A 70,998-nucleotide genomic window follows, 5' to 3' on the forward strand; every position below is an offset into this window, starting at 1 on the left:
CACCTGCAGGACCCAGCCAGGAGACCCAAACCTTTCCTAGCATGGTGCTTCCACAAAGCCTGAAGTGCTCCTTGGTGTCTGGTGCAGCCAAATCTGGAGCGTCTCAAGCTGGGTTGGGCAGGGCTGTTGGGCTGGATGGTGGGAACCTGGTGGCTTCCATGTGGTCTGGTACCTTTAATTGCTTGAATTCAAGCCACACCTTCTTTGGAACCAAACCTGTGTGATTTTGAGCTATTTCTTGAAGGGAACAAGCCCCACACTCTAAACTGTGTGATCACAGCCAGGTTAAGTTGAATGTGCCCATGTATGTGTACAAGTTTTCCATACTAAAGCCAGGTTAATTCTGTTAGGAAGTGGATCCTCGCTCTGGCGCAGCACAGGGTTGTTGTATTTCTATCTAATTACCCAGGTAATGCAATTAGAAAATCAGGTCTAAGCTGACATCAAGAGGAGAGGTCCCCAGGTTTGCACAGCAACAGGACTACGGCGATTAAATGTGCCACACTCAATTACTGACACGTGAAAGCATCTTTGGGAAACTCCATCTCCACCCCCATTCTCTGTGATAACCAACAGGTCTGAGCTGCAGCTCACTGCTTTGTGGACAGAGAAGGATTTTATGAGGGCCTGGAGGGACATGGCAAGGGGGAATGGATTCAGACAGGCAGAGTGCAGGGTTAGATGGGATATTGAGAATAAATTGTTCCCTGTGAGAGCGGTGACGCCCTGGCACAGGGTGCCCAGAGAATCTGTGGATGCCCCATCCCTAGAATTGCCCAAGGACAGGGCTTGGAGCATCCTGGTCTGGTGGAAGGTGTCCCTGCCCACGGCAGGGAGGTGGGAACAAGATGAGCTTTAAGGCCCAACCCAAACTATTCTGGGATTCTGTGAACATGAGCTCCTTCTCCCAGAGTGTCTGGCAGTGGGCTGACCCACCTCTTCAGGGCCTTCTGCTTGGGCTCAGCATCTTCCTCAGGAGACTTTCCCAGGCAGAGAGTGGGAGGGACAGGGATCACCTCCAGCTGGGAAGGACACTGCAGGACAGATGGGGATAAACAGCAAATAAAGGTGCTCACAGTTAGCACAGAGCCCCTTTCCCTTTCCTGCAGCAGAGTTATTTCCACAGACCATAACGAAACCCCTTTAAACACAAGAGTAAATGGTTCCTGCTGAGGTGAGGACAAATGATGGAGCTGTGGATCTCCTCAGGAGCCCAGGCAGGTTCAAAGGACCACTGTGGCCTGGCAGAGCCAAGGAGGTGAAGAAAAGGTGTGAATTCACCACTCCATGCTTAGCTTTTTCTGACCTCCAGCAGCAGCTGCAGAGGGTGGCTGGTCCTGTCTTTCTCTGACACTGCTGCCTGAGCAGCTTTGGCTTAATGCACTTGTATTTAACCATGTCTGTGCCAAGCTTTAATGACAGAATCTTTTATTTCTATTTGAAGGAGTTGTGGACTGATTCCTGCTGTGGTTTGTCCAGTCCCATGGCTCTCATCCCTTTTTAGCAGGTTCTGAAAGCACTTTATTGTGTCCTTATGTCCCCTGAGCTTTGCTGGGACTATCAGCTCCCTTTGGTGGCTGGATGGGTAGACAGGGACATGGGGTGGTCTCTCTGCCAGGCCTGTGACTGCAAGACACCCCACACAAAGCCTGATTGTCCAGAGAGCTGAGCTGGTCCAGGTCACCCCATGCCTCAGTTTCCCCCCTCTAGAGCAGGGGTGCTGCCACACAGTCCTTCCTTCCTGCCTTCTCCAAGCAGAGGACAAGACACCCTATGGCCCATTAACATCCTCCCACACCATACTTTATACTTTGGGGTCTTCTTAGGGGTCTTAATTTTATAGTGAGATCCTGGAAGTCTTTTCACACCAAATCAGAGAATCACTTATGTTAGAAAAGGCCCCCAATACCATCAAGTCCAACCTTTGACTGATCACTAGCTTGTCAACCAGACCAGAGCACTGAATGCCATGTTCAGTCCTTTCTGGAACACTTCCAGGGATGGTGACTCCTGGCCAGCCCATTCCAATGCCTGACAACCCTTTCCATGAAGAAATTCCTCCTGATGTCCAACCTGAACCTTCCCTGGTGCAGCTTGGGGCTGTTTGCTCTCATTCTGCCACTGGTTCCCTGGCAGCAAAGCCTGATCCCCACCCTCCTGCCAGGGAGTTGTAGAGAACAAAAAGGTCCCCTTGGGCCTCCTTTTCTCCAGGCTGAGCCTCCCAAGCTCCCTCAGCTGCTCCTCACAGTCCTTTCTCTCTCCAGTCTTGCATCTCATGGCAGGACAGTGGGCATGTGCTCAACCCCATCAACCCCAAACGTGTTCCAGGTGGTCTCTCCTCACTCCTCACTTTGAAAATCCCCCCTACCTAAGCCACACCATTGCACAACCTCTTTCTTTGCATTATCTCAGCACCTACCAATGCACTGGGGCCACCACGCGGCATCCCAGCGGGAGCCCCTGAGGGCTGGCAACTCCTCCATCCTCTGCAGCTCTCCCACCTCCTGCTCCTTTACAGGATTCTTGGAAATCCCGCTGGGTTTTGTTTGGGTTTTTGCAAAAGGGTTTTCTGCAAAAGGGTTTTCTTGCTCACCTCCCCATTTTCCGCTCCCTCGGAAGGGGCTCGCGCACCCCGCGAGCTTGGCGCGCTCTGAAAGAGACAAGCGTGAGTTCTCCGTCTCCACAGGTGAGCTTTCTGCGCTGGGATCAGCAAGGAGCCCTCACACACGGGGAAAACATTCGACTGATTGCGCTCTGCCACCGCCAAAGCTCTTCTTGGCACCGGGTGCTCAGCGCAGTCAGCTTGAAAAAGGGGGGAAAACCACAAAAACCGAGCAAAGCGCAGAGTTCGTGGGACAGTGGGGGAAGACAAGAGGTGGTGCTAAAAGAGCAGCAAGACAGGGATGCTGGGCACCACGGGGCAGAGGATGAGGGGATAATTCCCCACGGCAGGAATATGCCATCTGTAAGAACCTATTTGGGCTGTTTTTATAGGAAGCGAGGTGGTAAAACTACATTTGCTAGCAAATAATTTAAATATTGCCAGTCACGTCACATTGTGGTTGTTTGGAAATAATTATATCCATATCACAGACAGTAAATAATAGATGTGCTTTCACTAACATTTTATTCATGTTCTGTTTTAATATGGCAAACTTAGAAGTAATTTAATCTCCCAGTAAATTGAACTGGTAGGGGGTTCTTCACACAGAAGATTGCAAGTTATTAATTCCAGGCAGTCTTCATCTTGTACAATTAGTCACTGTTTGCAGCTGGAAATGTTTTATTAATTTTCCATAGCAGTTGATTTTCCACAGTTTTCTCAGTTTAAATTAAGCAGTAAGAGCCGCTGTTTCTTCTTAAATAAATTTCCTTTCCACAAAAATACATGCCTCTGGCTATGTCAATTTTCCCGTTTGATTAAAGTGCCAGCAGGCAATTAATAACTTAATGCATTTTAAAGTACTTTTGGAAAAGTAATTTGAATAGCCAAACTTGTATATTTGAATTGATTGTTGCAGAAGATTTAACACACATTCTTAAATCACAGAACCTTGTAAAGGACAAATGAAGAGTTGCAGAAGAAGCAGCCACCATCCAACACTGTCTCCTGAAAACAGAGGGATCTTCTAAGTCTCCTTCTCTTCTGGGATTGTCACCCAGATGTTGGTCCTGGGAGAGGGGTTGGGGCTTGCAAGGGAAGAGATTTGCTGCTTTGGCTGAGTTCACTGGCGATGAGGTCCTTGGGAAAGGACCTGCTCTGATATATGATTGTCCCTTCTCCACTGCATGGGCTGGGACATTCCCAGCCCCAGTAGAGGCTCCCAATGGAAGCAGGAATCTGCTCTCATCTGGGTCTCAGAGGGTCCTTGTGGTGATTCAGACCTAATTTCATTGCATCCATCACAGAATCACAGAATTGTTTCAGCTGGAAGGGACCTTAAATATCACCTGATTCCATCCACTCCCATGTGGAGGGACACCTTCCACTAGATGAGGTTGCTCCAAGCCCCATCCAGCCTGGCCTGGAATTTGCTGCGAGGGATGGGGTAGCCACAGTTTCTCTGGGCAACCTGTGCCATGGCCCCACCACCCCCACGGGGAAAAATTTCTTCCCAATAGCCCACCTAAACCTACTCCCTTTTAGTTTGAAGCCATTCCCCCTTGCCTTGTCACTTCATGCTCTTGAAAAAGTCCCTCTCCATCTGTCTTGAAGGCTCTCTTCAGGCTCTGGAAGGCTAAAATTAGGTCACACCAAAGCCTTCTGCTTTCCAGGCTGAGAATTCCCAATTCTACCCATCTTTAGCCATCAAGAATTTCATCATAACCAACCTAAACCTGCCTTGTGCCAATTCAAAACCATTGCCCCTTGTCCTGTCCCTATCTGCTCGTGTAAAAATCAATCTCAGTGTTCATCTCCACACTCAAGGTTATATCCATGCCCTTTCCCACGTCTGTCCATGGTCAGGCTCAGCAGGAGCAGCTCAGCACGAGCCCCTCCTGTGATTCCAACCCTTCCCTCACACAGGAACAGGGACCTCAAAAGGTCCCCTCACCCACGCCTGGCTCTCAGGTGGGATCAGTGACCTCCAGCCTGGAGAGATGCTTGTCACTGGCTCATGAGACCCCACCACATCCCCTGGGCACCCAGGCAGGCTTTGCTGCCCTTCCAAGGACTGTGTTCTGGCTGTAGCTCCCGTTGGAGGGGGTTTCCTGGGAAGCTGTGTGCAGGGGTGTGCTGAGGTCATGGCGGGCAGGCGAGCGGGGCGTTTCTCCTCCCACACCTGACACCCTGATCCAGCAAAGCCCTTAAGAGCCCTCATAAATACAACCAGATAAACACCCTCTTTGAGTCAGTGGCATTATTCCTCTGCTTGCCTTAAAGCAGGCGCTTAAGGACTTTGTTGGATTGGATTTGAAATGCTTTAGCCCTCGTCTTTATCTGCCTTAAAATCAGTCTTGGAATAAGGGCTGTCTTGTATTTGTTATTCCTTTCAAGACATCAGCAATCCTATCAACGTTTCCTCCTTTTTGCAGAAGTTGAGGAATGCTGTGGCATTGCCCAGCTGCCAGGAGCTAAGGGCACCATGAGAGACAACTGTGAATTTCACCTGGTGCATCCACCAGCTGGAAAGAGATTATTTTTCTCAATGCTGAGCTGACTTTTCTGACCATCTCTGTGTAGACCTGGAGCCAAGTGTGGGGTGGCAGGAGGGGAAGGGGTGGGTGATTCATGTTGTGGCTATCAGTGTTTCACACATCTGAGAGCACGGCGTGCCCCAGCTGAGAACTTCAATCCACTTAGTGCCAGACAAAATGGCAGCTGTGTTGGATTGATAAAAAATAATAATCGTGATGAAATAATGAGATTAATGCCAGCTAGTGCTGTTTAACCAAAAGGTCATTTTGACAGAGGTAACTTTCATCAGGAAGCATCAAAATATCAGATTCATTTTTGCTTTTTTTGAGGAGAGGGCACTAAGAAGACAAACTGGGGATGTTGGACGTGCCAGGACTTTTCTGGGCTGTGGCATTTGGCTGGAAGCAGCTCCCAGTCTGCAAAGAGCAGGTTCTCAGCTCCAGGGACATCGTGGCCAAAGCTCAGCCACGATCAGCACCAGGCTCTGTGTCCCAGCTGAGAAACTCATCCTCAAACCACATTTCTTTGGGTGAACTCTCAAGGGTTTTATTTTTCTCTAATTTCTTGAAACTGTGGGGTTGTTTCTGATTTCTCCACTAAAAACCACATTCCTGCTTGTCTTGGAAACCCAGTTCAGCATCACTCCAGGTCCCACCTGCCCCTGGTGGCCTGTCTGGTCCCCGTGGGCAGCCTTGGCTCTCCAGGGACTGCTCAGGTGATGCCAGCACTGACAGCTCTGCCTTTCCTCCCTGAACTGGCTTAGTGCCTAATGATGATGGGGCTAAAAAACATACAAATGAAAAAGGAAAAAAAAAAGGTTGTGAAGCTCTGCTCCTTGCCTGGGGCTGTGGCAGAAGGAGAAAAGTTGATTGGGAGGAATAAGTCTTTAATTGTGTCTCTCCCTTCTGCCGGTGGCTTTGCTGGATCTCCACCTCTCTGCTTTCCCACCAAGCCTGTCCTGCACATCCTAATGATAATGGGGCTAAAAAACATACAAATGAAAAAGGAAAAAAAAAGGTTGTAAAGCTCTGCTCCTTGCCTGGGGCTGTGGCAGAAGGAGAAAAGTTGATTGGGAGGAATAAGTCTTTAATTGTGTCTCTCCCTTCTGCCGGTAGCTTTGCTGGATCTCCACCTCTCTGCTTTCCCACCAAGCCTGTCCTGCAACCCTGGGTTTGCCCAGTGAGTCTCATGTCCCTCCTGGAGGAGGGACCCTGCTGCCAGGGGACTCTGGGCTCTCCATCTGTCCTTCCTGCACCGTGGTCTGTGCTTTTCCCCTCCTCTGAAGGCCAGGGTGGTGTCTTTGAACCTCCCATGCACCTCACTGCCACGGGCACCATGTCCAGGGATGTCACTGCTGGCTTCCCCACACCATGAGCAGCCTGGTGAGCTGGAGGTGTCCCTGTCCATGGCAAGAGGGCTGCACTGGATGATCTTTGAAGGTCCTTTCCAACCTAGGTCATTCTGTGATTCTATGATTCCACGGCAGCTTGCCTAGCCATGCTCTGTCAGCCTCAGGCCCCACGTTTTTGGAAGTTCCTTGGCAATCCAGGACCAGAGCTGGGGGGCTGTCTCCTCCTTTCCTGCTCCACCTGCCACCTCCCTGCTGCTCAGGGTGCTTTGTGTCTTTCTGGGTGTGCACCCTCCAGCAGAGTCCAATTAAAACCAGTGTACCCCAGTTCAGCGAGTGAAGGGTGGAATTGCTTTATTTTTACCTTTGGAAGCAAGAAGTGATTTCTAGCAAAAGCCAAAAGTGGGTTTTCTCCTGGATTTGGCTGCTGAAGTGTGGGGCTGTGCTGTTTCCATCCCAGGAGCTGCTCTCCCACTGCTCCCATATCAAATGCAAACAGGAGCTGTGGGAGGCCAGCCTGTCTCTAACTGCATGATTCCATCTGAAGGGAAGAGACAAAATCCCCAAATCTCGAAATAATGAAAACAAAGATATCCAAGTAATAAAATCTGTGAGAAGCACAAAGACAACATAACTCAGATCTCAGCTGGCTCAAAGAAAGTGTCCATTAACAAGGGATTAGCAGGAGGGAAGTACACAACCAGTCAATAGGAAGTGAAAACACACCACACAGTCACCTAATATCACAGCCCAATGCAGGGCTAGGATGAAGGATGTGTTGGTAAATTCAGAATAACAGCTACTCCAGAAATCTATCAAATAAAAAAAAAAAAAGTGCTGCCAAACCTGCCTTTGTTGTGGAGCCTGGTTCTTAAGAAACCTTGAAAAACAGAGATTTGGTTTTTTTTGGGTTTTTTTTTGTTGGGGCTATCTCCTCACAGATTTGGACCTTTGGGGTGCCTTCTTCATACAAACAGAAATCAAAAATCAGTGAGATTGATTGTGTTCTCCCCACTGCTGTTTTTCAGCTAGTCTGTAATGGTCCCAAACTCTTCCTTCCCAAAATTGCATTGTAATCACTTGTTTGAAAGGCACTGGTGGCTTGTGGAGTATTTCTTCAAAAGCAGGGCAGGAGCAAGTGCTGTGTAATTAGATATGCAGAGAGCGTAGTGTGTGTGGGTGATACATTCATTTGGAGTAATTCACACACTTGCACTTCCATCGTTATTTAGAGATTAAACCAGTTCAGCTCCTTAGTGCTCACATCTGCCCAACACCCCCGTGGACTGCAGGCACTGGGGTACCTCCTGAAGCCACAAAATATTAAACCCCGTCCCAAAATGCTGCTCTGACACGAGTGTTCACAAGCAAAGCCTTATTTTAGTAACTGAGTTTTAGCTGCTCTGTGTCAGGAGGATGGGGGAGAGGCTGGGTGGTTCCCAGCACCCCTCCATGGTGATTCACAGCCCCCCTGGCGGGGTCAGCCCAGCTGCATGGGAAACAGGGCCAGGTTCTAAATAGAGGCTTAATCTGAGTTAAAATTAAATGGGCTTAATCTGGTCTTAATCTGAAATAATACCTCCGGTGTTCTGGATGTGTTGGCAGAGGGCTGGCAGGACCAGCCACCGTCCTTCAGGAGCCCTGGGCAGCGCTGCCAGCCAGGCTGGCTGGGCCAGCAGCACCCTGCTGCCTCCCAGAATCACCTCTGGGTCTCTCTGCTGGTGGTCACACCCTCATCCCGACCACCCTCTGTAGACCAGAGACTCCTGAGTGCAAGACAGAAATCTGTGGGTTTTGGAGGTTGGCGAATGCCTCACAGGCCTGCCCTGGAGCCAGTGGAGCTCCTGAAGGAGTGCAGGAGCTGCCGTAGGTGGCACAGAGCTGTGGGCCCAGCACCTGGGTGTGACACGAGCTGTCCCCATCCCCTCGAGGCCGTGGCCACAGGGAAATGGAGCCCTGTGGGCTGTGTGAGCCGCCCACCCTGCTGGATGGAGGAGAAAGGATCCACCTGGGCCTGGGAGAAAAGGAAACTGCAATGGGCACAGCAGGGAGGATGGGAAGGAAGCGTGACAGGCCTCGGGGACAGGGTCACGCTGGCAGCCCGAGCACAGCAGGACCTCGCTGGGGCTCAGCCCAGCACTGGATCAGACGCCTGCACTTCTAACATGAGCAAAAATAGCAAAAGGTTTCAGGAGCAGATGAGAGGCTCTCCCACTACCAAAGTCCATTCATAGGAGATCCTGAGCTGGAAGGGGACCCCAAGAATGACTGAGAGCAGCTCCTGGCCCTGCACAGACACCCCAACAATCCCACCCTGTGCCTGAGAGCGTGTTCCAAACACTCCTGCAGCTCCGGCAGCCTTGGGGCTGTGCCCATTCCCTGGGGAACCTGTTCAGTGCTCAGTCACCCTCTGAGTGAAGAACTTTTTCCTGATATCCAATCTAAACATCCCCTGATTCAGCTTGATGCCATTCCCATGGCCAAAACCCAGGGAAAGGGAAAGGAAAAGGGGAGCTTTTAACTTCCTTATTGGAGCCAGTGTGCAGCTGAGCCCTTATCCACCCCAAAGCAATCTCAGCACCCATCAGAGGCACCAGCAGCTCCTGCTAAAAACCTTTCCCAGCTCTTCCAGCATCCCCCAGCATGGGTAGAGTATGCACCCCAAGCCTTGCATGCCTTGCCAGAGGACCTGGGCACCTCCAGGTCAGAGGTTTCTGCTCCCTGAGTTTGCAAACTTAAAGCAAAATTGCTTTTCAGGATGTGTGCCCTGAATCCTACTCTAGTCTGATGGATTTAGGTGAGCATTGGTCCGAGTGGCATCATCTGACATCAACTGGCACCTCTGGTGACAACTCCTGGGCTGGGGGAGAAGTTTCTCAGCTTTGCTTTGATTTTTGCCAGGCAATTGGCATGCAAACACCCGCTCCCCAGAAAATAATGTACATTGTCCTAAGGATTTATGTGTTGCCATCTGCAATTTATGAGATTCTGCAAGCTCTGCTGGTAGCTTTGTATACTGGAGGTTTCATTTGAGAGTCATCAGCCACAGATTATGACTGCAAGGGGTGCCTGTCTTTAATCTCATTTTTGAAGGAATAAATGTTATTAGTTTTGATGAATTAATGGTATTTAGGTGTGCAAGGTTAGCATGAATTAATGTCCACCTATTTCTGTTGTGTGGCTGACTATTGTAAAAGGACTCTGGTAAGCAATCTTTACACAGTCTCTTTTTTTCTTCCCCTTCATTCTTTTCTAATGCTCTTTTAGGAGCTTAAAAATAATGTTTGAGAATTCTTTTTTTCCTCTTTCTTTTTAAGTAAAAAGAAATATTGAAGATTTTCCCCTGGGTAGAGCTGACATTAACTTAGCCACTGCTGAGTCACGGAAGGCTAACAAGCATTTGGGAGCCCAACCAAAAGGCTCTGATTTATGGATGCTGCAGGTGGAGGAATAATTCATGGCATAGCTCAGCTTTCTGGGGAGGGCTGGCTTTGCTGAGGATTGTGGATTTACTGGCTGATGGAAGAGCACCAAGAGAGGAGTTGCAGGGAACCTGCAGGGTCACAGGAGTGCAGGGCACTGGGATCTGCTGCCACATGGAGCCGGGGACCACAGTCCCCTTTATGAGCTGTTCACCTTCTGCTAAAACCATTTTGTTTTAATTTTGCTTCAGAATCGTTGAGCCATAGAATGGTGTGGGTTGGAAGGAACCATAGACACCATCCCATTCCAAACCCCTGCCATGGCAGGAACACCTCCCACCATCCCAGGTTGCTCCAAAGCCTGTCCAACCTGGCCTGGAACAATTCCAGGCATGGGGCAGCCACAGCTTCTCTGGGCAACCTGTGCTAGGGCCTCAGCACCTTCACCCTCAAGCAAGAATTTTTTCTGTACATCTAATCTAAATTTCCCCTTTTTCAATTTAAAGCCATTACATTCTTCTTAAACTTCTATGTTTTCCTCTGATCAGAATCAACCAGCCCTGATAATTACAAAACCTCATTTCCCCTGGCTGATTAATGATCATTGTAACCTGGCTTGTTTGTGCTCCACGCTGTCCATCAGATCAAGGCAAGCAAGCTGCTTCTACTTGTTTGAGATGGTTCTCTAGAACAACATCACTTTCATGGTGGGGAAAAAACAATCAGTACAAAAATTGCGTATTTCATGTCCAAATGGTTGTGACAGGTCATGTTTTGAATTTCTCTGCGTGGTCTGAGAAGGTTTAACTCTGAAATGGGTGGACAGTGTGTTGAAGGTCCTCACTGCCACTCCATCCTTCAAAAGTAAGGACAGAGGGATGTATCTGGCTCTTTCTTTGCCCACCCTGCAGAGAGCTTGGCATGGGCATTGCACAAGGTTATGGGGAAAGAATAGACTGGTCTAATAAGTTTGGCCTCTCAGAAGGGGGCTCAGCACAGAGGTTTCTGGTGGCAGCTTTGTACTTGTGAGTGCAAACAGCCTTTCTGAAAACAGGCAGCAATATTCACTTCCAAATCTTGAGGAATAATTCTACCGGAAAAATAATTTTCTGGCATAAAATAAGCATAAAATTGGGTTCCAAGTCGATGTGCCATGAACACCTAGACCAGATATTTATTTATAGATCCCTGGCAATGTTCAAAGAAGGTTGGAGAGGCTTGGAACAACCTGGTCTAGTGGAAGGTGTCCCTGCCCATGGCAGGGGGTTGGAATGAGATGGGCTTTAAGGTCTCTTCCAACCCAAATAATTCTATAATTCAATGATTGTCAACAACCTGAGGACTGAGAGCACTGATCATTAAAAAACCCAAGATTTCTCTGCCTTCCCTTGGTCCCATCAACTGCGGACTTGCTCTGTTAAAAGATAATAAGATCTAAGATTTGGCAGTGTTATCTGGATGGAAGGAACCTTTAGTAGAGGATTTTTTTCTTTCTTAATGAGAAGTCTCCAGGAACAGGCAGGAAATGCTGGAAGGATCCAGGTTTTATCGTGCTTGCCTTTATGAAATACTGTGTTATCTGGTGACAGCTACAGAGCCTTCCCCAAAATTTGGTTTGTTACAGTGCATTTACTGAAAAAAATTGCACACAAAAGATCTGAACCCTGTTACAAGGGAAGCACCTGTAGTATGTGATAGGCTTCCTTCTCCCATATAGGTATATTTAGGAATAACAAAAAGTCTGTGTAAAACTGCCTTGAGCTGTTCTTTAAGTTAATTATCACTTCTTTGGGTACTATGAATGGCTGTTCAATGACACTGTCAGCGAGTGGAATGAACCAAATTACTTTAATTATGGAGTAATTGCACAGAGTGATGGTAATTAAATCTTGATCAGTTTAAGTGAGTGAATTAATTGCTCCAACTTGGAATGCACACGGCAGCAAGAGGAGTTGTTTTGTAGTTTAATTAACACCAACCACTAAATTCTTATCATATCTAAAATGCAGACAATTAATGAGTTTGATGCTGCTCTCACCTTAATAGGAACTAGGACAGAACACATGCTGAGAAAGGTAGTTGTGGTAGCAAAATGACAGAAAACTTAATATTCCTGTCAGTGGTGGAGTCACATTAGCTATACTCTCTGCTTTGCCTTGCAGTGAAATGTGCAAATAGAAATATTGCCATATAATTAGCTCCTGGCCCCATTTTGTTTCAATACTCGCTGATCAGGAGACATTGCCAAATTTGTTAATGTTTTCAACTTCAGCTGCCTGTGTTTCCAGGTGATTTTTAACCTCTTCTCCCTGTGTTGTCCAGCGTGCTGCTCCCATCCTGGATAAATGAGCTGCTCTTTCCTTGTGCCACGTGCAAAGGTGCTGCCATGATTTCGGGTGTGTGATGGTCACACAGAGCACTCCTTAATGCAATGTCCACCTTCTGCCTCACCTGACAGCCTCCCAAAAGTGACTCCTCTCATGGCAAAGTCCTTGCTCCTCTTCTTTTCACTCCTGCCATGATAACATCTTCCTGAAGGGTCAGGGGACATAGAGGTTGGGGTGTTGATATGTTGACAAAAGGGAGGAAAGCAAATGCAGCCCACAAGTGCTTGCCATGCTGGTGACTGCTTAAAGGACACTTAAATATAAAGAAGAAGGGAGTTCCCAGCAGATGACGTGTCTGTGGGTTCAGAGTATTAATTTTTAGCTTAATCATGGAGATCAGAGGAGGGGGGAAACTCCCTGGACTGATCCCAAATGAGGAGCTTGGCTTAAAGGTGCTTTTAAATAATAAAATAGCTGTGCTGAACACCTGCCTGGGGCACTTTAACACAGACAGACAGACAGCTCCATCTTTCATTAACAGCATCAGGAGGTGATAATTTACTCTGCAGAGAAGCTGGTGGAGGTGTGACCCTGAGCTGGAGCTGCCATTCATGAGGTCACACCCACCACCATCCCACCAGGGCACTGATGGCCATTGCCAGCATTGTGGAGGGCACTGGCCACAGTGGGAATGCCATGGCTTCAGTGGCACCAAGGTTCTGCAGGTGTCAAGTATTTAACTGGAATTTGCACCCCTGAAGTCTCTGAATTGGAGCAAACATGGTACATTTTCCAGTACAGAGAAGCACTCAGCGGTGTGACCAGGGACACTGCCCAGCTGGCAGTGCCAGAGCAGCTGTCTCTTCGTTAGCTCTGATTTCTGCCTCCTCTTTAATTGGTGCTCAGAGCCAGCACTCTCATGGATCTGCAATGCTGCTCTGCCCAAGGCCAGCTCTTGATCAAATTTTCCACATCTCGTCCCGACCTTGGTCACATTCCCTCACTCCTTCCACACCCCTACTCGGCTCCATGTCTTGGACACAGGCACAGCTCCAGGAGATAATTCCCTGCTGAGTGAGATCTCCTCTGATTTGAATTGCTGTCAGTGGCAAAACACCATCTTCTGGAAGCAAAAGAAAGAACCTGCTGAATTAGAGGTATTTCTCCATCCATTTGCAAGATTTCATGGAGTTAATTTGAATGCATGGCTCCCGTGGCTGCCATGACAAAATCAGAGCCTTAGAGATGGCCAAGGAATTCCCATTTGTAGGGATTTTTGATCCCCTGAGGCATGCTCAGCTTCTGCTAAGGACTCAAGCCACATAAAGGGTTTAGATAGCAGCTCCCTCCTCCTCCAATACCACCAGATTCACAAAATAATTTTCATTTAGTTTTCATTTATTTCAAAGCGTTTTCCCAAAATAACAGGGTAGCACAAAGTCTGGGGCTCACTACCCACCATCCTAGAATTTCTTTTTAATTTTTTTCTCTTTCTTCTTTGGTGACTTTGCTCGTGGACTGGTGCACAATGTTTGCCTGGGTTATGTCCTGAAGATATTTGAAGGCAAAAGGTTTCTTTCATTCTGAAATCTGAGCCTCTTGAGTGAAAGGCCCTGTTGTTTGATTTTTGTGGTACTGGAGTAATTGGCCACAGGACTTGCAGCAGCTCAAGGTTCCTGCGTTGAAAGCAGCATCACAACTTATGTCCATGGCAGGAAGGGCTGCCTAACCTGTGTGACAGGGTGGGAAATGCCAAATCATAGAGTCACAGCATTCCAGAATGGTTGGGGTTGGAAGGGACCTTAAAGCCCATTTCATTCCACCCCTGCCATGGCAGGGACACCTTCCACTAGACCAGGTTGCTCCAAGCCCCATCCCACCTGGCCTGGAACACTTTCAGGGATGGGACAATCACTTTGTTTCACATTTTCCTCAAAGTGCAGGAAAACCAAACTTTTGGCACTCATTCTGCTCTATCCACCCCTTTCTCCACCCTTTCTTCTCTAAGTTTTACACAGCAGATTTCAGCCCTGAAGGAAGGAGGCTGTGCCAGACTGGGTGGGCCTTCATCCCCTTTGGGACCTTCATTCCCTTTGCCTTTCCCCACAAAGCACCACCTTCATTTTCATTTTGGCACTGGAGAAGAGGCCACACTGTGATAATTTATTTGTGGGGAGTTTTGTATAAGTTAGAGATGGGATTTTTGAGTTGTTTTTGATTGTATGGTTTATTTTCTTATTTTTTACATAGGTAGGAAGGGTGAGTTTGTTTTACATTGTTACAGGATGGTTTAGAAAGTTATAAGACTTTTAGTTATAAGATTTTTTAGGAGTTATTAACTAATAAAATATTGTTAACAAAGATATTTATGTTTTTAACTTTATCTTTAAATATTTAGTCTTAAAGATCTATACTACAGTATAAGTTTTCTTAATCATATTATGACACACAAACCTACAGTACTACATTCTAATATCCTTATTTACCTCTGTAACTACTTTTATTTTTTCTATATCTTAAACTCTAAAACTCTAAACTTTCCTTTACTTAACATGTCTCTACTTTAAACTATACATCCACATTCTCACTTCTAACACTTAAGTTTAGAAACTTTTCCCAAAGTCTCGAATCAAATCTTGTATTTAATTCTAAGCTTTAACTTACAAACCCAAAATTCTAAAAATTCCTTACATTTCAAATTCCATCACCACACGCCCACTCCACACAGACAGGGCTCTGTGCCACCCACCTTTGGGCACCTGCCTGAAAGACCCATCACAATGTTTGCCTATGGAAAGACAGGGAAGGAGGGGAATTGCTTGTTTTTACTCCAGGGAAGGTCTGGACTCACTTGGACCTGGACTTCTTCCCACTGCCCATCCCTATGGCTTTTCTGCTACTCCCCCTACACCTCCTACCTGGATCTTGCATGGTGCCAACCCTCTCAGTGCCACTGAGATAAGAATGACCAGCAGTGACTTGCAGTGATGGTGGAAAGGTTTGAACAGCCCCCACTCCCTGTGCCCTCAGCAATCCATCCCTCCTGCAGGACCCTGGCTATCAGGAAATTCTGCTAATCCCATGCAGCCATAGAGAGCTTTTCTCCCATTTGCTGGATGTACGAAATCCATATGTCATCAATCTCTTTCTGGTGGCTGGAGCCTGCTCATGAAGCTTAAATCTCTGGCATGTGGCTGGGAGCACGAGGGCCAAGTCCTGGTGCCTGCCAGCACAAGCTTCCACCTCCCACTTCTCCTGCTGCCCTCTTGCCTCCCTCCCCTGGCAGCCAGCACCCCCTGCAGCCACTCTTGGATCCGTTTTAGGGGAACCAAATAGTTCCTGCATAAAGCTGGTGCTGGAGCAGCCCAGATGTGCTGTTGGAGCAAGGAGGAGGCAGAGCTGGGCAGCTGCCTGTGTGCTTTCCTCCGGGAGGGCATCACCAATGCTCCAAAATCTTCTTCCCAAACCACCTGCCAGGCCTCAAGCTGCCAAAAAAGCAATAAATGAAGTGCAGCAGGGTCAGCTGCTTGGCCTCCACCAGCACTGGGGAGCTGAGGCTGCTTAAAAATGATGGTGTTGCCAAATTTGGGGCCGAAAATCAGCCTTTTGTCGATATTGTCTTTGCTTCAGCACCCGGCTTGGGCTTTCCAAATTCCTCTCCAGAGGCTGGGCAAAGGAAATGGGCAAAGGGGGTTGGTCTGGGAAACAACCCAGCCCTTCACAGTGGGAATGTGTGGCTGAGGGGGTCCTGCAGTTGGCAGGGGGGAGCTGGCAGAGGCTGGGCACCGTGGAGAGGTGACAGACCCGCTGGTGGGGACAGGGTGCCAGGAACGCTGCCCCACCACTGCCAAGCTGCCCCTGCGCCCCAGCACTGCCCAGGCACAGAGCAGATGTGGGAGGATGGGGAATGCTGCCACAGAGAGGTGCACAAGAACAGGGAATGTGGCCCAGGAACAGCTCAGGGTTGGAATGAGGGGAGAATTCACATGGGGTCAGAGCCCTTCTCCCTTTATCTTTGGGAGATTTGGGTAGCTTACTTTATTTTAGTCCCTTGCAATACATTTATATAAAGCTGCTTTGGGCTGAGTGCTTCTTAGTGCTGGTCTCTGCTCTATTTAAACATAAAATGTTTTAAAGTGCACAGATAGGTTTTTAACAGGGGAAAAAATTGCATGTGAATTACATTTATTTCTTGTTTACCCATACGGCTCCAGCCGACACTTATCGACAGATTAACTTTCACTAAACTTTCTGTGTAATATGTTTTAAAAACCCACTTCAAGTACAGATTCTATTAGTTCCTGACCTTATGTTTTAAGAGGAAGAAAGTGGCTTTACACCACATGAAATGTGTTAATGCATGGATAGAAGTCCTCTTATCCTCCTGCTTACATTAGGTCCAATCAGGAGAATGGATTATGTTTTTAATAATCTGACATTAGTCTTAAAAGTAATATTTAAGGCATTAGGATCCATAACTGCTGTGGTGTGTTCAGAGCTTTCTCTTTGTGTGTGTGTGCACACAGGGCTGGGCTAAAACATATGTTTATGAAACAATGCATTAGCCCAAAACCTCCCCAAATATATGGGGATAAATTGGGGCAGCAGATTACTGTTGACATCACTTTTTCAATTAGAGGCAGAGGGAAGATTTGATGGCCATTTTAAAACTGATTATGGAGGGCAGGGATTAGAGGCTGTTAGGAACAGGAGGTCTTGCTCTCCTCTCAGCCTTGGCCTCCTGGAGCTCTGTGGACTTCAGGAGTAGGTGCTGCTTTATGGGGTGGAATAAGGCCAGAGGCACTGGTGGCACTGGTTTGATGTACAGGTCATCTGTACATGGGGCTGGGCCTCTCTGCCTTAGTCCCTTGGAAACATTTCATGGAACAGGGGAAGAAATTTGGAGTTTTTATCCACAAACTGAATGTTTTAGAGAAAAGCCAAATCTTCCCAGCTGGTCTGGGTGGGTGAACACTGAACCCTGCTAGGCTGGATCTCTTCTCTCTGCCTTCACTCATGGTTGGAGGGACATTTAATTCATCTCAAGCCCTGATGTCCCCTACATCTACCTGGAAAAGACAAAAGGGAGCTGCAAAAGAAACAGGGAACACCAAGAGGAGAAAATGGTGTGTGCGGCCATCAGCATGCAGAGGAGTGGACTAGGATCTGCCATCCCAGCCAGATTTCTGCAGTGTTTAATTCCCTCCACTCAGAACCTTATTTCTAGCCGTAGTTTGTCTAATTGCAGCTTTTAGCACTTCAGGCTCTCTTCAGCTTTGTCTGCTCAATTAATCATCCTGCCAGAATCAGAAATCTTCTCCTCATGGGGCACTCACAGCCCACAGCCACGTTACTGCCCACCCTCCTCTCTGCTAAGTTGTAGATTGCTCAATGGAATTACAGAGGGGCTTTTTGCACCCCTACTGGTGCTCACAGGAAATTATAGACCTGTCCTGTTTTAAGAATCCTCCTTGGGAAGCCTAACCTGAGCCTAATGCTCCCATCAGTGCTGGACACAGATGTAACTCCATGACTGATGTTTCCTGTTGGCAAGAATTTGAGATCAAAATGCTTCAGCTTTCACTCCTCAGCTGCTGGGAGAGCATCCTCCCTTATTTTCACACACACCTTTCTCTCTCACATCTCCTGGACATCAGGAATTGCAGGGAGCCTCTGCCTTTTCCCCCTCTGACAGCAAACAAGGCTTTATCTTCCCAACATATGCGCAGTAACTGTTGTTTGGTGGCAGAAGGGAAATCCACAAGCTATCCAGCCACTGCACCTGCCTGCTTGGACCAAATTCCCCTACTCGTGTTTATTGACTGGAGTTAAGCAGGTCCTGGGCTGGAAGACCAGCTGGGAAATCCAGTGATTACAGGCACAAACAAACGAGCGAGGGGCGGGGATGGGCAGCCGCTCCTGTTTGACCACCACCGAGGGAACCTGGCAACACACCATCCTGACTCTTTATTTTAATTCCAGTCAGGGGAAATTTCAAGCCAGCCAAAGGAGGTGGGAGACAGGATATCCCCCACCCTCCAATCTGGACTGGTGACACATTTTGTCTGGGGGAACGCAGCGGTTCGAGGCGGCCACCCTGGGGTCTGCAGACTGTCCTGCCTTCCTCCTGCTCTGCCACGGCCTTTTCTAACTCTGAGGGGGTGTCTGAGCAGAGCCTCTTTGTCTCCAGCTTCCAGACACAACAGCTGTTTCTGGGGGTCCTCCTGGAAGCCTCTCACAGGTGCGGTTTTGGCCAGCACAGGGGTAAAAAGTGCCAGGTGAAAGGATGGGTTATGCAGAGCTCGTGGTGTTTAGCTTCCCCAAAGGTGCTGCAGAGCTGGGTCATTTCTGGGTAGGTAAGAGATGAGACCCCACAGATATCTCCATGCTTGCTGTCTCCCAGGAAATAACAGGAGTGACTCCTTGAACTCAGCACCCAATGAATGTCATCCATATGTAGAGAAATCAAATGAATTTAAAGGTTTTTCTTAGTTTTCCTGGTGTTCTTACCAGCTGGTCAGCTACAGTGGACAAAAACCCAGCCCAGATAAGCTGATATTCATGAATACCAGTGCATATTATTCTGCAAAAGCTTTGTTTGGGAAGGTCAAGTTGTACGGCATTATCTCATATTTGTGACTGAAAAAATCCACAAGGTTCCTAGAAAACAGGAAAAAAGGCTGCAATTGCCTCCTGTATTGCAGAAGAATTATCTGTGCTGATTAAGCTGTCGCTCATTAGCTCACCAGGCTTATCAAGGCCCCAGCCCACAAGGCCTTTGACTCCAGCAGGAATGATAGCACAGAACATTTGGTCCACCTTGGGTCACTGTGCACCCATTTTGCCTTTTTTTCCTGCTAATATCATGTGTAAATATATGCACAGCTGACCCTGCTGGAGAGTCCCCTGTCCCCTGCAAGAGGCTTCAGTTCCCCTGTGCTTCCCTTTGCAGTGTAAGTTCAGGCAGATTTGTGGAAAGCAGGAGATTTTGTTTGCGCCTAAATCTTTTTGTAGGATTTTCCTTAAAGGCCTTAATGCCATGGAAAAACATCAAGAGGCAAATTCTGCTTTGGGTTACACCAAAAGGGGAGTAAGTCAGCTGAAGGCAGTGAGGGAAGCTGGATTTATCCCAGTGGAGGCAGAAGCAGAGCTCAGCCCCTTGCACTTTGCTATTTTCTGCACCAGCAGTTCTGGCCTTTGAAAAATGAGATGCATTTTTCTCATTGTGGCTTGAGAGGAGCCTGCAAATGCCAGATGACAGAAAGCAGAGGAGGGGAAGTCTGAGGCTCCTAAATTAGAAGCTGCGGCAACTTCAGGCACTGTCCTATAGAAGCTGCCCTTGGCTTTATGTTAAATGTTGTTTTCTTGTGATTGTCAGCATTTGGTGTTAAAAAGATGCTCAGGGAAGGCTCATTTTACCTCAAATCCATGATTGGGCAGTAGCAGATTGCAAGATTTGTCTCTTTATGGGATGGGATTTGGAGCAACTTGGCTTAGTGGGAGGTGTCCCTGCCCATGGCAAGGTGTGGAATGAGATGGGCTTTAAGGTCTCTTCCAACCCAAACCATTCCATGAAGATTTTGGGGTCCTTCCCACAACATCTCTCACAAGGTAGCTGGTTTGGCCATGGATTTCCCATGGAGTGCTCTGGCCACATGGGTGCTGAACAACTGGTGATGTGAATGGGCAAGCCAGGTCTGGGAATACGCCAGGATTTAATCTGGATTTAATGTAATCCATTTAATCTGTTTCCTAGCCTGGCCTTCCACAGGAAATGGAGATGGAGCCAAAGTATCCTGATTCTGTTTTTGTGCTTCCTGACCTCTGAGGAGAACAACTGCAGGACCTGTGCAGACCTTGAAATGAGGGGATGGAGCAGGTTCAGGAGATTACCCTCAGCTGGAGGGTAAAATTCCAGCTGAGCTCTGGGGATGCTGCTGAGCTGGAACATGCTCCTGTCAGCCACCAGCATGCTGAAGGAAACATGCCTGAGGTTTGGCTTGTTTTTTGAGGCTATGGAGAAACCCACTGTCCTAGCCTGAATTTTTTGTGAGGTTTATGCTTATATAGTTCAGCCATTACTGTGAGTGTAAGAAGAATATTGTGTTCGGCTCCTGTGTAATAAAAGCAGCAGCTCTGGGACTGTCACCCCCTGGGACAGGAACTAGGGCCGAGCCAGGGATCAGCCTGGGAAAAGCAAACCAGCCAACTCAGCCCAACTCAAAATCCTATCCAGGGGTTGACCTTCCTGTTCTCTTCCCTCCAAAACTTGGATTTATTACATTGGAGGCAATAAACTCCAGGTAATGTGAGCTATCCACAAAATGGCACGTCCTGCATGATGGCACAGCTCCATTAGCAGGGCTGCTTGGATACAGGGAAATGGGAATCATGGAATCCCAGAATGGTTTGGGTTGGGACCTTAAAGCTCATCTCATTCCACCCCTGCCATGGGCAGGGACACCTTCCACTATCCCAGGGTGCTCCAAGCCCTGTCCAAGCTGGCCTTGGACACTTCCAGGGATGGGGCAAGCCACCATCTCTTCTCCACTCCAACACTACCTGCTGCTCAGCATCTCCACAAGTTCATTTTGGCCACGTATCAACACACCACAGTCCTTGTCTGTGGCCTCCTCTATGCAGAACAGGGGGAGGAGGAAAGGTTCCTATCACAATCTTACCAGAATGAGATTAATAAAAAAACCCTGTGGGAGTACACAGGTTTTGGAGCTGACTCTGGAGCTGCATCAATTTCCAACTGGAATAAAAGACAACCTGGGGTAGCTTAACCATGAGTAGCAGCACCAAGGATTTGTTCCATGGAGGAACACAACAAAGATATGGTGGGGCCAGGCAGGAAAACACAGGTTAAACCAGGTACAGAAAGCAATTTTGGAGGGTACAGTTCCTGTCTTACTTGACATCCTTTGTGCAAATTCCCTGAATGTGATCCTCAGTTGACACAATTCTGAGAGAAGCTTAAAGAAATGGGAACGAAACAGAGAGGACTGATGGAATGTAAAAAATTCTTACCTAAATGAGTTCCTTGATGAGTTTTATTGGACCTGTGAGCAAACGTGAAGAAATAAGAGTTTTAAACCCTGATTTGCTGGTACAGATTTTCAGCCATGTGGTGTGTATTGGCATTTCTTGGGCCAGCTTGTGAGTTTGGCCACCAGGGTATGGGCTAGAAATTGATGTCCTACACCTGTAACTAAAATAAGGATGAAAATGTGTAAATTAGTAAAAAATGTTCCCTTTTTCCAAACACTTACCAGAGAGTAATGGAGCAGCTCAGGGATGAAGGGAACAAGGCCCTCAACTGGTGCAGCAGCCAGAGAAGACGATCTGGGAAGTGGTGGTGGAGTCACGGTGCAGATCAGGCACTGCCAATAAGGCATGGGGATAAATAAATAATATTAGTTCAAGGAAATCAGGTGTGAAAACATAGAGATGACTGTCAGAGTTCTGGGAAAACCAGCTGAGACAAATGGGATCCATGACTGCTAAGTGTGACAAAAAATCAGCTGGGAGGCCACTGAGATTGGTGCAGGAAGAGATTGGAATCTCCTACAAGTCAATAAAGCCTTTCTGACAAAGGTGCAAAACTGTGGGAAACAAGAAATGGGGAAATTAAAAACTGAGCAAAGAAACATGGGGAAATTAGTTCAGTCCATTTTCCTACTTGGGGAAAAAAATTAAGCTGAGCTTTGAAACAAAGAACACTGCTGCTGTCCTGGCATCAGTGGAACCAAATCTGTTTTCCTATGGAACTGAGCCCCTGTCTTCTCCCAGACCTCTGACCCCTTTTCACCTGGGAGATCTTTATCTTTCTTTTGAATTTTGAGGGGTTCACAAGGCACTGGGGGTTTCCTGGTGGATGTGAAGTGCATGAATCTGGATCCCTTGGATGGCCAGGGAGAACACAAGGAACCAGCACAGAGGTTCCCCACATGCTTTGGGTGACCAGCCACATCCAGGCATGTCCTTCATGGCTGGATGTACCTTGAAAATGTGCTTTTGCAGGATGGGGCAGAGAGAATCCCATGTCTGCTGGTTTTTGGCTTCTCTTTTCTGCCTCTGTCCATGTTGGGATTGAAGCTCTCGAGACAGTATTTTGTGTTCAGGCTCAGGTGTTTATTATTTCTTATCTGTTGTGAATTCTACAGCATTCTACTAACAAGCTACAAAATGGCTAACTACCTTTCTATACAAGGTCTTTTAAGGCTAAACTATCCAATTAAGAAATGACACCTAAATTATTTTCACTTTTAGCCCAATAACTAATCACTCCGATTCCGCAATGCAGACTTTTCTGTCCAATCAAAAAATAGCACCCAAACCCACGGAGAAGAAGGAAGAAGAAGTTGAAGAAGAACACCCAGCCACTCCCCTAAAACCTCCATCTTGCCCCACATAAATTGCTATATTCTAAAACCTTAAACTCTAAGTTTTCCACCCTGTGATATTACACACTTCTAATCAAACTACACACCCATAATCCCAGTGCTATCAATCAATTTTGGAAGCCTTCTTCATGGCCTCAGGTAAAATATAGTTTTTTCTTGTGGGTCTGTGCCCTTCAGCACAGAAAGTTTAAAATTCTCAGCATCCAGGGTTCCAGCACATGTCCAGGGACAACAGGATGTTCTCTGGACCAAGTATGCTTTTATTCCACTTTATTCCCCTTGGAAACTCCCTCTGCACCATGTCCAGTGCAGCCACGTTGCTGTAGCTGGGATATGGGAGCCTGGTCTTGCCCCCCTCAAGAAACAAGTCATAAAAAGCAGCTTAGTCAAGCAACTTAAAACCAAATAAAAGCAACATAACCTCCTTTCTCTGCTTTGCGGGCAGCCATACATCACAGGTGGAAATTCTGCCAAAATTCTTGTTTAAATATAGGAGCTGTGCTTCTTTGTATTGCTGGTGGTCCCCATGAGGACCTGCTCTCCTTGCATGGGGATATTGTTTAGAATGAAGCCTGGGCTGGCTACTTTGCCATTAAAATTCTGTGCCAGCCCAGTGCTGACAATATTGAGGCTTTGCTAAATGTGTGTACATGTAAGTTCATTAAATGGGTGCTGACTGTTGTTACACGAGTACAGCAGTTGAGTGCTTTCTGTATTAACCTTATCACCTGATGGGCAAAAGAAAAGGTTTAACTAAAGCTTAGGACTAATTGAATGGTATTTCAGTATTTTCTTATGTAAAACTGGTTCTGGTCTATTGTTTTTATTTATTTGCAATAACTGTGCTCATTCAAGTTTGTAATGACACTGCCATGGGTGAATAGAATTTGCTTTAAGTATTATTCTCCCTTTTCCTATCTCCTGCCTCCTCTAAACTGTGTCTCTCAGGAGAAAATCTGCAACAGAGCCTGGTAAAAAGACAACTCTCTAAGTACACAGTCATTTTGGGGAGATACGTTCTCAAGCTGTGTTTTTAAAATTACTTCTAGCAGTTCCTGTTTATTTTCTCTGCCTGCCTTGGGTATTTCCTGTCAGGCTGAGCACTGAGCGTGGAGCTGGAGGAGATAGGAGAGGAAAAGCCTCTCGAAGAAAGGTGAGAGGTGTCTTATCATCAAGACACTGCACAAACCGGAGCACTTTCTTTGCTCGGTTGCCACTAGAGTATGCTCTCGTGCTACAAGTTCCAAGGATTTTTTAGAAATAAATCACTCTGTGTAGCACGAGGCCGTCTTTCAAAGGCTTTCCACTTGCCCCAGTGGTTTGGGTTTTTTCTGAAGTAAGACTTTTTTTTTTTTTTTTTTAGTTGCTGTTGAGCACACACTCAAAGCTTTGAGAAAGCCAAGGGGATCGCTCTGTGGTGAGGTGAATCTAACTTGGGTTTGGATAACTCCCAGTTTCCAGAGCGTGGGTGAAAACAGCCAAAAAATATCTTACCTGTCCATAAAAAACAACAAAAAAAGGAGGTTTTTGTGTCCTTCCTGTCTCGGTCGAACCCCTGGGTCATGGCTGATGAAGAAAGGGGAGGCAAATCTCACAAATTAATAGATTTCTGCTTACAGAAGAAACATGTAAATTCCCCTTTTCAACATAAAGTGTGCCTGTAATCCCAGCCTTTGAAATGGTGGTAGTTATTCAGTAAGATAAAGGCTGCTGTGAGCCTGCCCTACCACATTACAGCAAAGTACTTTGTCACTGGCACCCTAAAAGTTCCAGCTTCTGCATGACAAAGATATAAAACAACTTGCAGGACAATTAAAGAACAGTTTGTCCTCACCCTATTATTACCAGCCATTCTTCCACGTTTCGATATTTGCCCGTAAATTGCTACCTCCCCCATCAATATAATTGTAATCAGCCACGGCTCACATTTGTCTTTGGATGCCTTTTCCAAGGGAAACACAAAGAAGGAAAAATACGGCAAAGAAAAAAGCCATGCTCCGGATAAAGAGCCTCGCCACCAGCCTGCTTTCACACACAGGCTGCGCACTTTGCTGCTAAAATTACATTTTAGGAGCCCCAACGGGAGCAGGAACAATGATCCCGCTCATTTCCATAGTGACAATGGCTGGCGGAGCATTGGAACGTGTCTTTTTCCTCTCCCCGATGGTGCTCAGCCAACAAGGGCAGAAACCTGCCAAGGAGTTGGGTCCCTGGAAGCTCTCGGTCACCATGGAGCCGGGAGGTTCCCTTTGGGATGGGAGGCAGCTGCTGGGCCCAGGTGGTGCTCACGCTCCAACACCAGCTCCTCCAAGGGACTTCTGGTGGGTGAAAACTTCAGCTTTTCTGTACGGCCCGGCCGAGTGCCCAGAGCTTCCCTAAATTCATAAAGTCGTAGATGGCTTGGGTGGGAAGGGACGCCAAAACCCAAGGGCAGGGACACCTTCCACTGTCCCAGGTTGTTCCAAGGCCTGTCCAACCCAGCCTGGAACACTTCCAGGGAACCAGGACAGCCACAGCTTCTCTGGGCACCCTGTGCCAGGGCCTGCCCACCCTCACAGGCAAGGATTTTTTCCCAATATCCCATCTAAACCTACTCTCTTCTAGTCTGAAGCCATTCCCTCGTGTCCTGTCACTCCATGCTCTTGGGAAAAGTCCCTCTGTGCTCCCTTGGAGCCCCTTCAGGCACGGGAAGGCCACAGTGAGGTGACCCCAAAGCCTCCTCTGAGCACCCCAGCTCTCCCAGCCTTTCCCCACAGCAGAGGGGCTCCATCCCTCAAACCATCTTGGTGGCCTCCTAAGGACTCGCTCCAGCAGCTCGATGTCCCAGCTGTGCTGGGGACCCCAGAATTCCCTTAATGCCTCCCTTAGTTTCATCTTCCAGGGGTTTTGTGCCGCTGTTTCAGCGGAGCCCTTCGGCAGCAGCTTCTCCAGCCCCCAGAACACGACGCACGTTCCCTCAGTTGTGTCAGCCCTTAATCCTGCTCTTTTTTCCTTAATAAATGCAAACCTAATTTTCTAACGTCTCCACTTAGATCTAATCCATAAGGCTGTTTATTATCCTCGTTACCCTCTCCTATACCTTTTTCATTTGTATTCAAAAGCCTCTCTTTAATCTGTCTCAATTCTGCAGGTATGGCCTCGCCGCTCTTTCGTACAATCCCATAATGATTTCCACGGATGTGTTTTAGTCCTCTATCGATAGGTCTCGGGATGCTATTTGCCTTCCTTAACTGCTTCCCGCAGCGGGAATCGCCGCTTTTAATAATCCGTGCGCTGACACCTTCAATCTTTTCCTTCACCAGCATCTTGTGCCACCCCATCCTGGAGTTAAATCTTTATTATTTGTGTATGGGCACACTGGGGCTGTGGTGGAGGGGCTGCAGCCTGCACCCAGCACTGTCCGAGCATGGCTTTGATGTATCTGAGAGCGGCCAGAAGGAGCTGATCCTTAAAAAACCTCGTCCTGAAGGGATGATCCAGGAGCAAGGCAAAGGCAGGACGCGCACCGGTCCCCTCCTCCCCCCGCCTCTCCGCGGTGGTTTCGGCCCGTCCCTCCCGCGCGCGTTGGTCCCGCCCGGTCGCCCGGCCTTAAGCTCATCCTATAGGGGCTGGTATTTCATTGTCACTCCATATGGTTGCTGTTATCCTACAGGGATTGTTATCCTACAGGGATTGGTGCCACCCCATGGGGTTGCTGGTCCCATTAGGTCCCCGTAGCCGGGGGGTGGTACTTCACTGTCACCTGTCACCTTTAGGATGAGCATCCTTATATGCTCATCCCAAAGGCACGGGTGCATCGCTGTCACCCCATGGGGTTGCTGGTCCCATTAGGTCCCCGTAGCCACTGGTGCAGTGCAGCCACTTTTGGGGCGCTCACCCCATTGGGGCTGGTGCCTTTAAAGCTCCCCAGAGGGGCAGTGGCCCCACAGGGGGGTGCAGCAGGGACACCCTGCCCTGGGGTGTGCACCCCTCGGGGCTGGGGCAGTGACCCAGAGGGGTCAGCACAGCAAGGTCCCCCCGGGGCTGGTGCCCTCGGGCCACCCCATGATGGTTCGCCTGTGTTTGAGCCTTTCAGAGAAGGATTTAGCCGGGGGACAGCTGGTGGCTTTAGGGGACAGATGTGCCATCCTGCCAGCTGTGCTGTCACTGCTTGGACTGTCACTGTCCTGGGAAATCTTTGGATCTGCCTGTCTGCAAGTGCAGCTTCCTGGCAGTGCCAGACTGTCTGAATTTTGGTGTTTGGCACTGCTGATCCCACAGGGGGACTGAGTTCTCCTGTTTGGTCCTTCCCTGGTTTTACTGATTTAACCTGTTCTTGCTTTAAAAATACTTTGATTTTGTGTGTGTGGTTTGGAGATGGAATGGATGTGTGGCTTGGTTTTTCTTGGGAATATGTTGATAATTTTTATTTAATGGAACAAGTGTCCAGGATACTTTCTTTGTGTCATCCCAGAACAGTTCAGTGGCTCTGCTTAATGCTGTGCCTCTTGGTCATCAGTGATTTCAAATCCAAGCTGTGCATGAAATTCCTTCTAAATAAATGGCATTTTAATGGATTCATGTATTTTACAGGCTCAGGATGTGTGGAGAGAGAGAGAGTCACTGGCCAGGCTGGCCATGTGCATCCTGATGGCTTTTGCTTCTGCTCCCAAGTTACTGAAAGGGCTGGGTTTGCTCCTTCTGGGTCTATTAATTAATATGTCATGATTGATATATTTACAGTTGCTACCATTTTGGCTTTTATTATAATTTTTGCCTATTTTTTTGTCTGTGGAAAGCACCCTGTGCTCTGAGCTTTTCATGCTGCATGAAGCCTCAGGAGCCTGGTTCTTAATTGTGCTTGAGCCTGGATTCTCCCTGTGGGATGCAAATAAGAATGAGCAGCCTTTGCAGAGAGGGATGCAGGTTCTCCTGATGGTGGCATGGATGGATTCTGGGATTTGATTTTTTGTTTGATGTGAATTATCCCAGTAGACAGAGCAAGCAGCCAAACAGCCCATGGGTTCACCCCACTTTCCACAGGTTATTGTGGTGTTAGAGCAAATTCCTCAGGACAGAATCCTCTGACCAGCCCTGTGACCTTGCTCCTTGTCTCTCCTTATTTCTTTATTTTTTGAATTATCTTCGAAATTTGCTGCCTGCCTTCCATGTGTTCACTGGGACTGAGCAGACACAGCCTCATCCCTGCTGTCCCCTTGTGCCTGTCCCAGCCAGCATCGTGTCCCATCACAGTGTCAGGACTTTTTTGGGCATTATTTCCCCTGGTTTCTCATGGCTTGAGCATGGAATACCTCAGCTGGAGTCTCTGGAATGTCTGTGCATGGCCCTGCTCGAGGGGTTTGATTTGCCTGTGCCTGAAACTTGTGCCACCAAAAGCACTGAGGCCACTTGTGTGAGTGAAGAGCTGCTTAAGGATTTGCTGTATCTGCTTCCAGGCAGGGAGCCTAGTATTTTATTATTTTATTTTATTTTATTTTATTTTATTTTATTTTATTTTATTTTTTAAGCTGTCTGTATTTTTAATTGTTCCCAAAGTTTGCAGTAATCCAAAAATGTCCAAGACAGGTGGTATTTCCACAGGCAGTTTGCTCGTGTTACTTAGTGTTAGAATAAAGAAATGAATGAGAGAATAATAGGGGGAGATGGAATTATAATTCAGAAATTATAATTCTGAATGTCCACAGATGTTAAAACAGCTTAAAAAGGGATCAGATAAAAAAGAAACCAACCAAATGTTCTCTGTGACGTTTCAAACATCAGCTCCCAAACTTGCTGGGAATAAATCAGAGTTCAGGCAGCATTGGGCCTGTTGCCTGAACACCTTTATGGGGCAGTCAGAAACTCCCTGTTTACATCAGGAATCACAGAACATTCTGAATTAAAAGGGACCCACAAGGATCGAGTCCAGCTCAGTCACAGAATATTCTGAATTAAAAGGGACCCAAAAGGATCCAGTCCAGCTCCTGGCCCTGTGGAGATGGAGGGAATAAACATTTCATTTTGAGCCAGTGCCTGAAAATGCTACAGGTCATTCTGTCTTACAAGACACTGAAACCAAGTTTGAAGGTGCTGTAGTTGTTCCTCTGTGATTTTTGTTATTTAATATCAGTGCTCCTCACTCCTCCAGCCCAGGGAGGCTGTAAGGGATGCTCAGGTGTGTGGGTGGGAGATGGAGAATTAACCTTATCCAGAGTAGTGGCTGTTATGTTCTTATTTTGATTTTCCCACTGGAATTCAACAGGCCTGCAGCCTGTGAGCTTATCTTTTGCAGGTCTTTTTGGTTTTATTTTTCCCTTAATTCTTACAAGGCAAAGTTGTGCTGTTGTCTTTCAAAGCCTGGCAATGGATTCCACCAGTGGTTTATTTAAATTATTTTTGCAGCTTCCTGATTGATTTGTGGCTGTGTTTCTTTGAGGTTATTCTTGCCTTTGATATAAATGTCACAGCAATGTGAATGAAGTTAAATTTTTGCTTTTTTAGATGCACATATTGCTGCATCCCAGGAGGATTTTAGTGGAGGAAAATCCCCGGAGTGTGGTGGGTGATGGGCATCACCAGCTGCTGCACACTGGGGAACCCCACAGTGCCAAATTTAGGGTTTGCTTTATTGTCACCATCCTTTGCTGTGTACAGGAGGATTTATCCCTTCCCAGCCTCACCGTGCCCTGGAAATGTTGGAGCTGCTGAACTCTGAAGGGCTCAGAATTGGGATGGATGTTTTCCCCTTGCATCCACTTTTTGGGGGCTGTTTTGCAGTGCAGGGTGAAATTTTCCTAAAATAGGAATAGCCAGTGTTTGCAAGGGCAGGAGGTCCGTGTCTGAGAGGTTTTGGTGCAGGAAGTGGCAGGTTTGGCCCCAGCCAACAGCTCTAATTCTGCGGAAGTTGTCACCAGCAGTAATGGGTTGACTTGAATCTTCATTTTAAAATGCAGCATTTACTGCATTTTGCTTTAAATCCTGGTTGTCAGGATTTAAAGGTGCCATTTGTACAATCCCCCCTGCCCCCCTTTGCATGGTGTGGTGAGGATGTGACTGTACAGAAATTTAAAATATTGTTAATTTAGCATTTAAAGCCACCAGCGCCCTTCGTTTGTCCCTTTCCTATCTAACAATGCTGCCATGACCTTGGTGCTTGCAAAATTAACAGGACAGTAAAATTGGATTATGAAATTTGAGGGAAAGAAGGAAAACCAGCTGTAATTTTTAATTTTGTTTCTCCCTGAACGTGTTGTTCTTATTGAATATATTCAATGTATGCTGTTCAGGAGAGTTTGCTGCAAAATGCTCCAGTGTCAAGTGCTCTAAAAATGCCAGCTGTTCTGCTAATGTGGGTCTTTTTGTGGCAGTTATTTGTCCTGGCATAAAATACAAACAAAATGCAAAATCTCAATGTTGTTTCTATTGGGAGCTGGGTGCAGAATCCACTGACAGGTAAAATAATTACTTGTGAAGCAGAATTGCTTTAGCATCAAGAGAGAGCAACCTTGCCAGTTAAATGGATGCAGATTTGCACGATCAGTGATTATATTTCTTTTTAAAAACTGTGAAGCTCTGGTTTTGTGTTGGTTTCTATAATTATTTTTTTTTGACAAACAACTGGGTTGTTGAACAGACAATGCAGCTTAAGCGTTGCAAACTGCAGTGCTTGAAAGTTATTGAGTCAGATGGTTTTAAATTAAAAATACACACACAGAAACATCTGCATTTTGAGTGTCTCAGGCCATTCTTTGCCCGAGCCTACCTATATTTTCACTTATCTGTTCATAAAAGTCTCGCGAAAAACATACAAAAGATATTTTGTGCAATGACATCAGAGGGAGAAAATATTCTTAGAAAATTTCATGCTGTTAAATCTCCACAGATTTACAGTTTTATCCAGTCAAATTAATGCAAAACCCCAATGCAAGCATTTGGATTTTGAAAACTTTGGAGGAGTGTCATTTCCTAATAGTAATTATTGGTTTTACATTATTTTTTCACAGGGGAGCTGATCACAGCCGCATATGAGCTTGGAGTAAGTATTAGTTTTATTGTTTAATCAATGCTCTCATTAACAGTTTTAGGAATTAAGGAAGTTTAATTAAGCATGGAGTAAAGTAGATTAATTTATTTTCAAACCACAGTTTTTACTAACTTATAAGTACAGCACGCGACAATTTACTTCAAGTTTTAAATCCAATTAAACTAAATTATAAAGCAAAGGCTTTACTGTATATACAGTAGCTGGCTTATTATCAACCCAAATTTTGTATAAGCTGGGGAGAATAAAATAAATCGGGTTAACAATTTTAATAAGTTTTATTATTTAATAAACTTTATTATGGTGCATGATCCCTTTAGGCAAGACCTTAGGACTGTCAGCGCGGTGGTAATCCGATAGCAGTGTGGTCTTTCAACTTGCTAACCAATAAAATAGTTGAGAAGCTGCTTTTTTTTTAAAAAAAGAAAAAAAAAAAAAAAACAACAGCCTTTTGAATGACCCTAATATACTGTGAACCCAAACAAGGAGCCCTTTAAGGCACGTTAATGAAACGTGGCACCTCCTTTTCCTCGCTGCCGTATTATTATGGGCGAGGCGTGGAGACAGATCCACTGAGGAAAAAATCTTGGTGGGGTCGGGATGGGTACCGGGGTTTGGGGTGGGTATAGGGATTTGGGATGGGCACTGGGGGTTGGGGTGGGTGTGGGGATTTGGGATGGGTATGGGGATTTGGGATGGGTACCGAGGGTTGGGGTGGGCACCGAGGGTGGCTCGGGGAGTGGAGCCGCTCGGGGCTGCCCTGCTGTCATTCCCAGCCTCTCCCCCTTTCCAACCCCGTGTCCCTGTGTCCGTAGGTCGCCCACCCTCCTGGCTACCCCCTGTTCACGCTGCTGGCCAAAGTGGCCACGGGGCTGCCCGGCGGCTCCCCCGCCTTCCGAGTCAATCTCCTCTGCGGCTTGCTGGGAGCAGCTGCTGCCTCTTTGCTTTTTTGCACGGTTTTCAGGTAAAGTCCTCGGGGGTGCTTTTTCCTTGGCTTCGTGGTGCTTCCCTGGCGGCTCGGGACATTCCCAAAGGCTCCCTCTGCTCCCTGCTGGCCTTCGGACCGACGTTTCCCACCCCCCCTTCCCTAATTAGTTCCTCTGATTAACCTAACAGCAACTTAATCTGAATTTGACCTTCTTTCCCGCACAAAAGCCTCCCCCTCTTTTATTTTTTTTCCCCCCGTTTTCTTTTCTGTTAAATAATAATAATAGCAATAATAAAAAGTGCGCCCTTTCCCTTGCCCAGCCGTGACAGGTTGTTCAGGCTCATTATCACAAATCACCGCTCGGTTTAACTAACCAGAACTAATGAAGTTTGTCGTTCTCGAAAGATGCAGATGGTCTGTTTAAATTAACAGGATGAGCTTCACCTATCGGGAAACCGTGAACTTGGTTTAATTGCAGCTCCCGGCGGAGGTGGGTGGGCAGTTGCCTGCCCGTGGTACCCAAGGAGCAGGGAGAGCATCCCTGCTTTTCCCTGGAGCAGCTCCGGGCTGGGGGGGATGTCCGGAACCTCCTCTCTGCACCTCTAACCTTGGGAGGACAGGGAACAATCGGGATGCTCACGTGGTTGCGGGGTTTTTGTTAACCCTGCTCGTCTTTGATGTGCAAGTTCTGGCTGCTCTTAACCTCAGCCTGACCCATATTTGAGAGGATTATGGCAACCCGTATAAACAATTTCTGATGTTCTTTTGCAGGGAAAATAGGGCACGTTTTGAGGCTGCGAATGGTATCGGGGCGCTTCGGGATGAGACGGGGCGCTTCCCGACCGGGATTATTTTGACAAAAACACTTTTCTCCCACCCGTTTCCAGAGCCACCCCTGAGGGAAACATTCCCAGCAACCTAGAAATAAAAGCAGGAATAAATGGGGAGGTGGTGGGGGGCAGATTCTGCACAGGCTGAGAGCCCTGAGCTCGCTTCAACTTTGTTCCACAGGGTCCGTCTTTCTCTGCTGAAGAGGAGTTGCTTTTTTGCACATCACCTCGCACGTAGCATCAGCTCCAAAGCACACCTACTGGAATTGCTTGAGTAGTTCCTAAATATTTCTGTAGGCATTTAAAGTGATTGCTTTCACTGGTGGCTAATACATGTAATTAAGTCGGCGTTATTTAATTTAATATCCTGTATTTCACAGCCTATTTGGGAAGCTGGAAGTAGCGCTGCCCTCCCGTGCACAGCGCTCGGTGCAGCATCAGAGCACAGCTCCATTCTGTGAAAAACTCCTGCAAGCAGTTGCTAAAGATTTTCTATATTTGGTTCTGATTTCTTTTTTAGTGGTGGTTATTCCCATTATTGCAGTTATTTGGAAGATCTTTCGCAGTTTTTAGTTTGTGTGTGACAGTTCCTTGGGTGCCCGCTTTGTGCTTTGGAAATGGTGCAATCGTTCCTTTAGAGAAATAAGGATACAGGAGAGAAATGACAGGCTAAATTTGAGAATTATTTTGGGAATTACTTCAGCACTTCTGAAGGTTTAGGTGTTTTGTTGGTGTTTAATTGGATTTGGAAGACGGTGCTTCTGTCAAATTTAGAATTTGCATGAAGGAACGGAAAACGTGGAAGCAAGAGATGATAAAAACTATTAAGACTTACAGAAATTATTTCATAGATACTGACAGGATCAATTATTCAGCCTAACAGTAATTGCTTTTTTTTTTTTTTTTAAACAATTGTAAGGTTGGTTTTATTTCCAAATTACAATGTTACATTTTTCATTTCAAGCACCTTAAAATTGATTTATTTTTTGGGATATCCATTTGGCTAAAAAAAAAGAGAAAAATTATTGCTTTTTTATTTATTTATTTTAAAAGAAAAATATTAGAAAGTGTTCAGTTTCACTGTCTGCTTGAAGCTGTAGCTGTCTGAGGGTAGTGTGGTGTGTTTTAAACCGGGCTAGTCCGTCCTCACAAAGGGACTAAACAGGTCTATCAAATCCCCCCTTATTTTTGTGTTTAAATAAAATTATCTGATGGGGTGACCCCTACGAGGTACCAGTGGCAAAATCGGCACCTGCTCCTCTTGCCGCGTGAAACGCGGATGTTAATATGAAAATATGTAGATGTTAGGAGTACAAATAATTGATGAAGTACACATCCTTCGGGAGCAACACGGTTCAAGTGGCAAATCTGCCTGCTCAAACAATAGCCACCCTCCAGCGGGGAGGAAGCCATCTCTATGGAAATGGGGCTGACGCTGCCCTATTGATCGAGTGAAGAAGACATTATACAATGTCAGTTGGGTTGTTACGATTTCATTTGTCGTCTGACCTGAACTTAACCTCTAAAACCTTTCTTTTCTCCCCGCCAGCCGGGCAGCGTTGCTGTTTACCCTCACACCCCGTGCCTCCCTCCCTCCCTCCCTCCCTCCCTCCCAACATCCCCATACAGCAAATCTCTCCCTTTAAAACAATTTTTTTTTTTAAATTAATTTCCCCATCGATTCTTTTTGTTTGAGTCATTTCCCGGAGTTTATTCCTCGGCAGGTCGGGATGATTTTATTGCTTCAGGAGAAGAGTCGTGGTTCCCTCTGTGGTGTTTGGGATGTTGTGGCACGTGTGGGATTAGGGTGGAATTTATTCCTTGAGCAGATTTCTCCTTTGCCAGGTGATGGCTGGCGGGATGCTCCGCGCTGGGGTCGAGAGGAAGCGGCCGCCGCATCACGTCTGTTCGTTAATTTTATTGTGTTGTGATATATGATATTACTCCTCTAATTACATTATTTTTTTAAGCCTGGATTGTTCTTCTCAAAGTGAAATTATGTCGCAGCACATTGATGCAGAAAGGCTTTTTGTCAGTAATCCAGACTATCGCTGAACGAGCCGTTTCTCCTTTGAGTTACTTCTCAAGTATGGATTTCCCCCCCTCCCCACAGTCTTAATAAATTGCTTGTAATTATCGTAAAATGCCATTTACAAAGAGTTTTCTCGGACTGCTTGTAACTGAGGCAAATAATTCATCTTTGCTTTGAAGGAGGGGGAGATGCTTTATGTTTTCAGGACTCAGCGAGTGCGGCCGTAGGATTGTTTCTTTAAACAACTATTTATTTGTTTTACTGTGGGAGGCAAAGCATAGCAAGTTTACAAAGTAAACCAATTATCTTCTTATAATATGATTGCCAAAGTGTCATTTTCTGCACAGGGGATGCATTCTTTGCGTTCTCTGCTGCAAAGAGAAATAGGAAGCTTTCCCCTGCTCTAAGTGCATTTTTTTTTCAGTCTGTACCTTTCGTAGTTTGGCTGTTTTGGGGTTTCTGAATACACCAAGCTGTTTTATTGCAGAAGCAGTAGCAGAGTAGATGGTGTCATTGCCCAAGTATTTATAGGAAGTTTTTGCCAGCTTCATTTTGGCTGATTTGGACACAGGGTTTTGAAAAGGGAGAAGATGTTGCATTAAATTAAGCAATTCACATCTCTTTGGTTTGCTGATCTGGGTATCATATTAACTTTGGTACTAATACATTATAGAAACATATATATTTTTATATATATATGTGTGTGTATTCCCTGTCCACTAAACCTTCCAGACAATGAATTGTGTTTATAAAACCCAGAGCCAGCTCTTCTCCTACCGCCAGCAAAAAGGAGAGTTAGGCATGTTGGATAATGAAATAATCAAAATAATTCCATCATTTTGAAATCATAGGGATGTTTTGAAAGTGCCACTTGACCCTCTTGATGGCACTGAGTTTTCTGGCTCCCAGGGTGTGTGTCCTGGAGCTCTTGTGGGAAGGTCCCTAAGGAGGACCAGGAGGATCAGTGACCTTCATGGCCATCCCAGAGGGACCCCATGGCTGATGCTCCCTTAAAACTGCCCAGTGCTGGGAAAAGTTGTCTTCTGCCCCTGGTGAGTGAGGAAGTGCTCCATGTCCCTGGGTACATGGGTTTGCCAGAGCAGGATTCATCCCTGAGAAGAGTTTGACCCCTTTTTTTGTGGACATGACTTGGGGAAGATGGAGGGATGAGAGAGGAGTCAGTGCCTGCTCAACCAGAGTGGGAAATTAAGAAATTGGGCTTTGGGGAAGGAGGAATCTCCTTAGAGGGCATGTTTGGATTTTTCCAGGTTCCAGATTATCGTAGATTATCTCTGTTGTAGCACAGCAGGAACATCTTGGGTGTTTGGGAAGCAGCTGTGCTTAGTGGGAAGTAGTTACAAAGTTTTAGGAGGGAGAGAAGAAAGGAATGTACTCAGGTACTAATTTGCTTTTAGAAAATCTGCTGTGACCCCTGGCTAATTGATCACATATCTATTTTTATTTTTTTTCCCACTTGTTCCCAGAATAAACCGGCGCTGAGTTCAGTCTGTTTGAAGACGCTGCCAAATCTGTTCATTTGCATTTGGCTCTAAAGTAGGCACACGAGGCTGCAGCAACTCTGCTTCATTTTGAAAAGGGTTGGGGGGGTGGGGGGAGAAAAAGCAGGGCAAAAAACCTCTTTTTTTAAAAAAAAGACTGAAGAGTCTTTTCTGACAGCTAGTCAGAGTTAGAATTAGTTCAAGGAAATGTTAATAATGCACTGCCTGGCTTAATCCCTTTGATATCACCAGGTATCCTCCTGTTCATGGGTTAATTGCTTTAAAAGCGGAGGCAATATTCTGAGCGGTGGGCCGCTTCACCTTTTCACAGCTGTTACCATTGAGTGACAACTAAATCCCATGTGTAAGATGAGGAAGAGCTCAATCTCCAATTGGGAGAAAATTTATGTAAACCGCAATCCCTTCAGAATGTGCGGAAGTCACAGACTTTCTTGATTTACTCTGCTTTTCCCAGAAAGCTCCATTGTTCCCTTCCCTAAGTCCCATCAACCCTTTGTAGCAGAATATCACAGCGGCGGCAGATAGCTTGAAATATATAAATGCTATCATAGCTCTGATTAATAGCGGCGCTTATGAGTCAAGTCTGATAACGGAGCAGCTCTCCACTCAATTTCAGATACCGCTAATGGAATCTGTCTCCTGCAATTGTAATGTGAGAAGGGCTAATTTGCCATGGAGCTTGGAGCTGTCACCAGCCGGGGATTGGGGGGTCAGATGGGAGCTGCCAGGTTTTTGCCCTGCAGCTTGTATCTCTCGCTTTGAATAGCGCAGCCCCCTGCCTGCCAGGGAGCTGATAGGCCGCCGGGGGGTTTATGCCACTCGTACAATAGCGAAGGGCTGCATGGGCTGACTTGGTAATTGTGAAGCCAGCTCATTTTTATTTTATTTTATATTTTATTCTATTCACCCCCCCCCAACTCCTTCCTTTCCGCCCCCACCTCTTCACTCTTTTTTTTTTTCTTTCTTTTTTTTAAATTTTTTTTCTGCGGCTGCATAATTTCTAATAAGGGGTTTTAACAAATGTCAGATTAGGAAAAGTTTCTGCAATTACCCAAAAAAAAAGCCAACTTATAAAACATTTAAATAGCTCAAGTCGGCTCCTACTGCGGGTTGGGGTTTTTTGGCTGCTGGAAGCAGGCGCTGGTTATTACAGGAGTCTGGGATAAAGGTGTATCTATTTTCCAAGGATTGTGAATCACATAATGGGTTGAACTAATACACCCTTTGCACTTGCAAAGACACCAGGAGAGAATTTCTCATTTGTAATGGCTGGAAGCACAGTTGGTACAACTCAAATGTGAGTATGGGGTGATATTCCTTAAAGCAGCGCAGCTCTGTCTGCATTTTATGGATCTGTCATGAGCTGTTCCACTCGTTGAGCTGCTCTGGAATAGCTTGGCATGGAAGTGTTGAATTTAAATACCAAACTTCCTTGGCAAGGGGCTACTGCAGGCTCCAATGGTGATGGACATCCTGGAGCATGCGAGGTGTGAGATTGGGATGTCTCATTCCTCGCTCCCCTGACAAGTTGTCATGGGGGGCTCTTCCCATCCCTGGTGTCCAGACCCAGTGTAGACCCACAGAAGCCCTTGCTGTCATCCCAGAGCAGTTTGATCCTCCCAGCAAGAGGCTCCAAGGTGACTCTGCCCCAGGACACAAGGGATGAGGTGTAAGATGGCTCTTGCACATGCTGGTGACCTTCACAGGTCCACATTTCCAAAGGGATGGGCAGAGACAATATCCTTCAGAGGTGGTGTCCCAAGTGGACACCTCCAGTCCAGGAGGATGTGTGTGAGAGGGTGCAAGGACCAGCTCCCCTGTGCCAAAATCCTCACTGGCTCAGCACTCCTTAACCACCCTGGACCATCCCCTCTCCAAACTGTGGCTTTTCAATGAAATAACTACAAGAAAGAAGAGTCAGGAAGTAGTGGCAGTGCCTGGCTGGGTGTGAGGCATCCCGTGCATGTGGTGGGAGGTGAGGGTGCTGTCTGCTCACCCCCATCCCACAAATCACAGTCTTTGGGAATGCTGGGGCTGTGGGATGCTGAAGTCCTGTTTCACACCAAGGACAGCAGCTGGTTGTGACCAGACTGCTTTGGTTTTATTTTATGGTGGCTCTGCCTCTTTGCTCAGTCTCTTTTCCCTTCACTCCTTGTGTCCATGGGGCTCAACCAGGAGAGATGAGCCAAGCCCTGCTCTCCTTCCTCCTCCTCCTGCTGCGGGCAGGGCTTAAGTGGCTATTGAGCTCCAGGTCCTTGAGGAAGAATAAAATCTGGTTTGCTATTCCCTGTAGTACCTGAGCTGGCTCTTCAGCGCTGAGAGCAAGAGAAACCGCCTTTTGTCATGGAGTGTTTGTGGCTGAGAGGCAGGCAAACCCAGAGGGATTGGGGTTTTGGGGGATAATTATTGTTACTTAAGCCCTAAACTCCTGTTTGGATTTTAATTTTTAAATAATTCTTCTATTTCAGTGCTGATGCTCATGCACTCTTAAAATTTATCAGTGGGAAGCTTGGTTGTTGAGTCTTCCACATTCCCTTCTGTTTAGCCTCATCAAAAAAATAGTTGTTTTCTTTTAAATTGATTGATTAACACGCAAAACTTCTTAAATTCAAATTGTTAACTCTTTAGTGCACTGCCTTGAAATAAAAATACATTGAAGGAATGTATCTTTGCTGCTGCAAAGAGACAGAAGTTGCTGGTGATGTACCTGGAGTCTGGAAGTGAACAGGGAGCCACTGACATCAGGGTCATCATCTGCAGCTGCAGGGACAGACAGAAATTATTTTTTTTAAATCCATTATTTAGTTAATTAGTGGAGATTTTTAAAAATCAGGAGTTTTTCTTATTCTGCTGCCTTAAAAAAAAAAAAAAAAAAGAAAAGATGCAAAGCTAAGATCTCCTGCCTGTAAAGTTTTGGAGGGAAAAGAAGGCAGAAATAATCAGCTTATTTCACTACGTGCAGATAGGTGTTGCCAGTGTTAAATACATCAGCTTCAAATATAAACCATTCCAATTATCTTACTTTTCTTAATGAATCCAGTGCACTGAAGATTGCATTTAACAGAAACATTTTAATTAAATTCCAGTTCCCATTCATGTGTGGCTTTATGCCGATCATTTAATACGTTTTCGGGAATTATTAAATAGAGAATGTCTACTGTTTATTTTATAAATAAAAAGTAAAAATGCTGGTGGAGTTTTTTGTTAAAGGCATATGACTTGTAACCTTGGCTAAAGGAAAATTTTACTAAACTTAAAAGAAAGGTTAAATTTTAAATTGCAGTTTTGCATGTTTTAGTGATTGCCAGCAAACGAGAAGCTAAAAACTATACCTGAAAAAAAAAAAACAAAACCCGGGTTAATATATTTAATTTCAGTTTTCCCAAATGTTCCTGCAAACTCTTAATAAAAACTTGTAGCTAAAATAGTCCTGATTAAGGCAAATTCCTACTGGCTGCATCCTTGGAGCTGAGGCCCAGCAGCACATTCTTTCACTTGCATGCTTGAAAAGGAAAACAAAATAATAATTTTTTTTTTTTTTTAGTCTTTTCCTTTTATGTTTAGGGATGCCTTGGGAAAATATTTCTCAGGAAGGACTGTGTGACCTCCCCTTTGCTGACTCTTTCTGTCCTTTCTGAGTGTGTTTTTAGATGATGGCCATGAAGACTTTTCCCCAATTTTGCCATGACTTCGATTCTTTTCTTCTTCCATGAGCTGGCTCCTGTGTGCTGGAGCTGTCCTTTCTCATACTGGGCCCCAAGACTGGGGAAACAAGCTGGATTTGGGGGATCTACCCTCCCTGCTCCCCAAAATATTGGGATAAAGCTCTCCTGAGATGTTGCTTTTCCATGAGGCCAGTCGAGGATTCAGTGCTGGGTGTCTTTGCCATGTTTTGTAGCACTTCAACTCTCTTTGAAAAATGTGTTTAAAGACAGAAGCACAAGTAGAAGTTGAGTGAGGATAATTCTCTGCTGCTCTCTGCTCTGCAGCCCTGATGTGCTGTCAAAAGGAAAAAGACAGTGTTAAGCAACTGGAAGGTATTTTCAGAAAAAACCCCAATGTTTTTTTCCTTCTCCCAACTATGGAGACACATGTGGGAAGCCTCCAGCCAGTGCAGATTGCAGAGTGTGGGGCTCCAGGCAGGGTGGCTGAGCCCAAAGGCTCTGTGCTTCCTTCTTGTCCAGCAGGGCTTCACTGCAGGAAATATTTGTACTGTCAGTGCCAGGCCTGGTGTTGATTTTGGTGAGACAAGTGACCACGTGCCATGAAAAACTTCTTAACTTCCACACAAATGGCCTCTTCATCCTGTTCCCTCTATCTCCACATTGGTCACTGGGTTGCTGAGCTCTTGCTGGGCTTATGGGAGGTCTCCTTGAGCTCTTGAATTAACCTTCTTCCACAAAATACTCTATCTTAACCACAAGAATTCTCTCTGTGCCTCTAATTAAGGCAGCCATTACCTTCTGGCTCCCTAATGTCCTGCTTCCTTGTGTAACATGTCACCAACATCTCCAGCTGTAGATTGCACTGTGCTCCTTTGCAATTTTTTTTGGTGCTTTTTAGAGAATCACAGAATCCCAGGATGGTTTGGGTTGGAAAGGATCTTAAAGCTCATCCCATTCCAACCCCCTGCCATGGGTAGGGACACCTTTCACTAGACCAGGCTGCTCCAATCCCCATCCAGCCTGGCATGGAACACTTCCAGGGATGGGGGAAAAAAGATTCTTGGCTTTGGGCTTCTTGACCTCAGTTTCAAAGCTCTGCCCCATCCCTTTGCTTTTTCCATTTTTCCCATCTCCGTTTTGCTCTCATTTTTGTGCCTTTTCTGGAGAGTTCTTTCATCTCACTCTGCCTTGCATCACTGAACACCCATCAGTGTCTCTTCCACCTTGAGGTTGGTCTTTGGTCCAAAGTGGTGTAGGGGGCTGAGCTGTCCATGCCTGAGGTTTTTCATCACCTCCTTGGACAGGGTGTGCATTTGAGGTCATCTTGGCTCTGAGGCAGGAGAAATGTGGCACACTGTACTCTGTGCTGGAGAGTTCCAAGAGGCTGCAGAGGCAGAGGAGCATGGAGACCCTCATGTTGATCAAAATGAGCTGTAGAACCACATTACCCCAGCTGCAGGGCAGGATTGATTTAATTTATCCCAAAATCACACTGACAGTCGCCTGGGATTAATTTCTACTTGTCCTGCTGGTGCTGCTTTGCACTGTGGATTGTTGCATTTCTTCTGCCAGGTGCTCTTCATCCTCCTCTGGAGATACCTGCTCTGATTTCTTCCACTTCTGAGAGTTTCCCTCTGAATCAGCAAACTCACAAACCCATAATTTCCATTGCTGATAGCAGAACCTGCAGAAAAACCCTTGGTCTCCAGCTTGCACTTCCCAAAGCTATTTTCTTGATGTTCTTCAAGGATGCAACACGTTCCCATTTGGTTTTTTAACATCTGTTGTACTTTAAAGGAGCTTAGTGGGCCCCTGGATCCCTGGAAGTGTCCAAGGCCTGGTTGGATGGGGCTTGGAGCAACCTGGTCTAGAAGAAGGTGTCCCTGCACATGGCTTAGGTTGGAACAGGATGATCTTTAAGTTCCCTTCCAACCTAAGCCATTTTATGATTGTTTTTATGATCTGGACAGACAGGTCTGTGGTGTCCAGCTTGCGCTTCCCAAAGCTGTTTTCTTGATGTTTTTCAAGAATGCAACATGTTCCCGTTTGGTTTTTTGACATCTGTGGTACTTAGAGGAGCTTAGTGCTCCGAGCATGAAATGGGCTGTCACAGAGGGGGCTCAGCAGCCTGGCTTTCCCATGAGTTTCCTAGGAAAGTTGTTCAGCCTGGAGAAGATTCCAGGGAGACCTTAGAGACTCTTCCAAAACCTAAAAGAGCTCCAAGAAAGATGAGGAGAAATTTGGACAAAAGCCTGGAGTGACAGGACAAGGGGGAATGGCTTCCCACTGCCAGAGGACAGGGTTAGGTGGGAAATTGGAATGAATTCTTCCCTGTGCAAGCACAGGGTGCCCAGAGAAGGTGTGGCTGCCCCTGGATCCCTGGAAGTGTTCCAGGCCAGCTTGGACAGGGCTTGGAGCAACCTGGGCTAGTGGAAGGTGTCCCTGCCCATGGATTAGGTTGGAACAGGATGATCTTTAAGTTCCCTGCCCACCTGAGCCATTCTATGATTGTTTTTATGATTCTGTGGGCAGACAGGTCTGTGGGCTGTGCTTAGTTTGGGCTCCTGATCCCACTCTGCTTGGTGAGCAGAGGTGTCCTGTGTCCCTAATAGCTGGGATAAGCCTTTAAGCTTTGGGTTGAGTGGCTTTTGCTTAAGCCTTGTTTCATAAAACTCAACTCACAAGTTTGAGACTTTTTGTCAAGAGGATGGGATTTCTTTCATCTCATTTGAACTCTCATGATATGTTTGAGTCTTTCCTGGGAAAGACAAGAATTGGTGAATGATGGGGACATTTGCCTAAAGTGCTGCTTTTCTGAAGATTTTTGGAAAAGGTGTTTCTCCTTTTTTTTTTACCTTATTTCCCTGCAAGAATTTCAAAGGGATTTATGGAGTTATTTCTTTATAACTAAAAGTTTGAACTGTTTAAATGGTTTAGTCAAAACAGGAATATTATGAAGTGGATTTGTGTATTGGGTTTTTAATTATACATGGTCCTGCTACTCTTTCCTGGTATTTTTCTTCAGGTTTTTTTTTCCAGTTCTGTTGATTTTTTGAGACTTCTTCCCACAGTCTTGCTGTTGAATTTGCTGTCACCTTGAGCCTGGCCTGGAGCACCTCAGAATTGTTTCCTTTTTTCCCAGTGTTAACTCCATACTTCTCACCCTTTGGCTACATCCTGCAGGTGCAGATCTCAAAATACTTCACAAAGTAGATAAAAGTTATTAGTCCTATTTTCCAGATACCTTTAGGTACTCTGGCAAACCAAGGAGAAGAGCCCTTGTAGAGAGAGCTGTATCAGGAGCTTCCTCATGTAGAAATCACATGTGTAGCTTGATGAAGAGGTTGGGTAGTTTATAATTTTTTTGGCTTAAACCTGCTAGAATTGTTAGGATTAAATGGAACTGTTTGTGTCTGGGTTGAAATTAGAAAAAAACCCAATTTGCGGTGGAGACTAGCTGAGTCTTCCAGTGGAATAGTGAATTTCTGTAGTGTAGCTTTGACCACAGCCGCAGCTATTTGTATTTTTGGATAAAGCTTGGTTGAGCATGTTGTGGTGCCCTACACTACTTCTTTTCAGGGTGACTTCCTAAAGGAGAGAGCTTCCAGACAGGCAGAGCCAGAGCTGCTCCCAGAGAGGCTGGGGGGGAAGAGCACTGTGGTGGAATGGGTTTCCCGAATTCCACCTCGTGGGCTGCCTGTGCTGGCTGCAGCATCCAGCTGAGCTGGGCAGGCAGCTCCGTGGGGAATGTGCCATAATCCCATCTGGGAGTCACAGAGATGGCCAGCTTTGGGCTCACAGCCATCCCAGCTGTGGGTGCTTCACCCTCTCCCTCCCTCTTGCTGGAGCTGGCACCCATTTCCCACACTCCTGACCTCTCCCTGCTGGGACTGTTGGTGCTCCAATCCCCAGGAGACCAAACCCCCCCAGGAAAGCCCTGCCAACGCTGTCCATCCTGAATAGCTCTAATCCACTCTTAATTCAGCTCCTGGATGAATTGAAGGCTGCACCCTTGCTGGCATCTCCTCCAGAGTATCCCATTAAAGCCATGACTCCCTGCACCCTCTGGGCCTTCCCTCATCAGGATTTTTCAAGCAAATTCAATCCTGGAAGTTTTCATGGCAAGAAGAAGCAAATTCTTTGGTGTTGGGTGGCTGGCAAACAGGCTCTGCTCTTCCCAGTGGCAATCCTTAGCAAAGAAATTATTAGGGAGATCTTAACCATATAATATTTTGGCAGGGTGCTGGGTGGCACTTGCTGCTGCTGCTGCAGTATGTTTTTTTTTTTTAAAAAAAATTAAAAAAAGGACAATAAAGTAGGCTTTTTTATTTTGTTGGAAAAGAAGATTTCATGTTATCTGTGTTTGCAGGCTTTCTGGCTCATATGCTGGAGGAATCCTTGCTGCGGGGGTGTTTTCATTTTCCCGTCTAACATGGCAGTGGTCCATCACGGCGGAGGTTTTCAGCTTAAACAATCTGTTTGTGGGGCTGCTGATGGCTCTCACTGCTCATTTTGAGGAGGCATCCACTGCAAAAGAGAGATCAAAGGTAAAACATCTCAAGTGAATAGTTCTTTCTCTTTTTTTTTTTTTTATAATTGGTTAGCACCTGTTTGTTTAATTTCCTGTTCGTTTACTGCTGATTTAGTTTTGTTTAAATAAAAAGGCCAAGTTTTGGGTCTTGCTTCAGCACCTGTGCTGGGTGGGGTCCATCCCTGACCTACCTGGATGTTCAAAAGTGACAAACATTGAAAAAACCCTGCCCACTTTGCTTAAGGATTGAGTTGGGACCTGTTGGATGGGTTTGGGATTGATTTATTTAATACTCACAGGATGGAAGCAGGAAAACCAAAATCATTTCTATCTAAACATTTTAGTTCATCCTGCTTCAAAGACACAAACTAGGCTGTGAGTGTTCAAGGTTTTATTTTAAGAATTGATAATTTTCTTGGGGGTAAATGGATATATTGTACAGAAAACTTAATCTAATCAGAAACCAGGTTCCAACTCAAAAACGGGAACGAGCAAATTTTCAATCAGTTTTTCTTTTGAAATTAAATGTGCCCCTAAAATAATGGCATTGTTAAACACAGAGACTTTAAATTTCATGCTGTATTTTCTACTTTATAAACAGACTAGTCAGCCAAATGATATTTTTGCTCAGCAGTCTTGTTCTTTCTACTTTTGTTTGCCCGAACATCTGATCTCCTTTCCTCTGACAGACTTGCCTGCTGTGACTCCTGTAAATTGTGTGAATAAAGGGATTTTTGTCGGGCTAGGCTAGAATTTCAGGCGTCTGCAGTGGTAGTTTACTCAGCTTCATGAGTTCTCAAATAACATGTTTTATCAATGGCTACAGAGACCTTGTTTTACCATTGGATTTTTAAAAAATTATTACTATTTTCTAATGAACAGCATCCCAAGATCCCCACAACCTGAACTCCACAGACATGGAGCTGGGCATTTTCCAGCTTTCTCCCATGTTTCACATGCCCAGTTTCCAATGGGATTTTCAAAATTAGATTTTCAGAAGCAGTTAAGGAGCTTGTTCCAATGTGTTTTTGAGTGTCTGGCTTCCCACGCCTGGAAGAAGCCAGGCTGCCAACAGCAAGCTTGCAGTGCTTTTCATAAATCAGATGGTCATACAGACATCATATTGGAGCTCATCCATGTACTTAAAAAATGTCTGAGATGGTTCTGAGCCCTGCCAGGCAGCTCTGAGACCCACAGAGGTTTTTCTGAACTTACAGCAAGGTGCTTCCATGGCAGGGCAGTGTCCAGCATGGAATGCTGTGCACTTAATTAAAAATTACAAGGTGATCATTGCACCAGGGCAAGTGTTTGCATCTCACACAGCACCCTCACCAGGGGCTGAAAGAAGCAGGGGATGTTTAGGGATATCAGGAAAAGGTTCTTGCCCTAGGGAGTGGATGGGCACTGGATCAGGCTTGAGGTTTTAGAATAATGAGGGTGTCACCTTTAATTCTCTTGGCTTAGGAAGTTTGTGCAGCCCTGACTTTAGCCCTCTGTGCCTAACAAAGAGGAAAAAATCATTCCTGCTACAAAAAAAAAATTAGATTTCTGTAGATAATGCCTTTATTTTAGGACATTTCTGAAAAGTCACTCAGAGTGAAGTGCTGGGCAGCCTCCCCTGTGCAGCTGGGTTCAGGAATTGGACTCATCCCATCATTGTGATGTGATGATGCTGCACAGGATCTCTGTATGCATGGAGGCATGGCTGTTCAGCTGGACACTTCTTAAAGAATGTTTTCTGTTAAACAGTTGAAATCTCCCTGTAACAAATCAAAAATCCCCTGAGTTCTATGTTACAACTGACCACTGCTCACTGGTGTATTTGCCTTTCTCCTCTAAGGATGATGAGCTGAATCTTTTTGATCTCTGGATGGTTTTGCAAACTTGTAAATAGTAATTGTGATTTTTATTTTTTTTTCCCTCCCAGATCTCTAAATTGGGTGCCTTTTGCTGTGGGCTCAGTCTGTGCAATCAGCACACCATAGTGCTTTATGTTGCTTGTGTTGTGCCCTGGGTTCTCTCACGGCTTTTCAGAAAGAAGGTATGTATTTATAGACATTTACACACTCACACCTCTGCTTTTCTAAGGCTGGGATGGTTTTTTCTCCCCCAGAACTTGTGTCACTTCTAAGTTGATGTATGTGATTAATCATGACCCACTGAAGTTACAGTCTGACATCACAGCCACTGATCTCAAGGGGGTCTGATTTAAAGAGGGGCTTTTGACAAGGGCATGGAGTGTTAGGACAAGAGGCCTGACTTTAACTGATAGAGGGTAGGGTTAGATTTAGATATTAGGAAGAAATTATTTAGATATTAGGAAAAAAATCTTCCCTGAGAGGGTGGGGAGGCCCTGGCACAGGGTGCCCACAGAAGCTGTGGCTGCCCCTGGATCCCTGGCAGTGTTCCAGGCCAGGATGGACAGGGCTTGGACCAACCTGGGATGGTGGAAGGTGTCCCTGCCCATGGCAGGGGTTTAAAACAAGATGATATCTAAGTTCCCTTCCAGCCCAAGCCATTCTGGGGTTCTGTGATCACAGTTTAGGTCTTTGCTCATGCTGGTGATCTGTGACCCCCCTTGTCCCTGGCACAGGAGTGCTCTGCCCCGGCTGCTTGCAAATATCCTGTGAGGTAAATAATACTTGGAACTAAAACTCAGACTTCCCCGTGCCATCAGCTCCCCTGGAGATGAGTTTCTGTGTGGTGGCTCCCTGGTGGTGACCAGCAGAAGCCACATCCACCCTGTGTGGTTCTCAGTAGTGGCACAGGGCATAACTAAGCCTGTGTGAAGCACATGAGCTGCAATAAATGCAATGCAATTCTGACGAGCTTGATCCAAAATCTCTTCAGCATCCCCAGAAACCTCCTTTTCTGGCCATGTATTTCCATTAACACAATCAAGAATCACTTCTGCAATATATTTGTGTTCCTTAAACAGTTTGGTTTTGGGTTTTTTTGAGAGAGACCTCTGTGATTTCCAGCAAAAGCAATGCTGTGCCAATATGATAATCCTGGGAAATACTTTGGACAGCCCAGTAGTGCCTGCTGCAGGAAACCACTGAGTAAGATGGAAATGGATGGAAAACTGCCTTTTTAAAGTACAAATGAGCCACCTTTCTTCTGAAGGAGCTTTGACCACCATCATTATCAAGCTCCTTTCTCTGCTCCATAGATCATCACTCCCAGTAACCCCAAATGCTGAGGAAGTGCTTTGATTGACAGGGCAGTGGCTAACAACAAAGCAAGCGTGCAATATTCTAGGGTGGGATTTTCCAAAGCACTTAAAGGAGTTAGGCACAGAAGTCCCTTTGAAAGTCTTGTCTCCCTGACCCCTTAGGCAGTGTCGAAAATCCCACCCCAAAAGTTGGCCTATCCAATTTAGCCAGCGTAATCACGATCAAGGAAATGGCAAAACTGACTCCTGATGATGGTGATGATGTGTGCAGTTGTACTAGAGCAGCATTTATGTGGGGTTTTTTTTTTTTTTTTGCCAGATGGAAAACCAGCCAACTCTTAATCGCTGCAAAGTGGGTTATCTCAGCCTTGCAGTGCTTCAGCCATCTATGCATGTCATGCCATGATTTAAATGTGAAAGATGCAATGAGTATGATACTCATGAGTCCTAGCTAATATTATTTGCTTCACTTAAATTTCACCCTGCCATGCAAAGGAGATCAGTTTGATGCAGTTTCCTAGTAATCCACAAAATCGTAAGGTTTAACATAGCATTTTGTAGGGACTTACTATAAATTGAGAGATCAGCTCTGTGTAAATATATTTGATGTTTTTTCTTTATCTGTTCTTGAAGTTCCAGCGTGATTAAACTAAAATAAACATTGTTATGCAATATGACATATTTTGGTGCAGGAATTGTCCCTAGGCCATTTGCTGAAGTTGGGTTTATGCTTTTTGGCTGGTTTGCTGCCTTATCTCTATCTGCCGGCTTCGTCCTACCTCAATCGAGCCCGCTGGACCTGGGGAGACCAGACGACTTTTCAAGGATTTTTGACCCACTTTCTGAGGGAAGAATATGGGACATTCAATCTGGTAAACAAGGGTCACTTCCTAAATTGCTTCCTTTTCACTTATGCAACAGCAGAAGTGTTCTGTTTGTGACGATTAAGGGCTCGCGGGGAAGGAAATTGAAAATGTTTCATTTTTTAAGCATTCATTTTGGATTTCGACCTCCTGACCTGTCAGGTTTTCTGGGAATGAGTCACATGGCTGGGAAAGCAAAGAGATAATTCTCATTGCATTATGGAGTGAGCCATATTATTTCCTGGGAGCTGTATGAGTGTCTTGTGTGTGTTGGAGCCCAAAGAACAAACTGTGCCAGAGGGAGTTGGTGACATCAGTTTTGTGGTGTTTTTAAGATGAATATGGTCTTATTTTTCTATTTTTAACTCAGACATTTAAAGAGGTCACAAGCAGTTTTCATTTAAAAGCTATTCCTCTTTAATTTACTGATGTTGAATTTAAGTGAATGGTTGGTTTGAGGGCTCTCAGGAACCTCTGATCTGAGTTATTGAGGTCTCTGCTCTTGCCAAGAGAGGGAAGAATCTGTGGTTGCTTTCAGAGTGTAGGGTTTGCATCTTCCTCCTCCAGCCCTGACTTGGATGTTAGGCTCTGCCCACCCAAGGAAATCACCAGCCATCACCCCAGTGTCTGTCCTGCTTCCAAGTTTTCAGAGCAGAGGGCTGGGAAATCACACCACTGGGAAGAAAACAATAAAAAGGTGTGGTCTGCGTGTTCTGTCACTCCCTGGAGTCCAGGAGCCCAAATCCTCAGAAATCACCCTTCTCATGCAGCCAGTGTGACACAGCATCACTGTCACTGTGCCTTTCCACCCTTCTCAGAGAGCTGTGTGGATGTAGGATGTGCATCAAAAGACATGAGAATTCCTGCTGCTGCCACTAAATCTGCCCAAAAACTCCTGCAGAGATCAGGTCCAGCCTCTGAAGGGCTTGTGAGACTTGCCCTGTTGTCCTGTTCCCAGCTGTCTCCTGAGAATCAGCCTCCACTGGGCAGAGCAAGGCATGCAAATCCCTTAACTCCTCTCTCCATCAAATGTGATGAATTCAAGTTGATGTTCAGGAGGCTTAGGGATGGACTGTGTGTAATCCTGCACCACAAATCACATTTAGGATGAACTTGTCTGAAGCAGGAGCAATAAATACAGCAAAATCCAAGTGTTTGGTCCTGGTGCCAGCTGGGATAATGCCAGAGCACTGCTGGATGGACAGACAGCTTTTACATCCCATAGCTCTGTTTTAAGGGTAGGCAGGGTCAAAAAAAAAAGCCCAGAAAATATTTTGGAGAGGGTTCCACCTGTAAGCCATGGGTCAGAAATGTCATCTCTGTGATGGATGTGTCCAGGGCCATCAGCTGCCAGCAAGGTGGGGCTTCAGGAGCTGTGAGCTGGCTCTCCATCCTCTAACACTTATTTTTTAATCAAATCCTGGGTGCAATTAGCTATGCCATTTTTACTGAGATTAAATATTCCTTCCAGACCTCTTGAATCTGTTCACCTTATCTTTAATCTGGTAGCCACCACTTTTCCAACAAGCAGAAATAAAGGGAATTCCTCCCCTCCACACAGCATATCTTTTTCCCAGACATGTGCCATGGATTGCAGGTCTCTGCAATAAAAATTCTCATTATCTCCTAAAGATTTTGTACAGCTCTGCTTTTGTCGGGGCAGAGGAGACAGGGGCAAGTCTGGTAAGCAATGAAGAATTGAGCTTGTTCAGGCTGTGGGGAGATGTCACAGAAAATAATTGCACCATGAAGATACAGAACATGGCCTCAAGTTGTGGCAGGAGAGGTTTGGATTGGATATTAGGAAAAAAAACATCACAGAATAAATGGTCAGGAATTGGAATAGGCTGCCCAGGGATGGAGATTCCACCACTGCCCTGGGCAGCCCATTCCAATGGCAGCTCCAAAGCTTTTAAGGGCTGGTGTGACTTTTTATTTTTTAATGTGAATTAAGTGCTGATGAAAGTTATGGGATTGACAGCTTTGCAAACTCAGTGTTGCTGTTTAATCACATAACCCAGGGTAGTGCCTACAAGACCTGCGAGACGTTGTCCCAGACTTCTGTTGTCTCTGATTTAGTGACAGAGATCAGAGTCCCCCAGTCCGGGCTAGGAGGATCCAGGATCTATTTGTAGATCTCTACAAGAAAAAAACATCCACAAATTTGTGAAGTTGGGAAGTGGTGGAGTCCCCATTCCTGTAGGGATTTGAAATCTGTGTGGATGTGACACTTGGGGACATGGGTTAGTGGTGGCCTGGGCAGTGCTGGGGGAATGGTTGGACTCAATGACCTCAGAGGGCTTTTCCAAGCCAAATGATTCCATGATACAGCAGAGATCATGGTTAAACCATATGACATGCTCTAATCACAGGATAATGAGTTGCCAGCACCTTGAAGAAATGTTTATCCAGGGGGTGAATCCCTCAGTGGCATCACATAAAACAGGGATGTCAAGGCTTGAGCAGAGGTTGCTGCCTTTCTTGCAAACAGAGAATGAGAAGATTTTCCTTGCCCTGGTGATACCCAGTCAGTGTGTGGGTTCCTCATGGGTTTCCTTTGTTTTTACTTCAGGCCAAGTCCGAGACAGGATCCAGTATGGGGGAGATGCTGCTGTGAGTAACACCTTGGCTGTGCCTTTCACCTGTTGCTGCTGCTGTCCTTTGGGCCAGAGTGGCTCCTGTCCTTCCTTTCCTCACCCTGTCCAGAGCTGGGCCATGTCTGTCCAGCACAGGGACAGCATTCCTGCCCTCTGTCTCCCCCACTGAAGGAAAAACAATGAATCCTCCATCCCAGTGATTTTCCCTTCAAAATTCTACCATATAACCCACCCATGTCCCATTTCTGGTAGACTCAATCCCAGCAGAATGGGAATATGTTCTGTTGTGCTTATTCCCTCTCTCTCCTGACACTTTAATTGAGTGCAGGGATGATTTGGGGTTACAAATCCATGCTTTAATTTCTCCACAGTTTCCAGCTGGCACAGATGAAGTCAGAGCTCTCCCTTCCTGTCCTTGCCCTGGCACTGGTGGCCTGTGTGGGCACAGCACTGCTGTAAGTTGAACAGTATTTGCTTCAATGTGCATTTTTTGCGCATTTTTCTTACTGACTGCATGCGCAGCTTGTTTTGCCTTCTGCTTGCTGCTGCAGAAATTGCAGCAATTGGCTGTGGTCATCAATTATTAAGAGCAAAATATCCCTTACTCCTGGTTAACCCTGTGGCTTGGTAGGTGGCAAGCTTAAAACTCCTGAAGTGCTGATGGCTTTGTGCTTTGAAAACAGAAGTTTCATAGATGGCAAAGGTAAAGAAGGACTCATCAGCTCCTTGTGTTAAATGCATTTAGGTATGCAAGTACAAGCACGTATAATTTTTGCTTTGTTTTCCATCATGTCTCAGGAGTGACACTTTTTTATTTTAATAGGAAAAAGCAGCAGAAATCACATGTGATCTGGCTCTTCACTGGAATGCTCTGCCTTTATTCCCTTTTCTTTGCTTGGAGAGCAAATTTGGATGTTACAAAGCCTCTGTTTCTAGGCGTGGTAAGTTGCACTCCCAAAGTTGCTCTGGCATGTTAATTTTTGAGAGAAACATTCAAAACCTTAAAACCACCTGACCAGCAGCAGGCATTTGTCTTGAAACTGTGGAAGGTGCCAAAATACAACTCCAAGGCCAGGTTGGATCAGGTTTGGAGCAACCTGGTCTAGTGGAAGGTGTGGGATGTGGGGTGGAATGGGATGATCTTTATGGTGCCTTCCTACCCAACCCCAGTTCTGGGATTCTCTCTCCTAGGTGGAGCGGTTCTGGCTGCAGAGCAGTGCTGTGGTGGCTGTGCTGGCAGGGCTGGGGCTGGCCACACTGGCCAGCCTTGGGAGGGGCACTGTGCTGGAGGGCTCCTGGCTGCTGCCATGCCTGGAGTGGCTTTCTGCTCTTGCCCTCGTGGCTTCTCAGCTTTGGGCAAATTACAGGTGAGAAGTTCCTTCGGTGCTGCCTCGCAGGGTGACCTGGGGTGCTACTGGGGTTTCTGTCCTTGGCTGGGAGTGGGAAGGGCACTTCTCACACCCCACTTAAGCTTACATGGTCACAGCCTCCAGAACCTCCTGGTTTGGTCTCCTCAGAGTCACCAGCTCCAGGCTGTAAATGAGGATGTCACAGAGGTTGAGGGAAAAATACTCTGTAGGTACGTAAACTTCTGAAAAACCCTTGTAAATCTGTGCTTTTTCTCCTAAGGAGGTTTGCAGAATTCATGTGCCCCAAAGTTCTCTTGCTTTCCTTCAGGCTACCTTGTGCCCTGAAGTTTTTTCTGATTTTTCCCCCATTTTTGTAGATTTAAATCTGTAGTTTTGGGCTTCCCTATCCCATAACCTATGCAGTCACTTGGATAGGAATCAGTGTCCTGGTAGGGATGCTCAGGTATAGGCTGGCCAAGGAAGTGTAGACTTCTTCCTCAGGAATCCTTTTTTTGGCACACCTTTTCCAAAGTCTTGTCCATCGGTGAGCCAATCCTAGCTCCTGTCCTCACGTGTCATCTGAATCCATACCTGGAGTATGTGGACACAACTTCAGTGAAAAGGATCCAGCCTCAGATCATGTAAACCAACTTCTGCCTGATACTACAAAAACTTGGAGTTTTCAATCTTAATAGAAACATTAAAGGATAAGGAGGATTTCAAATACTCTATAGAACCATTGTTGTACTGGCACTTCCAGCACCAACTAATACATTTTTAGACTTAGCCCAAAAAGAAATCAGAATTAAGGTGAAAGTGTGCAGTTAGTGTGTATTCTGGCAAAACTGTAGTGGGTGGTGCTTTCTGCAGGGGGCCTGTGCTTTAAATGCTTTCTTTCTGCATCTCATTTTCTCTGGAAATGGAGATATTAGGTTGTTGTAGTGATTCAGTTGTTGACACTCTCCATCCCTGGAAGTTCAAGGCCAAGTTGGATGGGGTTGGAGCAACCTGGGACAGGGGAAGGTGTCCCTGCCCATGGCAGGGGGTGGAGTGAGATGTTCTTTAAAGTCCTTCCAGCCTAAACCATTCTGTGACTCTGTGATCCAGCCTGACCAGGGTGGATTTCCCCTGTGGGTGCCCATTGCATAAAATTGTTCTGAATTTCTGCAAAGCCATGCAAATACCTGGTTTAAAGATTCTGTTTTCCCTCTGTTCTCTTCAGCACTTGTGATCAGAGCAACAACTACGTTATTGATAAGTTTGCAAGGAACGTGCTGTCCTCCATGCCAACGGGGGCAGTGATCCTGCTAAGAGGAGACCTGCCTGGGAATGCTCTTCGTTATCTTCATTATTGTGAGGGGATGAGGCCAGATATCACCTTGGTGGACCAGGAGGTGTGTTCAGAAAGTGCTGTTTAGAAAGGCAGATTCAAACATAAGCAGCAGAAGTTCAGTTGTTCTTTGAGAAGGTCTCTTAAAACTCATTGGAAATTAATAAATTTGATTTTTTTTAAAGAACTGTGGGTAACCCTGGGATGGAGTGTGGTGTGCACATTCCTTTTTCACTGAGAAATGGGAAAAGGGAAAACAGTTACAGGATGGGTCACCCACACTTCCACTGCCACATCACCCTCACACCTGGCTTTGCAACTTTGCATACCCAATTCCTGATGTTTAACCAAACCAAATCCCTGTTGTGTGTCTTACCAGCAGTGGCTATTTTGTGGTGGAGTGAGGAGCATGTACCTCTAATCAGAAGGCACTGGTGACCCAGTCTGGTGCTGTGCTGTGACCATGGTGGCCCAGTTTGACCACGGTGATCCAGTCTGGTGCTGTGATCTCACCATGGTGACCCAGTCTGGCCATGGTGACCCAGTCTGGTGCTGTGATTTAACCATGGTGACCCATCTGGCCATGGTGACTCAGTCTGACCATGGTGACCCAGTCTGACCATGGTGGCCCAGTCTGGTCATGGTGACCCAGTCTGGTGCTGTGATTTAACCATGGTGACCCAGTCTGGTGCTGTGATCTCACCATGGTGACCCAGTCTGGCCATGGTGGCCCAGTCTGGCCATGGTGACCTAGTCTGGTGCTGTGATTTAACCATGGTGACCCAGTCTGGTGCTGTGATCTGACCATGGTGACCCAGTCTGGCCATGGTGGCCCAGTCTGGCCATGGTGACCCAGTCTGGCCATGGTGACCCAGTCTGGTGCTGTGATCTGACCATGGTGACCCAGTCTGGCCATGGTGGCCCAGCCTGGTCTTGTGTCACTGCTGACGTGGCTGGTGACATCCCTGAGCAAATGGTCATTACTCCTGCAGAAACCGTTTCTTCTGGATGTAAATCTTCTGATTGCTGTTCAGATGGTGACAATAACTTTTATTCCAGATGATGACTTACGGGTGGTATTTACCCAAGCTGGCAAAGCATTTACCTGGTGTTTATTTTCCTGGGAACCGGTGGAATCCTGTGGAAGGAGCATTACCCGACGGGACACTCGCCTTTAATCTCCATCGTTTCCTCAAAGTAAATAAACAGTAAGCATTTCTTTCGTATGTAACAGCTTTCCTAAAATCTCTGACCTTTTTTTTTTTTCCTCTTGAAATTGTTTATGGAACAGCTTGGTACTGCATCCAAAAGACCAATTTTCTCCACTGACTTCCTCCCCGGTGGCGAGATTATTTTTGCAATTAAAGCAAAATATCTCTGCAGAAGTAACTCCATCTGGATATAATATTGCCTGTTGTTTTGAGGTTGGTTTGGTTTTTAGGAAGGAGAAGGGAAAAAAGGTGATCTGCAGAGTGTTTACTGATGATTTTTTGTTGTTGTTTTCAATACAATTCATCACAGAGAATAGGAACGTTCCTGTGTGCTCAGAACAACGATGGTTGGAGAGCAAATTGCTGCTGCTTCTCCTTTGTGAACATTGTGGCCAACTGATTAGCATAGAATGAATGTATTCCAGGAATAATCATCATATAAAAATAGCTTAGTAAGAGTGGAGAAAGGATTAGATACTCACACGAATAAGAATAGCATCTGCATTTAGACTAGCTGGGGTGAGCCCTGCGAGGGTGGGGAGGCACAGGAGCACAGCCAGGTGCCAGTGGGCAGAAATGGGCTTCTCCTACAGCTTCTGGCCTGTTTGGGAGGTCCAGGAGAAGGGGACAGGATGTGCCAGCTGCTCAAGATGGGCAGTGTCAGATGGGGAATTCTGTTTTCCAGACTGCCCCGAAAGGTGCCTGTGCTGGTGGGAGATGTGCTGGGTGGGTGTGTTTGCTGCACAGTGTGGTGTGGTGTGGTTTGGTTTGCTCAGGGACACGGGGTAGCCCATGGTCCCTGAGGTGGCTTCACCATTGCCCTCTCTGTTGGTTTTTTTGGCAGTAAGGAAGTGTTTGTCTGCATAGGTCTTCATGAAGGGGACTCGACCTGGAGAAGGAGCCACTCGCTGTGGCCCTGGGGGACGTGTGAAAAGTTGGTTCCTTCTGGAGCTGTGTTTGACCCAGGAGAGTGGATTCGTCTCACAAGGAATCTCTATAACTGGACTGAAGACTATGGCAGGTAGGAGGCAGAGGAGCCTCTGCTCCTTCCTGCTCATCATTTTCTGCCAGCAGCATTGCAGTGTTAGAGGAGTCAAACAAGAGCCAGAATCTCAATATTTTGTGTTCTGGAGAGATAGCAGGGAGAAATTCTTCCCTGTCAGGTTGGTGAGATGCTGGCACAGCCCAGAGAGCTAGGCTGCCCCATCCCTGGCAGTGTTCCAGGCCAGGTTGGATGGGGCTTGGAGGAAGGTGTCCCTGCTCATGGCAGGGAGTTGGAATGAGATGATCTTTAAGGTCCCTTCCAACCCAAACCATTCCATGATCTGTGATTTTTAAGAGTGTGAAAAACAGCAAGGGCATCTCTAGTCAAGTATGAGGTCCAATTCTGACCTTAAAACTTAATCAGGATCTAAAATTATTGAGACATCCAGAGGTCTGAATGTCATAGGCTGACCTGTGGTAGTAAAAAACATCTCTGGCTCTGAGATCTGGGATGCTGTGAAACACCTGATATACCAGAGGCTCCTTCTGTGGAGAGAGAGGCACAAAGTTTTTTGAATGACAGAGAATCAGCTGAATTCCCTGCTGTCAGAGCCACAGGCTTCATGACAGGTTTTCTTCTGCCTGGGGGGTCTGTAGCTGGGCTGGAAGGGTTGTGGGGGGTGAAACCCAGCGACGTGGATCTGATGGCTGAATTTTATTTCCATTCCCATTTAGTTTCAGCCCCTCTTCCTGGGAAGCTGTTGCCAACGAGGAGATGTGGCAAGCCAGGTAATTTTCCTTTGCTCTCTTCCAACAGCCAGTGGGCACTGCCAGCTCAGTGGTGTGGAAACACACACCAAAGCAGGCAGCTTGATGGGCCATGGCCTTATTGGGTCTGCACGTGCCAGGCTTTAGAAGGAAAAGGCTGGCAGGATGAGATGAACCATGCAAGGCTGCCAGCAAAGCCTTCAGGCAAGTGGCTGTTTTGTTCACCAAAAGGTTCTGCTCAAAGTGTCTCAAAGGTAGTTGGGGTGTAGGTTGAGGAAATAGATTATGGAGAGAAATTTATATCACTGATGGCTTTGCTGTCCCACATGTGGACGTGTTGAAGCTGTGTATAACCCTGTGATGGGAGCTGGCTGCATGAAGCAGTTACCACATGGGAGTTTTTATCCTTTTCCTAGGATGAAAACAGCTTTCTTCATCTTTGACCTCGCAGAAACGGCCAGTGTGACCGCAGAGACGAAAGCACAACTTTACACATTTGCGTACACTGTAAGTCCTGGGTCTGGGTTAGGAGTGCTCCCTGCATCCTAATTTTTTTGCCCCCTTTTCTTTTAAATTTCTGGAGTCCATGGAAATACAGTGTTTCCATGCAGGCCCTGCAGTCTGCACTCCCCTTGTTTATCCAAACTGGGAGCACAGCCGATTCACAGAGATTTGTTCAGGGATTTGATCCATTCCTGCTTGCCCCCTCGGTCATGGAGGATGCCAACAGCAAACCAGTCAACACCCTGCTTTTGCTATAATTATGTTGTCTGTGCTGGGCTCCAAACCCATGCCAAGAGATTGCTTGTCCTGAAGTCCCCTCTATGCACTTGTCCCCTCTGTCATTACACAGTCGTGCAGTCTGAGCCAGCAAGTGTAAAATCCGACAGTCTTCTCGCTGCAAATTAATTCTGCTGCATTTCACACCAAAGAATAACACCCATAAGCTGGTGTAGGTATCTCTGGAAATACTGGACTGCCTGAGATGCCAACAGATGCACAAAGTGATCAGTGTGTGTCAGCAGAGAGGAGCAGTATTTCATACACCAGCACAGAATCAACAACTGGTTTCCTTAATTCTTGCCCGTTTTGCTGTGATTTTTGCTGTTCTGCAAAGTTCCCAGGCACATGCCTGCTGTTGAGCTTATGAATATTCCCACTCAAGTCAACAGACTGCTTAATTCCTGTGGAAGACATCCTGATCTCCTGAAATATTGAGTAAATGTCTTGCAGGCGCAGCAGTTAAATCTCTTTTTTCCCCCAGCTTGGTGTAACACCTCTCTGGGGGAAGCACATAATGTGCTGTGGGGTTATCACCATCATCTGTAATGTTTCTAAACAAACAGCTGCTGTTGGAAGGGAAACGTTTCAGCCCCCCTTGGATTTCTGATTCATGCAGCTGAATGGCAAACACAGAGCAAATTACAGAAATACTCCAGCTCTGGACTTGGACATCTAAATAGCATCTGTTTCTTTCCAGGCAGTTTTGAAGCACTGTTAAAAGCTGTTGCTCTCACTTTGTTCAACTAATTTGCTGCCCCTAACTTCTCTTTCTTTTTTTTCTTTTCTTCTCTTTTTTTCTTTTTGTTCCTTTAACAGTCATACAAAGAAATTGTCAGCTCCCATCCCCATCACCCGGTGAACTGGCACAAAAACTACGCCATCGCCTGCGAGAGGATGCTGCGCCTGGGCTTGGGGGACCCCGAAACGCTGCTCTCCCAGACTGTGAAACACTTCCTGCTCTACACCCAGAAGGCAGAGGATGATCCCCAGCGCCAGGACATCCTGCAGGCTGTGCAGCACCTCAGGGAGGAGCTGCAGGGGCTGAGGAGGAGGAAAGCGGAGCTGAGGCGCAAAGCTGGGTAGCTCCTGCTCCTGCTGAAACGTTGAAGTCGGGACTTAAAATCTGAATTAGTCCTTGGCTGTGTGAGAGTGGTTTTAAAAGGTGGCAGAAATGGCAGCAGAGAGGAAATCCAGTGTGATCCCCTCTGCAGAAACATAGTGATGTTTGACTTCTGTTGCCAAATGAACTTTTTGGGGGGTAGGGGAGAAGCTCACCACTAAATAAAATATCAGGTTTCAAAAAAGAGAGTTTTCTTTCACAAGAAAACTATGAGTTTGTACTGTGAATATATATATATTTTTAATGACTGCAGCATCCATTCTAGATGTAAAAATGTATTTAGCATTTTACTGTTTCCTCTGTTGCTGAGCCAAGAGGTTTCCTAAAACCATTTTTCATTAGCTGTGCTGTGTCTGTGTGTTTTTGTCCAGCAGGACAAGCTGTGGGATGGTGCCCTCCCAGGAGCCTGGTCATTCACTGTTTTGGATGTGCTCTGAGCCCTGGCTGTGCCTGTGCCCAAGGGCACTGCAGAATCATCATCACAGAATCCCAGAATGATTTGGGTTGGAAGTGACCTTAAAGATCATCTCATTCCAACCCCCTGCCATGGGCAGGGACACCTTCCACTATCCCAGGTTGCTGTAAACTCTGTCCAACCTGGCCTGGAGCATTGCCAGGGATCCAGGGGCAGTCACAGCTTCTGTGGGCACCCTGTGTCAGGACCTCCCCACCCTCCCAGGGAAGAATTTCTTCCCAATATCCCATCTAACCCTGCCCCTCCTTCACTTTGAAGCCTTCCCCCTTTGTCCTGTCACTTCATGCCCATGTAAACAGTCCTTTTCCAGCTCTCTGGAGCCCCTTTAGGTACTGGAAGGACAGGGTGTCCTGCTGGAATGGAGTGGATAGAGACCAACCCATTTTTTTCTGCCTCCCGTGCTTTTCAGGGATGCCTGCTTTCCTTCCCTTGGGATTTTATGATGGGATGGTCTTCATCGCTTAGAGTTCCAACAGTGAGCAAGCAACTTGTGTGTTTTTCCTTGCAGAGGATCTCTGCTGCAGCAGTGTGACATCTCCTGCACTGGGGTGGGGGGACTGTGGTCCTGAGACCCACATGGGATGTAAGAGCAGCTCCCCTGGGATGCTGCTCTCTTCATGGCTCATGGCATCCCTGCTGTGGCCTCTGTCTGGGCTCTCCTGGGGATGCCAGAACTGCAGTTTTGGAGATATCAGGGCTTTAACCAAAAGAATTGGGTGTGGATCCACCTTCCTTTTTAATCTGCCCCAGCAGCCAAGTGACTTCTGGGTTTAACAAGAACTCAGCTTCTTTTCAATAAAAAATACATAAAATGTGTTTTTCAATATTTTGTCAGTTAACAGTACTTCAAATGCTTAAAACAGACCCAAAACTCTGGGGGTGTTCCTGTAAAGTCCCGTTCATCTAAAACTTCAGATGTTATTCTGTGGTTTTGTGATATCTCAGCCCAGTGTTTTGCAGGAGACAAATTGCTGCCAGGTCAGGATTTCTTTTGGACTGGTAAAATTGTCAGAGAATAAAGAAGTACTTCTGTAAAGATCACATTATGAAACAGCATCTCTGGAGCAGGTTGGGATGGGGGCAGGAGAGAGGGGTGTTGCAGGTGGATGCTCTGCTGGTCTGGAGTTTGAGGTGTGTAGGGACACGTGGCTGCTACTCCTAATAGATCCTTTTAAAAGTGGATCACTTTCTCTCCAAGTGCTGATTTTTCCAACTTTCACTGAATGCTTCCCATATAAAAATCAAGCTGCTGTCTGGGAATCTCTAACTCCAGTTGTAAAATAACATCCTTTATTTTTCACTCTCTCACTCTTGATTTATTTTTGTAGTATATGATTTCCATAGCAATTCCCCCTTAATTCCTGTGAGCCATTCCTGTACGAACAGCAGATGGGAAATGAGCAATAAAAAGATGGAAAACTGTGGCTTCTGGGTTGCAGAGCCACAAAGCAGAAGGGTGAGAGGGAGCAGGAGCAGTCCAGGGGTGTCATTTTAACTCTTTGTGTTGTAATTGACTACATTTCAGGTCGGCTGTGCCTCACTTAAATCTCTTCCCTCCTCTCAATCCCTGCAGAAGTGTTTGCACAGAGAGAGGGAATATCACACATTCCTCTGTTCAGCTTTCTCAGGGCAGGCTTTCTCCTTCCCTTCTCCAAACCAGTCCTCCAGCCCTGGCAGAAAAGCATTAGGAATCCAATTTTTGAATGCTTTTGTTACCTGCATTATTGCAAATCCATTCAAGCAAATATAGTGAGCTGAGGGTTTTCTTTATCTTGATTAGATGCCCCTCCTTAGCCGCACAGTCTTGAAATAATTGGAAGCTCTTGTGGATCCCACTATCTGCTCCGGGAGAAAAGAGGGGCTGTGCTGAGTAAAGTATCACACTATATTGTAATAAACAGTGGTGGTGGCTACAAAAAGGACTTTACCACTGGCAAAAGCCTTCCCAGGTGCGAAGAGCAGTGGGATGATGATGCTTTTTTTTAGGGAGAAAATCCAATCCGTGCCGTTGACGTGCTCCGTGTCCTTACAAATCCTGCTCGCGAGATGCAGGGGTCTGTGCTGGGTGTTCAGCACGAGATATGCCACGGAGGGGGAAATATCCAGCACTGATGCAACTTCCAAAATTCCTCCCCCGAACCTGTTCAAATGAGATTTGCTGGTGCTCGCAGACTGAGCCGCTGCGTGGATGTTGCTGAGCCTGTTGGCTAAAAGGCGGTGCGGAGGGATGCTGGCAGAGTTTAATTTTTATCAGCTCCTCTTAGGTGGCACCCTGAAGTTTATCAAACAAGCAAAGCTGATTTGCTCTTCGTTAGTCTCAGTTGCATGAATCGGTTGCCAAGTAAACAGGATTTTGCATTTTCCTAATTACTTTCATATTTGTGTTTTACCTCTATTTGTTCTCTTGCAGAACGGGTCCTAATAATTAGTCAGGCTCCTGCTGCCTAGACCTAAAAAAAAAAAAAAAAAAAAAAAAAGGGGGGCAGAGGGGAAAAAAGACTTCTGAGGGTTTTTTCTCCCTTATAAATTCATTTTTGTTACAAGCATCTTTTATACATATTACTAAAGGGAGCGCACTAAGAAATGCAAATAATAGTTCTTTATTTTATTATGACAGTTAATTAATAGCAACCTGTTTTAATGAATAAAGTCACTCAGAGTCCTTCAGCACTTCCTAAGTAGAGGCCAGAATCTGTAGGGATTCTTTTTTCCCCCCCATTGTATAGCTCCAAGACTCGGCGCACTATATAGGGGCTGTATAGAAATGCTCGCTAATGAAGAGGGAGGGTGAGGAACTTGTCTGCATTCAAAGATCACTGGTGAGTCATTCAGCGAGAAAAGGCCCCTTGCTAGGAATAGTCACAGTTCCGCGGCATTGTGCTAGCAAAAGGGTTTGATCAAAGGTCTCCTGCCGAGCTTGCATGGTTTCCTTTCATACGACGACCATAATTAAAACCACTAATTCTCTTTTAAAATGCTGCAGGATGCCATGTAGGCATCTGTCTGGAGTGTCCTTTGTGCTGTCGGGAGCTGTTAAGGACCAGCGCCGAGGGCTTTTCAGCGACATGCCAGTCAGGAAGGTGATTCGACATAAGGGTGCCTCTGAAGGCTTGACAGGGCCTTGACTACACAATTCCAGCTGAATTTGCCCCTTGTCAGCTGCCAGTAAATAAATCTCAAAGAAGAAGGAGGAAGGGGGGGGAAAAAGCTGAAGTTTCATTACCTGATCCCCGGGGCTTTGTTGGTTTTGGCATCGCCCAGGGGGAAGCCCTCGCCCCTCAGGGCCCGGAGCTGGAGTCGGCCATTGGAGACCCCGGCGCCCGGCGTTTGAAGACCGTCAATACTTGTAACAGTTCAGCTGTTAGGAAGACAAATAAATGGAAGAGCCCATTAATCCCCTTTGGGTACTCGGTGCCTTTTGCCCTTTTATCACAGCCTTATTAGGTTCCTACTCATCTTGAACCAGGAGGGATGAATTGAAGTTGTTGAGCGCTAATTGGCAAAGACTTTTCATTGCGGGCCAAGAACTTTCACTGACTTGAAAGTAACTTCGCCACGGGGAGGATCAGCAAATTTTTGCCTTGCCATTAAAACAAAACCCGCAAAATCCCTTTGGGATTTGATGCGGTGTTTGGGAAAAAAATTAGAAAAATATATTAAAAAAAAAAGAGGGAACTGCTAAATTGTTGGGCTTATCCTTCATGAGGATGTTGCCAGCTCGTGTTTGCTCTTTAAAAGAGAGTGATGGAAGCAGATGTGGCTCAGGGAGATCCACCCAGAAATGCAGTTGGAATTCCTGTATCCCATAGGTGTGCATTACCCAAACCTACCCATGGGACAGGCTTCCCAAAAGCAGTGGAAGATGGTCTCTGAGGGAGCACCACTGTTCTGGGCAGTTTGGAACCACTGCAGGGTCAGGCAGAGCTGTGCTGAGGTTTCCATATGTCAGGAGACAATTCTGGCTGACCTAGAGTCATCCCTGGATTTAGTGGTGGGATTTATAGATGTATTTCAGCATGGAGGCACATGGATGTTCTCATGTAAATTGGATTTTGATGCTGATTTTGGTAAGTGCTGCATGAATTTGAAGATACTTATTGACCTCTCTCCTCATGTCCCCCACAGTGAGCATTTTAAAAAAGACAGAAACTTTTGCAAAGTTGTGAACGCAACTTGTACATGAGAAGTGAGAATGTCGTGGGCAATATCCACCTGGAAGGCACTGAGCTGGGGGTTTCAGAGCACAAGATCCCACTGATGTGTCCTCCAAACTCTGCATTTGAGGGATTCATAAACCAAGGTGTCCACACTAAGGATGGCATGGGATGCCAGTGCGTGTACTCTGCAAAACCCACACGTTTTTCCAGGGACTTCCAGGACAGGGAGCTTGGCATGGTGTTACCTGAGCAAAAGAGCAGCTGAAGCTCTCCCATCACACCGTGGGGAATGAAGACATCTCTGTCAGTACCATTGGAAAGGCTGTTTGGATCTTCCTGATGGGTTTGGAGTGTTGCTCCTGCGAGACACTGCCCAGCCCCACGGCCACCAAGGGCCACACAGTATTGGAGGGTGCTGGTGGCACCACACTGTCCCTTCCAAGGAGCACTTGAGTGTTCTTGGTTGTCCTGGAGCTGCAGCACACTGCTGCTGGTCAGATAGAGCAGCAGCTTGCTGAAATTCTGGGGAAAAAACATGTAAGAGGAACATGGGTTTGGGTGGTTTTGGGGGTCTTTTCTGTCATGTTCTTTGATTTAAGTAGTAAAACCACTTAAAAAAAAAACCCACATCTGAAAAGACCTCTGGTCATGAAGCCCAAGGAGGATCTGCTGCCTGCTTCAAGCCTGAAGGATTTGCCTGCTCAAATTTTTTCCCAAAATTTATTATTTCTCCTTTGCTGCCTCTTGAAGCTCCTGTTACATTCCAAGTTGACTTTTCAATAAAGGCTTTTTTTGAAACAGTGTGAAAACAAAGAATCAATACAGAATCACTTTATTCAGATGAACGGAGGGAATTTGTGCTGGTGGAGGGCTGGTTGGAGAGGGTGCTGTGATTGACAGCATTCATCCTTCCGTCCATCCATCCATCCGTCCATCCTTCCATCCATCCATCCATCCATCCATCCATCCATCCATCCATCCATCATCCATCCTTCCATCCATCCATCCATCCATCCATCCATCCATCCATCCATCCATCCACCCTTCCTAGCCTGCTTCTAACAAACTGAAGATTTTGCCTTTTGTTGGTTGAACAAACCCAAGGCAAACATAATTTTCCCAGTGAATTTCATCAGTAAATCCTTGATGTTCCCATTCAAATCTGGGCTTTGCTGGTGAATGAGGATGAGACATGATGGCCTTGAGGAAGATGAAGGTCAACCCTGATACTTGGTGTACACGAGGGTTGCCATTTTTGGAGAAAGAGAAGTTCTTTGGAAGTGATTATTTCCAGCATTTGGGAAAGAACAAGTCAGAAATTACTACTCAGTTACAAGCTGTAAGGTTTGGCATCGAGAAAGCGGGGTTTTTTTAGAAATCCACAATCATAATTTTGATCTTTAAACTTAATTGAACTAATTCAATTAGACCATGCCAGTCTTGCATTTGATTGAAGACAGCAGCTTGGTTTTGCTAGAAGGTAAGAATGAACCATGGATAATTCTGACTAGATATGAAAGAGGATTTTTCTGTCTTGTGGGGGCTCAGGAGGGAGGTCGGAGCCTTCTTTGGCTCAGTGTATCAGCTTATGCTGATATTTGGTCAATACACCCTGCTCACCCATCCCATTGACTCTCCTCCAAACCTACTGAGACCTGCTCTTTGTCACTTAAAAATTGGAATCTGTGACATGGCATGAAGCTTCTTCACTTGCTGTTTTATTTAGAGCCATTTTGGGCAACAGTCACCTTCAAATAAACTTATTTGCAGAAAACATGAGAAAGGTGGCCAATATGGGCTACGTGTTTTGTCCTCAATTTCTGAAGGCCGTGTCCTATCAAGGTCCCCAGCACATGGGTGACCTCAAATATCATTTAAAATACTGGGGTTCATTGTGCTTTTAAATTCAGTGACATCACTCACAACAGTTTAATTCTTCCAGTTGTCCCTGGTGCTAAAACAACAGTTTGAAGAAACCCCAGGAACCCCTAAATACCCTTTTTATTTTCCCCCTCTCCCAACTGGGATCTAGCTTTTTACCATTTCCTTAATGTTTGCAGCTAGAAATACAGCTTAAGTGGCATTATGCTAAGTAATTATTCTTACAGGATGTGGAATGAAACAAATTTTGCACAGCATGAAATTATTCCTGCCATGGATGGCATTCGGCGGCAGATTTCTCCGTTTGGACCACAAACAAGGCTCAGTGGCAGCGACACAACGCAAAGCCAGAGGAGGGGGGTGAGCAGGGAGGAAAACACTACCAAAGGTAAGTCCTTGTAGCAAAAAAAAATTTTCTTTTTTTCTTTTTTTTTCCTCTTTTTTTTTTTTTTTTTTTTTTGGCTGGATCAAATATTAAACCTGCTACTACAAATTTCACGCTTTGCATTCCTAACGCAGATGCCAAGGGATGATGCCAAAAATTAATTGGAAATAATATTCCTTGCCTTTGTGTGCTGCATCCAGCAGAGGGCACAACGGATAAGTGATGGGTGAGACGCCGGATCCGCCGCCGCCGATAAGGCTGCTCGGAATTATTTTCTGCAAAAATATGTAGCAACATGCTTTGGTGCTTATTTCCATTTGGGGATGTGGTCTGGAATAGAGGGTTTAGATTTATAACCCTTCCTCCCCCATCAGCCCTATAAGAGACTTTAGTGTTTTGCCCACTTTGTATTTTGTTAAATTGCTGGGGTTGGTTTGGTAAAGTGTGGGGAGCTGGTTTGGTCTTTGAGTGGTGTCTTCAATTAAAAATTCAAATCTTGGCCGCTGACAGGGATGTATCTTGTGATAACATGTTCTTCCAGCAGTGTTTTTGTGTGGGTTTCTGTGGGTAAATAAAAGTGTTACAGAGTGAAAAAAATGCCTAAGGCAAAACAGGTTGAAGACAATTATAAGGAGGGGAATATTGTCACTTTTATTTATGGTAAAGTGTGAGTCACTGGTTTATATATAACAAAACGGTGACTGGGAAGAGAAAGTTTCCCATTAGTTTCACACACTATAGAATAAATCCTGTGATGGCACTAGGCAGGGGATAGGTGGGGAGAACTTGTAATAGAAGCCTAAAACAACAGATTTTTTAGAAATTTGCTATTATTTGTATTCAGTTAATTATGCAATTAGAAAAATGGACCATTGGGGCACAGCAGTACTTTCACTAGTGCAGGGAAGGCAGATATTCCTAAGTAAAGTCAGTATTCAGAAGCACATCCCCAGGAACCAGGGAAAACCATAAACCACAACCCTTAAATCAGCCTCTCTGATTAGGGGAGAATTTTTTTCATAAATAACACGGATAGGAAAACCACCCTGTTAACGTGTTCTTCCCACCCATCCTCGTTTGGAAAGCCTGATACTTCAAATTGTTCCCACTGCTTCCAGCCCCCTTTGCACAAGTGGGAAGGAAGGAAGAGAGGGAAATGTGTGTGAGGAGAAATGCAACAGCACAGTCTTTCTCAAAAAACTGAAAAATGTATTTCACACTGGTTCCTTCCAGTTTCCCAACACCTAAATAGATGCTGCCCTGGAACAAGTCAACATTTGATGCAAACAATCTCAGAGCTCAATCTGTGCAAGGAAAAAAAGGAGTCTGTTTTCATGTTCTAGTCTCTCCCTATCTTGTTTCAGGCTTTTTGTTTAAATCAACACTTTCCAACTGTGTAGATTTTAGCTGGAGGTTTTTTTGCTTGCTTGTTTGTTTTGGAGAGGAGGGGGGTTGTAATTTCCCAACGTATGGGAGATAAATGAGATGTTTAAAGCGCCTCAGTGGAGTGGCATAAAAGCTGGGAAATCAGAGAGATTGTAAAGCTATGTTTGTTTTAGAAATAAAATAAAATAAATCAAGCAAGAGCAGGTTAGAGCTGCTAATACTGAGCTGATTAAGAGCAGCAGTTACATAAAAAGCAGCTAGAGTCCATATTGTAAGTATTATTGCAGCCATGAGAAATGCAGCTCCAAAGCTTTTAAGGGCTGGTGTGACTTTTTTTTTTTTTTAATGTGAATTAAGTGCTGATGAAAGTTATGGGATTGACAGCTTTGCAAACTCAGTGTTGCTGTTTAATCACATAACCCAGGGTAGTGCCTACAAGACCTGCAGGAGCACGTTGTCCCAGACTTCTGTTGTCTCTGATTTTAGGGACAGAGATCAGAGTCCCCCAGTCCAGGCTAGGAGGATCCAGGATCTATTTGTAGATCTCTCCACTTCCACAAATTTGTGAAGTTGGGAAGTGGTGGAGTCCCCATTCCTGTAGGGATTTGAAAGCTGTGTGGATGTGACACTTGGGGACATTGGGTTGATGGTGGCCCTGGCAGTGCTGGGGTGTCACAGTCATATTTTCTGGAAAATTCCCTGTGCCCAGGATTCTTCTCCTGGGAAGCTGAGAAGCCCCAGAGAAAAAGGAAAACAATTATTATCTGATTGGCTTCTCCTATGTTTTGCTGCTTTGGAATGAGTTTGGAGATTGTTTACCCAAAGGTGATTGTTTCATTGGATTCATGTGAATTGTTTTGACTCTTTGGCCAATCAGGGCCAAGCTGTGTCCAGACTCTGGAAGGAGTCACGAGTTTTCATTATTATCTCTTCAACCTTCTCTAGGTATCCTTTCTGTATTCTTTAGTATAGTTTAGTATAGTATTCTTTAATATAATATAGTATCATAAAATAATAAATTAGCCTTCTAAGAGCACGGAGTCAGATTCATCATTCATTCCTCTGTCTGGGAACGCTGCAAATACAACACTGGGGGAATGGTTGGACTCTGAGAGGGCTTTTCCAACCTAAATGATCCCTGGTTCCAAATCTCGTAATCCCAAGCCTTTGTGCAACCACTGTGCTGTCCCTCAGACCCCAAATTCCTCCCACCCCTTCTGCCAAGCCTGAGGCTGCTGAGAAGTGCAAACCTGCAGCTCCAGCAAGGCAGGAGAGCAAAGGGTGCTGCTGTTCTGGTGGGAGTGAACCAAAACACCCCCTGGAACTGGATGTGCAGGGTCTGAGCACGAGGGAAGGCTGCTCTTGCCCTGGGTTTCACCCAGTATGTTGGAATTGTGCAGCAGCCCTGGCAGACAATTCCTTTTCCCTTTAGAGGGAGTAAAAGCCAAGGGGATTGCCTGAATGCAGTGAGGGAGGCTTTGTGTCTTTGCTAAGAGCAGGGTGGTTGCTCTCCACAAGCTGATGGCAGGTTGATGGTAGTGGATATTTCTACAACTCACAAGGCACTGGTAAGCAGGAATTCCCACTGGGAAATATGGAAATTATTTTAAGCCAGTTTAGATTAGACTAGATCACTTTTTTTTCTGCTGTTGAAACATTTCTTTGTGATGCCTCACTCAACAGCAGTGGAATAATTTGCCCTATTTGGAGCATTATTTGAGCCTTTTGATTTCAAAGCCTTCTTCCTTATAGAACCATTTTAGAATGAAAACTGTTGAAAGTGAGAAGTCATATATTTTGTTTAAAAAAAAAAAAAAAGAAGACCCAAACAAAAACCCCTCACCCCTGAATTTTCAGACCTAAATTCTGAAAATATAAAATCACGATAAACACATACTTGGTAGGGAAAAAAAAAAAATCTCATCTCTGTAGGTTCCACTGGAATTTCCTACAGTTCCTTCTGTTTCCTCAGCTTCACTGATGTCTCATGGAGCGTGGCACACATCCTGACCTGGCTCCTGAGTGGCTCTCCAGGCTGGGGCAGCACAGGACAAAGACACCTCTCCAATTCCCCCTTTGCCTCTCAGCCTTTCCCAGGGAAGACTCTCCTGGAAGGGCTGCACAGAGCCAGGTGATCCATTCCATCCTAAGGCAACAAGCCTGGAGGATGGAGAGGTTGGGGTCCCCTTCTCTCAGTCCATGCCCAGGTCTGCAGCTCAGGCGTTGGCATTCACAGTGTGGGAAAGCCCACACAAGGTGGCAAAACCTTCTGCAGCTGGAATTTGCATTTTCTGACCACAGCAAACAAGAAATACCCCCATTTAGCTCTCTTTGTGTACAACGTTTTGAAAAAAACAGGATTCATACAGATGTGTATAAGCTAAATATTGAGATGTGACTGAAACAACATTTTAGAGCTCAGGCCCACTGGTATATTACACTCCAAGCAAATGTGCAGCATCAATTGGCAGCTGCCTGGAAGAAAAGATATGAACAGAGACAGCAGGAATAAGTTGCAATGGGCCAATTGAGCTGTTTTTAAGAGAAGAAAATAAGGGCAATTGCTGATTTATTTGGCCTTGTTCTCAAGTGTTCTGTGCCATAGCAAAGACTTGTGATGAATTTGCACAGGCTTAGCTGCTATGTAAGGAAAATAAAAGGATCTTCCACTCTTTTATTTTGTTTTATTGGCAGGAAAAACCCATCTCTCCTGTGCAAGATGGTGCTAAGGAATAGAAGAAAGAGGAGAATGATGTCCCTGAGCACTGCAATGAGCAGCCAGAGCAGGGAGTGAGGGTGATTGGAGGGACACAGAATCCAGGGAGGTAAAGCCTTGTCTAATGCATAGGAAAAGTGATGTGTGGTCAGTGTTATTGTATTTGCAGGAAGCTTTGTGGCAGGGAGGAATGATGAATCTGACTCCCATGTTTTCAGAAGGTTAATTTATTATTTTATGATACTATGTTATATTAAAGAATATTATATTGTACTATACTATACTAAAGAATACAGAAAGGATACTTACAGAATGCTAAAAAGATAAGAATGAAAACTCATGACTCCTTCCAGAGTCTGGACACAGCTTGGCCCTGACTGGCCATTGAGTCAAAACAATTCACAGCAGAATCCAATGAAACCATCACCTGTGGGTAAACAATCTCAAACCACATTCCAAAGGAGCAAAACACGGGAGAAGCAAATGAGATAAGAATTGTTTTCCTTTTCTCTGAAGCTTCTCAATTTCCTATAAGAAAAATCCGGGGCAAAGGGATTTTTTCCAGAGAATATGAATGCTACACAGTGGGGAGGCAAAGGCAACTCGTGTGAGTCACTCCTGTCACACAGCCCTGTCCCTGGTGGCCCTGAGGAATTCTTGGTGTGCTGAGAGCTGTCCAGCGTCACAGAGCTCAGCTCAGGATCCTGGGAGGAGTGCCTGGTGTGTCTGGGTTTGTCACCGTGGCTGAGGAGGAGAAGCTCAGTTCTGGCTGTGTAAATGTGTAAATAAATGCTCAGGGGTCTCCTCTGGAGCTCAGGCGTCACCATCAGACAAGAAACATTTTCCACCGTGCTTCCCACTGAGGTGAGGTGCTGCAGCATTATTCTGGAGGAAACTCCTCAGCTCTCCCTGCAGGTGCAGAGGGTGTCCAAGGATGTGAGGGTGGAGCAGAGCTTTGTGCCTGTGAGCAGTGTCACCTCCAGGTGACAGAAGGTGTGCAAGGATAAGCCACACCAAAAGCCACTCTGGAAGGTCTGTCCACGCCTCTGTGCATCCTTTCCCATGCATTCCTCACTCAGCTGCTTGTTCGTTCCTGTGGCTGCATGGGGACAGTCTCCCTGGGCTCTTGGGGGTTTGTTTGTGTGTTTCTGAGGTGACATCCCCACAGACATCAGAAATGTCACACAGCCAAAACATGAAGGGGATGGTCCCAAATGCAGCATCCTGGATCAAGGCAGCCCTAAAGCCCTGATGGCTGCATGCTGAGGGATGTGGTGAGGGAAGGCTGCTCTGTGCTTTTTCCCTCATTTCCAGAGCGTGGCTGGTGCTGGAGGTGGAAGAACACACCTGCTGGACCCAAAACTGGCCAGCAGAGACGTGACCCTGTCCTCACAGCTGAAATCATCTTGCTTTGGTCCAGGCTTCAGGCTCAGGCTTCCCTATGGGTCTGCCTGTCCCTCGTGGTGTGACCTGTGGCAGAGGACAATTCCCCCCTTTCCCCAAGCAGACGAGGGGACAGCAAAGCTGCACCTCCCATGAGGGCAAACACCTCCAACAATTCCAAACAGGACCAGAGTGGAAGAGCCATGAGCACATCCACCTGTCTCAAACCTTTCTGGCCAAGTCCTGGCCAATGTGGCCACATG

The 70,998-nt window shown here is 46.0% G+C and overlaps 1 protein-coding gene across 1 annotated transcript; it reads left to right on the forward strand.

Moving 5' to 3' along the window:
- Positions 1 to 1,159: 1,159 nt before the first annotated feature.
- On the forward strand, positions 1,160 to 58,536 carry TMEM260 (transmembrane protein 260). Its single transcript, XM_041476918.1, has 17 exons — positions 1,160 to 1,174; positions 2,620 to 2,686; positions 30,629 to 30,660; positions 31,482 to 31,630; positions 44,011 to 44,188; positions 46,100 to 46,213; positions 48,040 to 48,219; positions 50,783 to 50,823; positions 51,179 to 51,262; positions 51,631 to 51,748; positions 51,999 to 52,174; positions 53,379 to 53,550; positions 54,546 to 54,694; positions 55,542 to 55,718; positions 56,417 to 56,470; positions 56,866 to 56,956; positions 58,049 to 58,536. The coding sequence occupies exons 1-17, from the start codon at positions 1,160 to 1,162 to the stop codon at positions 58,313 to 58,315; spliced, it is 2,064 nt and encodes a 687-aa protein (XP_041332852.1). The 3' UTR covers positions 58,316 to 58,536.
- The last annotated feature ends 12,462 nt before the right edge of the window (positions 58,537 to 70,998 follow it).

This window comes from Pyrgilauda ruficollis, unplaced genomic scaffold, assembly GCF_017590135.1.
Source record: "Pyrgilauda ruficollis isolate IOZ18807 unplaced genomic scaffold, ASM1759013v1 scaffold110, whole genome shotgun sequence".
Lineage (NCBI taxonomy): Eukaryota > Metazoa > Chordata > Aves > Passeriformes > Passeridae > Pyrgilauda > Pyrgilauda ruficollis.

What these genes read in the sequence shown, in the direction of transcription:
- TMEM260 (XM_041476918.1), top strand. An exon ending in CAGCTTTGGGCAAATTACAG is followed by an intron (nt 52,175 to 53,378) that starts GTGAGAAGTTCC and finishes TGTTCTCTTCAG; the next exon opens with CACTTGTGATCAGAGCAACA. An exon ending in GAGGAGATGTGGCAAGCCAG is followed by an intron (nt 56,471 to 56,865) that starts GTAATTTTCCTT and finishes TCCTTTTCCTAG; the next exon opens with GATGAAAACAGCTTTCTTCA.